General features: G+C 39.0%; 6 protein-coding genes across 8 annotated transcripts; 4 read left to right on the top strand and 2 right to left on the bottom strand.

Annotated features, from left to right (window-relative positions):
* Positions 1 to 2,240: 2,240 nt before the first annotated feature.
* Positions 2,241 to 6,868, top strand: tppp2 (tubulin polymerization-promoting protein family member 2). 2 transcript variants are annotated; one of them, XM_053485228.1, is made up of 4 exons: positions 2,241 to 2,378; positions 5,255 to 5,452; positions 5,783 to 5,936; positions 6,028 to 6,868. In XM_053485228.1, exons 2-4 carry the CDS (start codon positions 5,256 to 5,258, stop codon positions 6,220 to 6,222), a joined length of 546 nt encoding a protein of 181 aa, XP_053341203.1. In that variant the 5' UTR covers positions 2,241 to 2,378; position 5,255; the 3' UTR covers positions 6,223 to 6,868. The 2 variants fall into 2 exon arrangements, with proteins under 2 accessions (XP_053341203.1, XP_053341204.1); XM_053485229.1 differs by having other exon boundaries at positions 2,248 to 2,378; positions 5,252 to 5,452.
* A 6,631-nt stretch (positions 6,869 to 13,499) lies between these two features.
* tagln2 (transgelin 2) lies at positions 13,500 to 20,278 on the top strand. 2 transcript variants are annotated; one of them, XM_053485220.1, is made up of 5 exons: positions 13,500 to 13,610; positions 17,626 to 17,810; positions 17,977 to 18,148; positions 18,396 to 18,498; positions 19,790 to 20,278. In XM_053485220.1, the coding sequence occupies exons 2-5, from the start codon at positions 17,631 to 17,633 to the stop codon at positions 19,932 to 19,934; spliced, it is 600 nt and encodes a 199-aa protein (XP_053341195.1). In that variant the 5' UTR covers positions 13,500 to 13,610; positions 17,626 to 17,630; the 3' UTR covers positions 19,935 to 20,278. The 2 variants fall into 2 exon arrangements, with proteins under 2 accessions (XP_053341195.1, XP_053341194.1); XM_053485219.1 differs by lacking the exon at positions 13,500 to 13,610 and having other exon boundaries at positions 17,607 to 17,810.
* Positions 20,279 to 28,866: 8,588 nt separating this feature from the next.
* Positions 28,867 to 36,708, top strand: rnf214 (ring finger protein 214). The gene is made up of 16 exons (XM_053485170.1): positions 28,867 to 28,904; positions 29,153 to 29,201; positions 30,737 to 30,875; positions 32,132 to 32,191; positions 32,316 to 32,456; positions 32,574 to 32,707; positions 32,816 to 32,884; positions 33,230 to 33,326; positions 33,492 to 33,580; positions 33,665 to 33,752; positions 34,872 to 34,967; positions 35,057 to 35,475; positions 35,576 to 35,693; positions 35,827 to 35,955; positions 36,244 to 36,342; positions 36,445 to 36,708. Exons 2-16 carry the CDS (start codon positions 29,155 to 29,157, stop codon positions 36,505 to 36,507), a joined length of 1,788 nt encoding a protein of 595 aa, XP_053341145.1. The 5' UTR covers positions 28,867 to 28,904; positions 29,153 to 29,154; the 3' UTR covers positions 36,508 to 36,708.
* A 373-nt stretch (positions 36,709 to 37,081) lies between these two features.
* apoa1a (apolipoprotein A-Ia) lies at positions 37,082 to 39,182 on the bottom strand. Its single transcript, XM_053485210.1, has 4 exons — positions 39,154 to 39,182; positions 38,841 to 38,891; positions 38,141 to 38,285; positions 37,082 to 38,001 (listed from the first exon to the last, which is right to left on the bottom strand). The coding sequence occupies exons 2-4, from the start codon at positions 38,881 to 38,883 to the stop codon at positions 37,419 to 37,421; spliced, it is 771 nt and encodes a 256-aa protein (XP_053341185.1). The 5' UTR covers positions 38,884 to 38,891; positions 39,154 to 39,182; the 3' UTR covers positions 37,082 to 37,418.
* Positions 39,183 to 42,438: 3,256 nt separating this feature from the next.
* pafah1b2 (platelet-activating factor acetylhydrolase 1b, catalytic subunit 2) lies at positions 42,439 to 48,229 on the bottom strand. The gene is made up of 6 exons (XM_053485215.1): positions 47,965 to 48,229; positions 45,630 to 45,710; positions 45,402 to 45,491; positions 44,961 to 45,077; positions 44,738 to 44,860; positions 42,439 to 43,749 (listed from the first exon to the last, which is right to left on the bottom strand). The coding sequence occupies exons 2-6, from the start codon at positions 45,705 to 45,707 to the stop codon at positions 43,471 to 43,473; spliced, it is 687 nt and encodes a 228-aa protein (XP_053341190.1). The 5' UTR covers positions 45,708 to 45,710; positions 47,965 to 48,229; the 3' UTR covers positions 42,439 to 43,470.
* Positions 48,230 to 53,412: 5,183 nt separating this feature from the next.
* Positions 53,413 to 65,519, top strand: mpzl2b (myelin protein zero-like 2b). The gene is made up of 5 exons (XM_053485211.1): positions 53,413 to 53,625; positions 59,111 to 59,280; positions 62,263 to 62,473; positions 62,575 to 62,731; positions 63,495 to 65,519. The coding sequence occupies exons 1-5, from the start codon at positions 53,568 to 53,570 to the stop codon at positions 63,646 to 63,648; spliced, it is 750 nt and encodes a 249-aa protein (XP_053341186.1). The 5' UTR covers positions 53,413 to 53,567; the 3' UTR covers positions 63,649 to 65,519.
* The last annotated feature ends 4,883 nt before the right edge of the window (positions 65,520 to 70,402 follow it).

Below are 70,402 nucleotides of genomic sequence, written 5' to 3'. Positions count from 1 at the left end.
CCGAAGGTTTAAAGATCACATTTCATTTTGGCTTCTGTCAAAAGATGTTTACGCAAAAAGGTTTTGTAATATAATACATTTGGATTTTCCAAAACATCCAGGCCACTCTGAAAATTTCCATTCCATTCCTGAAGTACAGAAGGTACGGTACAGTACAGTGGCTGTCCAAGCACTTTAAACGTTTCCTGAGCATGAAAAGCAGCAGTGCCAGAAGTGAAAATACAAAAGAAAAATCAGTAACAGATTGTGAGGAATTTCTTTCAGCAACATTGCACCCGAGCGTTCAGCAACGGAGGCGTGCAAAATGGATCCAGAGACAGGTTTGGTTTTCATAAGATCCCGTGATACTAAGGAAAAGGGAAAGTCTACAAACGTCTTCTCTCATTTGTGTAGCCAGTTGCAGCTAATAAACTACTTGAAAAGTGAAATCAGTCTTTGACGTGCACTCTGTATAATGCACTGTTAGCAAATGAAGCAGTATGTAATCACATGAAAAAGATGAGAAGGTCAGGAAAGTTCAGGGTCCAGGGTTTAACTAACGATATTGGACACAAACCCACTAGCATGAAGAAAATGTTAACCATTGAGCTACCTTTACCACAAGGACATGTTTGGCTGGTAGAGCAGGCTTCACTATTTGGAAGTCCTCCAGGTTCTCCTGGTTCCTCCCACCTCACACCATGCCAGTGGGTTACCTGGCATCACTACATTGCTCCTAGCTGTGAACAAGTGTGTGCACAGTACCCTGCGATATACTGTAGTGTCCCATTAGAACCTAATTCCTGCCTCACATCTAGGAGTTCTGTGATTTGCCCCAGATCCACCATGACCCTGAGCAGGAAAGAGTGCTGTCTCACTTAGTTTCGGTCCCTGGTTTCAGTTAAGCCTCTGCTTTGCCTGGTGCAGACTTACTGGGCCAAGTCATTGTTGCCAGATGGTGTTGAGTAAAATCATTCCCGATCTGTTATTGTTAGAACGAGGGAGTCAGGCTCAGCATGGTTGTGCAAGACGACAGTGAGGAAAGTTGAGGTCATGTTGCTTACTGAACATGTGGAGTGAAGCTCCGATGCTAGACGGAACGTCTTATTTTATTGCCATTCGGCCACATAAACCTGTGATGTAGGAGCCAAAAGGTCAGTATTCCGAAGCCCTAAAGTTCCCACCGTTCCAACGTCAGATGATGAACAGCATGATTAGCTGTCCCCAGATTATTTTCTTTCTTTATTTTTTTTAAATAATTTTTTTTCTTCGTTGTTTTTTTTCTTACCCTTTGTGTCTCTTTCTTTTTCTTTAAATTTTTGTAAACTTAATTTTTATCTTTCTTTCTTACACTTTGGATTTCTTTCTTTCTTTCTTTCTTTCTTTCTTTCTTTCTTTTTTTTCTATGTCTTTACTTTGGATTGCTCGATCGATTTACTAATTTCTTTCTTTTTTTCTTCTTTCTTTCTTTCTTTCTTTCTTTCCCTATGGATATCTTTCTTTCTTTTGTTCTTTTATTCTATGCCTTGGTTGCCAATGGATAGTTAAAGTTGTATTTATTAGTTTTTAGAGTATTAGTGTCAGAGAAAGTATCAGGTCAACAAACAAACAAACAAACAAACAAACAAACAAACAAACAAAAAAAAACCGTAACAGTCATTTGGGCTCTTTTCTTATTTAATCAGCCAGCAGACTGGAGCATCTACTGTATGTCGAGGCAATTTTACACATACAGTTATCACTCCAGTCTGGAGAGAGAAAAAGCTGTTTACTGTTATGTAACAAACATTTAATTACAATTATAAGATCAAAGTTCTGACTACTTTGATGTTGTTTCTGTTTTTTATTATTGAGTTACCAAAGATTGGAGAATTGCTCTCTCTCCCTCACTTCTTTCCTGAATGTGTGTGTGTGTGTGTGTGTGTGTGTGTGTGTGTGTGTGTGTGCGCATGTGTTGGTGTGTATAATGGGTGTGGCAGCAGAGAGAATGATGGAGAGAGAATAGGACAAGCAAACAGACAGCACAGGCAGAAGGAGTGAGAGGAAGGGAAAAGAAATTAAAAAGAAAATTGAAGATAAAATCGAGCCGATGGTTACAAACACACGCAGAAAGACACACAGATGGAGAGAAACATGGCGAGGAAGACAGTGAGACAGTGACAATGATGTCATGCTTTGTGCTGGGCTGTGCCTTGTCTCCTCCTTCTCCTCCTTATTCACTGGGTTACGTCATAGCAAACACACACACACACACACACACACACGGGATGGTTACACTGAGATCGGGGGAAGGCGGGAGGAAACGTGCAACCACACACACACACACACACACACACACAGCATCCCTCTGCTGCAAGCATTGCAGTATAAGGATTAGGAGCATCCCTCTTAATTGTCAGGTAAGCCTTATTTATAACATACACACACATACACATACACAATGGGAGAAAGATAAATAAAGGTTATGACATAAGCTCATAATGGGGTGGATCCAATATGCTTCGTGTATATTGTAATGGGTGCATGTGAATCAGGCATACCGAACATCTTCCATCAGCCACATTACATTTGCTCACCGATGCTTGCTTCTGTAGTTCTACAAGGTGGTATCAAGAAGTTTTAAGATTCACACATCACAGATGAGGTCGATTTTCCTGTTCGTCCTCTCTGGCAGTAGCATTCGCGATGCACAATGCCATAAATGTCGAAAAAATATGTGCATGCACTTGGTTGAGCTGCGGGCCTGCCCTGCCTTTTCCAGTCTGTGGAGATGATGGACTCTTCCACTGTGAAGACCAAATCACACGTGAGGATCGCCTGGACTGTTCCGTATGACACACCGACAATACCAGCGATGTTGTGGACTGTTCTCCGACGATCAACATGTACAAGTTGCTGAATGGTTTCGCCATGCAAGCTCCATGCACACAGAGACAGGAACTGAACCCGGACCCCGGAGGTGCAAGGCGACAGTGCTAACCACTACACCACTGTACCAGCTCCTGTTAGCGTAGAAACAGCAAAATACAGTATAACAGTTGCGTTAATATACCGTAAGAGAGTGATTTGTAGCTGGGACGTCTGTCTGAGCTGTTGTTATGGAAAATGTATCATCACTAATTAAGCAATCTGAATTTAGAATTAATTATTGAAGATAATTGAAGACAATAATATTGATTTTGTTAAAGTTAATTTAAGATATAGACAACATGAACGTCTTTTTAACATTTGGAATTTGTTTGCTAGTAAGATTAGCTACTGTATGGGATACGGATGCAAACGGAAGGACCCAACCATGTACATTTTGTATGATTTGATCCTAAACATGAAAAATTGCGAAACTTAATTCTCGTTTGCAAACTACCTGTAATCCTCTTCCTGCTCTATTTAACGGCAATTATCCTAACCTGCATGTCTTTGGACTGTGGGAGGGAACCAGAATACCCACCAAGCACTGGAAGAACATACAAACTCCATGCACACAGACCCCGAGGTGGGACTTGAACCCGGATCCTGGGGGTACAAGTCGACAGTGCTAACCGCTAAACAACCATGCGGCCCTGCCCTGTTTTGTTGTCAGTTAATCTTTGCAGACATACTGCAAGACATAGTGTAAAAACCCAATCATATGAATACACAGGCTTTAAAATACATGAAACATCAAAGAAATTGAATAAATAAAAATCCTATCCAAGATTTAAGATTCCTGTTCTAAATATTTGTATTTGATTCCCTTTATTTGATATAAACTGTAGTTGAAGCTCTTGTCTATTAGCCTATTAGAAGTACAGTTTTGGTTCTGTGACTGTGTGTGTGTGTGTATGTGTGTGTATGTGTGTGTGTGTGTGTGTGTGTGTGTGTGTCATAAAGCTTCTTCACTAAATGCCGCTCCAATCCATTTGGTGAATTAAAATGCTTTTATTGCGCTTTCAGCGTGAGTGCCTGTTGAGTTAGATTAGCGAGCACATCTGTTTGCTGGTCAATTTTATTAGCAGTAAATGAGAAAAAGTTTATGAGCTAGCACGAAACACCATTTAATCTTCTGGTATTTATTATATGAAAAAGTCAAGATTTACCCTCAGCTCACGAGTTCACGAGCTGTGCCACATCGGAGTTTGGTTAGGAATCTATGCTAAGTCTGTTTACGGTCTTAATTTCAAAAAGAGTTTATTTTCTCAGTAATTCGACAGCATATCTGAGAGAAATGTTGATATTTTCTATACATTTGGGTCATTTCCACCATCGTTACACTTTCATTCGTCAACTTGTCCTATATTTAAACTTTCAATGTTTTTCAGTATAGCCAAAGCCACAAACGTTCAATAACATTCCACTTATTTCCCAAAACATTAGATTAGATTGGATTAGATTAGATTGGATTAGATTAGGTTAGATTAGATCTTTGTCATTGCACAGGTATGGTAAAAGGCAATAAAACATGACTGAAGTGCTCCCAATTCCAAAATGCTTATGTAATTTCTAATGTAGCAGGACCTTTAAATTCATATATAATAATTCATCCATACATGCTAGCTACACAATACCTGACATAGTATCCAAACACATATACTTCAATGTTAAGCCAGTCCCCCGTCTGCATCTATAACAGCTCCGACTCTTCTTGGAAGGCTATCCACAAGATGTTGAAGTGTTTCCCACTGACTTGTTTCCGACTTTGTGCCCATTCTTTCTCTAAAACATTTATGAGTTCAGGCACTGATGTTGGATGAGAAGGCCTGGCTCGCAATCTCCATTATAATTCATCCTAAATGTGCTCGGTGGGATTGCGGTCAGGACTCTGTTGAGTTCTTCAACCCTTAAGAACTTCTCACACTCTTTCAACTCATTAAACCATGTCTTTATAGTACTTGCCTTGTTCACTGGAGCACGTTCATGTTGGAATAGAAAAGGGCCTTCCCAAAACTGTTGCCACAAAGTTAATAAAAAGCATAGCATTGTCCAAGATGTCCTGGTATGCTGAAGCATTAGGATTGCCCTTCACTGGGGATGAGGGGCCTGATTGAAACACCTGAATTCAATAATTAACTGGATTGCCCAAATAATTTTGTCTATATAGCGGAGTTTATCCTCAACAATTAAACATACATACAGTAGTTTTTTTATCTTGTTGTAATACAATGTAGAGGGGAAAAGTCCGAATAATATTCCACAAAATCATATTTTTTTACTCTTGTTATTTTTATGCTAGATCTACTATGCTCTAGTATTTTTATGGAAGTCCTTCTCATGCCAAAGTTCATCTGTTTTCCAGCAGCATGGCAGAAGGATCCGAGTCGGCGTCTTTGGCCGAGGTTGAGATGGCGTTCAAGAAATTTGCAGTGCATGGAGACACCAAAGCCACGGGGAAGGACATGACCGGGAAGAACTTTTCCAAGCTGTGCAAGGATTGCAAGGTGATCGACGGTAAAAGTGTCACCAGCACTGACGTGGACATCGTCTTCAGCAAAGTGAAGTGTGTAAAAGTTGTAATTTAAAATATTTGTCCTGAAACTGTCTATTCTAGAGTACTTGTTTTTTGAAAGAAGCAACACAAAAGCCATTCTCTGTAACTAGAATACGGTAGGTTCTGTTGTTGATAAGAGCCATGTTAAACAATTACAAGCATCTTTTGGTCAAGGAGACAGGTTTAGGAAGGTAATGTTCTCCTGAAGTATGTTCAGTTCCCTTATGACATTATGTTCCATCAAAGTTGTCATGCAATGTTCCCATTTAGCGTGTGGGAAATGGGAAGAAATACGTTGGGAAGGAAATCAAATATCTAAGTTGCGTGTGTGTGTTTTAGAGCCAAGTCTGCACGTGTGATCACATTGGAGCAGTTTACCCAGGCATTAGCGGAGTTGGCCCCAAAGCGCTTTAAGGGGAAGAGCCAGGAAGAGGCCCAGCAGCTGGTTTATGGCCTTATCGCAGGCAAAGAGCCTGCGAACGTGGGCATCACGGTGAGAATCTGATAATCATGATTAGATCTTCTTTCTTCAACCAAAAACAGTCATTATTCTCCCTCTCTCTCTCTGTTTCTGCGTGTCATAGAAAGCGGCAAAAGCGGGAGCTGTAGACCGCTTGACGGACAGCAGTAAGTACACCGGCTCTCATAAGGAGCGCTTTGACGAGTCTGGAAAGGGGAAAGGCAAAGCCGGAAGAGAGGAAATCCCCGACAGTAGCGGCTACGTGAGTGCATACAAAGGCCAAGGCAGTTACGAGAGCAAAGTGAAAGAAGAACAATAAGAAGAAAAGGAAGAGTCTGATTATCCTGATGCATGTATTATTGTGTGTTATGGACAATAGAATGTATATCTGCTTCATACCTGTAGAAAAACCTCCAAAGCAAACTAAACTTCAAAGGCCATGGTCCTTTACAGAAACTTCCTGCGTGTTTTAACGTCTGCCAACACTTAAGCAACCCCTCTCGATCACATTCCAGCAATGTTCTCAAAGTCCTTCCTCTCGCTTCCTTTCCTAATATTGGTGCCTTATTGTAGCGTTCATCACTAACACTGTAGCTTAATTGTGCTGTGAGAACTTCAGTAGCTTTTCTTGTAAAAAAGAACCGACACTATTTATTTTTAAGCTAACGGTGCATCCCAGGGATGATTGGGAAAGTGGTATAGTAGCATTCCCTTCTCTGCAATATTTACTATACTATTTAATCTGTCACCATGTAGAAAGTTAAGACAACGATATCTTAGTGGTGAAATTCGCAAGGTTTTTTTTTTAAACATGAAAATCGATAAAGAGTTGCCAAAGTTAGACACAAAGTTCATCAACATCCTTGCTTACAAATTTCTGCTATGCTGCTGACTTTGTGCATTTAACTTTCAGTCTGTATCTGTTACGTAACTCTGAATATTCCCGAATAAAGTGTCTCCTCCAATCAAAACCATGTGCTGTTTTAAACTTTCGAAATTATACACAAAACAGGATATCTATACAGTATAAACACATCAGGACATGTCTCCATTCACAACTCTGATCAAGAAATCCTACTATCTAATTTCTAATTAAAGTATCAGACATTCATGTGTCTGTTTGTTAGTTTAAATTTGTGTCAGTGAATTGTGTTTAATTAAAGGGCTGGACTATGTGGGATCTTTGTGTGAATTTTCTAAGCATGGGTATTGGACCTTGGTAGGGTCTAAACCTTTGATTTTACCTAGTCTTGGATGTTGTAAGTTCTGGATTTGAAGTTTCATGGGGATTAGTTATTGTATAATGTCAGGTTTGAATCTCAGATTTTGGGTTTGTATCTTGTATACCTCATTCTAGCAGTAAAATCACTAGTAAGTCAAGTCCAAACCTAAAGGGAGAGTTACTGTGATCATTTTACATTACGTAAATAAAAAATGTTAAGCTAACAGTAAGTCACTGATCAGTCTGGCACTGTGTTTGTGTGTGTGTGTGTGTGTGTTAGATGATAATACAATGAGTTTGTGCAGCTAGCTAATGACGTTACAGAGGATGTTAGGACGCAACCTGAAGACATCTGGTGTCAGATGGGAGTGGTGTGTGTCTGAGTTTGCGTGTGTTGTGTAGTTTGAGTTTGTGTATATAATAGTGAGCAATCACATCTGTTTTTAGCTTTTTGTTTATGTCATGCGTCATTAGCCTCTGATTCTGTGTCCTTATCTGTCTCTGTGTCTTCTACTATCCTTCCATGATTCTCTACTTCTGTTAAATCTACATGTCTTTTATTCATCTAGGCTTCTAGGCTCTATTTCTGTATCACATGCTTCCTTCTCGCCATCCTGGTTTTCTTTTTCATCTAATGTATTTTCCTCAGCAGCAGCACAGTGGTGTAGCGGTCAGAACTATCGCTTGGTGGGTCCGGGCTTCATTCCCGTCTCTGTTTGCATGGAGTTTGCATGTTCTCACTGTGCTTGGTGGGTTTGCTCCAGTTTCCTTCCAAAGACATGCAGATTAGACTAATTGGCATTAATTGCCCGTAGTGTGTGAATGATTCTGTGTGTGAGTCCTGCGATGGATTGGCACCCTGTCCAGGGTGTACCCTGTCTCGTGCCCTAAGTCTCCTGGGGTAGGCTCCAGGCCCCCACAACCCTGAATAAAGGATAAAGCGGTAGAGACGATAAGTGAGTAAGTATTTTTTTCATTCCATGTCTTTCTCACTCATTGTCTCTCCATCTTTCCAAGTTAGAGGAGATAGGCATTAAGTTTACAAAAATGCTTGGCTAAATAAATAGGATTTTAGTTAAACACTGAGACTGTGTCTGAGTCCCGAACATTAATTGGAAGACCATTCCATAACTTCGGGGTTTTATAAGAAAAAACTCTGCCCCCTGCTGTAGTTTTCAGAATACGTGGCACTGACAAGCAGCCTACATCCTTTGATCAAAGTAGGCATGGCGGACCATTAGACACTAGCAGTTCATTTAGATACTGCAGTGTGAGACCATTTCATGCTTTATACATCAAAAGTAGTATTTTAAAATTGATGCGAAATTTCACAGGAAGCCAATGCAGTTTGGATAGGGATGATGCGCTCGTATCTACTGGTTCTAATGAGGACTCTCGCTGCTGCATTGTGGACTTACTAAAGCTTCTTTATGCACCTAGTTGAAGAACCAGACAGTAAGGCATTACAATAGTCCAACCTAGGTGATAAAAGCATAAACTAGTACTGAGACATATAACTGTGTGTCATCAGCATAACAATGAAAATGGCTAATCCTTGGGTGATATGTGGTCTGGGCCTTGAATGTTATGGGACTGATCCTTGCATGTTTTGGGTCTGTAACTTTAATGCTATTAGGTCTGGACCTTGGATGTTATAGTGTCTGAGACTTGGATGTTATGGTGTCTGAGACTTGGATGTTATGGTGTCTGAGACTAGGATGTTATGGTGTCTTAGCCATTGATGTTATTAGGTTTGAGCCTTGGATGTTGTGTGGTCTGGGCTTTGGATGTGATAGGTTCTGACCCATTGATGTTATTATTATTAGGTCTGGGCCTTGAAAGTTATGAGGTCTGAGCCTTGGAAGTTACGAGGTCTAGGCCTTGGATGTTATAGGGTCTGACCCATTGATGTTATTAGGTCTGGGCCTTGGATGTTATGGGATCTACGCCTTAGATGTTAAGAGGTCTTGGCCTTGGATATTATGGGGTCTGAGTCTTGGATGTTATGGTGCCGGATCTTTGATGTTATTAGGTCTGAGCCTTGGATATTATGGGGTCTGCACCTTGGCTGGTATGGTGTCTGGGCTTTCAAAGTTATTCGGTCTGAGCATTGGATGTTATGGGGTCTGAGCCTTAGATGTTATGGGGTCTGAGCTTTGGATGTTATGGGGTCTTTGATTTTGTTTAATACATGTCTTGAAATGTACTGTATAATGTATTTATCTTAAGTCACATGGATAATAGTTTCTGGTTTATGGGGGTTAAATGGGGTTTGGATTTTGGATACAAATGGGAAGTGGATCTGGGTCAGAATTTTGATTATGTATGTGTTTTCTGTTTGTCATGTCACTGTCATTTTCGGTCTGGCCTATACAGTACATTGTTTGAAACTCATTCTTAGATCTTGTGGATTTGTGCTTTGGTTTTCCACTGAATGTAGGTCTGTCACTGTATTGATGGATCTCTTTACCCACAGCATTCTTTTGGGATAAATGTTCTTCGATCTGTTTTCATTCATCTTGCACAATGTTTGACTTTGGGTCTCTGACATTTGATTTTCCACTCAATTTTTTTTTTCATTGATTCACTCCTCAGTGTGTGTGTGTGTGTGTGTGTGTGTGTGTGTGTGTGCTGCATGCCTGGTTCGCTGTTTGCCAAACTTTATCTCTGTTGTTTTCTCTGTATACTTACTACTGTGTTACTCTGAGTAAACATATATATCTTTTTCAAATTCATATTTGTCATCTTCAGCTTTTCTTAAGCAGCATTTTTTTTAGTATTTATTTAGTAGGGGAATAGAAGGAAAACTATTTATCTTTTTAGACAAATGACATACTTAAGGTTGAATTTAATGCTTCCCATGGAAATGTCTATTTTTAAACAACTGGAGTGTCTCCTCGTGGAAATGAACATTTATTAATAAAATCTCAGTTTCCCTCAAGGAAAACTTATTTTTATACTCAGATAAACACATCGACTGTTTATCACTAAGAAAACAGAAGCACTTGACTTACAGCACAGCCAACCACTATTTGTGTCCTCACACACCAAAACACACACACAGATGAACAAACATATGAGATTAGACGGGATTATGCGCCACTACAAACATCATCTAGGTGTCTCCTTATGTATAAGTGTGTGTGTGTGTGTGTGAGGAAGGAGCTGAAGCAGCACGGACTCCACCCCGACTTCCAAATGTTCCACACATTTTATCGATTAATAATCCTCAAACACACAAGCACTGATAGCAAACAAGAAAAAAAAAATGGACGGCTGACTCATTGACGACTAACGTCCTTTGTCAATATTTATCAAAGGCATTTTAGACTTGATGTCTCTGGTTCTTTCACTGTGCTCAGTCAAACCGTTTGATCGCAACACACACACTAGCGCTAATACCGATCATACGAATTTAATCCCTTCCGGAGGTGAGTTCTTAAGATTTCACACTATGGAAGACATTTTTCAATAGGAAATAATGTAAATGCAGATAACCCATTCCAGCCACCCAAAAATAAACCAATATTTCCAATTTCCAGCACCATAATCATATTTTGCATATTAAAACCATCAAAACATGAAGTAAAATATAAAATAAATAGACAGTAAACCTCACTTAACCTTAATTCATGATTCCTCTCGGCGCCAGATGCTTTAAAAACCAAACTGAAAGCAGCTCCGTTTTCTTCTTGCTACCGTCCTTGATAACGACGGGATGGATTGGGACCCATGGTACTATGTTTTCACTAAATCTTGCACAAAATGCAAAAAAATAAAAATAAAAATGCCACAAAAAATACTAAACCCGTTCCACTGATGCAAACAACTTTTGAACAGAACCAGAACCGGGCCGGTTTGTATGCTGAAAATGCTTCATATGCTGGGACGAATTTCTTGCGACAATTTTGCAAGGCATTCATATGCCGTGGTACCACTGTACTTTAATACTATAATAATCTGCTTTAGTTTAAAACTACAAAGCAAAAGCTTTAAAATAAATTCATAAGCTTAAGGGCACGCCCCCTACCTGAAACTGAAGAAAAGTGATTTGGTTACAAGATAGCGCTATGGCCGTAGCCTTACTGTATCATACTGTTTAAGTGACCGTTCTGTTTGAGATGCTAAAGAGTCGAGCGGATGATGATTTAACCTGAACCCACTCTGGCTTTGACACGGAACATGTCTCGGCTGATCGACTACATTTGGAGTAAAAAGAGGAACATGGTGTAAACACGAGCTTTTGGCAGAGCTAGCCCTTTAAAGTGCGGATGTTCAGAGGCGAGCGGCCAGCTGGAGCAGGATGTCCCCGGTTGTGTCTTCCACACACACACACACACACACACACACACACACACACAAGAAGTGTTTATGAGAAATACATTCATGGGAATGTCTCTCACTTTTACTGAGTTAGCAAAATCTGTAGAAGCGACAGTACTTAGTGTAGATTAGCAGAAGTAGAAGGACTTTGTGATTTTAGTCCATGGAGCCGCCGTTTAAGTAGATAAACCCAGCCATCTGTGGTATTGCAAATGACGTTGTATTGTTTCTCTGTTTCTCAACACATTTACGATGCATTTCCTGTACTTTTTCTTACATACATCGAAAGCGAGTTACTGAAAACGTTTTAAGGCAGTTTTTTAAAAAGAATTTAAGATGCTGACGATAAAGACAATAATGAAAAATGATAACATCTAAAAGTGACTCACTGACTAGTCTGTTACTGTGTGTGTGTGTGTGTGTGTGTGTGTGTGAGACACAGATGCAATGTGCTTGTCTAGCTAATGACATCAATGCGCATGTTAGGACGTGATCTGAAAACATCTGGTGTCAAATGGGAGTGGTGTGTGTGTGTGTGTGTGTGTGTGTGTGTGTACGACAGTGAGCAATCTCATCTGTTTTCAGTGTTGTGTTTATTTATTGCGTCATTAATTCTCTGACTCTGTGTCTCTTTCTGTGTCCCCATCGTTCCATCGTGCGTCTCTTTCATTCAGCATGTCTCTCTGTCCATTTCCCGATCTCTCTACGCCTTCCTCCATCTTCCTGTTCATGTTTCCTGGCTCTGTTCGGCATCACATGCTTGTGTCCTCTCCCTCTATCTGTCTGCCTCTCCTTTTATGTTTTTTCCTTTCTGATGAGATGTCTGCTGATTGAAGGTGTAAAAGCGAGTGGCAGTTACAGAAGACATCAAGCACGGAACAGTGATGAGACACTTCGCTGCTGCAGTAAAACCAGTCGAACGGTGCAGACGATTTAAAGACTTGTCACTTGACTACACACACTTCTGCACCAACACCACTCGCACATTACAGGAACTCGGCTCCGAGTCGTTTCCACTTGTCCGGGCTGTTACAGGAGTTCCCGGGAGGCCAGCGTTTCAGATCATGTCTCCGGGATACTGGGAAAACTTTCTACCTTGATGGTGTCCAAGCTCTAGTGAAACGCTGGGAGGAGTGCATTAGCGTAGCAGCGGATTATATAGAGGAATAATGTCCTGTTATTCCGCACAATAAAAAAAAGTCCCGGGTTGACCCGAACACCCCCCTTGTAATTCCCTTGACTGAAACACACAGCTTGAAACGTGATAGCTAGCGATTAGCACTTTTGATTAGCGTGCTAGCTAACACGAGAGAGAAGCTGGTGGTGAGGGTTAGCAGGAGAGGCACTCGTTTATTAACACATGCCACTGTTTTCTCTGTCTTCTGCGACAGTACTCGTTCTCTTGTAAGACCTTCATAGGACAAGTGAACTTTTAACCACCAACAAACCCAGACGTCACCAAAGACGACCACGATCCTCAAATCCTCAGACGTTCTACCTCTCATAGTTTATTTAATAAATAAAGGAAAGATAAAACTCTCTCTCTCTCTCTCTCTTTTTTTATTCCTTGGCTCTTTGTAAGTTTTCCTCTTGCTTACACTTTATCTTCTTCTTTATCTTCACTCCTGATCTCTCGTTAATGCTAATCACAGTGCTGAAACCCGGACCCCACCCGAAATACCTCCCCCCCCCCCCTCCACCCCTCCACCCTCTTTCTTTCTTTCCTTTTTCTCATTCACCCCCCCCCCCATCCGTTCTTCTGGGCAGCGGGGCGGAGGAGGCATTCAGAGACTCCATCCTACGACGGTGTTCTCCCTCCCCTCGTCGTCTCCTGTCTCATGAAAAAAAACAAAAAAAAAGAGCAAAAAGGAAGGAAAAAGGAGGGGTGCAGACTGAGAGAGAGAGAGAGAGAGAGAGAGAGAGAGGGAGGGGGGGGGGGAGCAAGTAAGGGATGGACCAAAGCCTTAAAAGGCCATACACTTTATTTTCTCTCCTCCCTTCTGTGTGTGTGTGTGTGCGCTGAACCCATTCCTCCCGGCACGCCCTCCTGACTGAGTGGACTTTGAGTTCTCAATAAGAGGAAGCACACAGCCCTCTAACACACACACACACACACACACACGCCGGTGCATCAGGAACCTACAGTATCTCCACTTTACACAGTGAGTATAACGTTCACGTTGTTACCATGTTTCCGGGCGTATGAGTGTTCTGTGTGTGTGTGTGTGTGTGTGTGTGTGTGCTATTTCCTGTCTGAAATTTTTGACTGATGTGAAAGTGTGTGTGAGGATTAAAACTTGATCTCATGATTAAGCTCTGGATCAGGATTAAAGATTAAAGCTTGAGTCTGGCTTTAAGTTAATGCGCAGGAGACGGCGTTACGCTGAATAGACCTGTCTTAGACACGCGTGTACACACACACACACACACACACACACACACACACACACAAGTGTGAACAAGTAAAGGAATGCAGAAGAGAGACAGAGAGACTGCTTGTATAGAGTTTTATTCGGAGTTGATATGTCACGAGAACACGATTCTCTTTCTCTCACACACACACAGACACACTCACACACACACACACACACACACACACATGCACTCACACACTCCCTGTCCCCCTCGCTGTCTCACTATCATGCAATCTGTTTCTTTTTGTCCTTCAGTCTGTCTTATATTGCATGTGTCCTCTATCTATCTATCTATCTCTCTCTCTATCTATCTATCTATCTATCTATCTATCTATCTATCTATCTATCTATTATTTTTCAGTTGCAGTCTTATAGTTTTTAAATAGATGCACTAAAGTCTCTTTCTGTGTGTTAGACTGTTAACTTTCTGTAAATGTTCACAGTGACCTTTTTATTAACATTTCCAGTTATGAGCTGTGGCCTAGCAGATCTGTGTGTGTGTGTGTGTGTGTGTGGGAACACCCAATGAGGCTGCACAAATGATAAACTAAATGCATGACGGTAAATAACCATGCAGGCACGCACGCACACACACACACACACACACACACACACACACACACACACACAGGATGGGACTGGCCCGGAAAAAGGATATTCTGACATCATTCTCTTACTCCTTTTTTTTCACACACACATACACATACACACACACACACACACACACACACACACACACACACACACACACACGGGATAATGTCTGAGTGACACAGCTCTGGACAACAGACCTACTGCAAAAAAGCAAACACAGGAGGTACCTGACTAATGCAATGTGCAACACATGCACCATGCACCTCCAGGCAACACACACACACACACACACACACACTTAGATACGCACTTCAGATTGCTTTTACAAGCCTAGACAGGACCTCCTGGAGCATGCCACTGCATCAACACTCCCTCTCAGGTGGACTGATGTCATGTCAGGTCACGCCGGTGACAATCAGACCTCAACCTCCACAGCGTGAATTCCAGAGCATTAGCGTCACAGTGCTGAAAGTGAGAATGAAACACACAACATTTCCCTTTTTTTTTTTTTTTTTTTACCGTGAAAGTAGTCGATTAAGTGTGGCATGTTCCAGGTCAGCTAGAGAGACGATATACCACAACATAGCCAGAACTACTGATTATTTCATATAGTGGGTTGTTTTTTTCTAACGTGAGTCCTTACAATGTCATTACAACCGGAATGTGTGTTTACATTCTCTTATCGCAGAAACATACAATAGTGTGTAAAAGTATCGACACGACTTCATTTCTTTATATTTTGCTTCCAAAACTCCAGACGTTCTTGTATTTTTAAAGCAATCTTTAGAGGAACCGTTCTCCAGGCTTTCTTTTTGTCTCTCATTATGTTCAGTCCCGTCACTGTACCTAAGCAGTTTCTTAGAAAAAAAATTTCCGTTGAACCAATTAAGCATTAAAATAACATCTAACTGTAAGGCAGGAATAACAGGTGCAGATGTTGACAGATGATCAGGACGGTGATTAGTTTACTGCTGATGCTGAATGCTGAGTGGTTGGAACAGACGAGAGGGGAAATGAGGTCGCTGCTGAGTTTTTTTTTTTATTGTATCTTTAGGCACGTTCAAGTCTATAGCTGTAAAACACTTGTTCCAATTTAATATATAGTGAAATGGGGGGGTCAAGACTTTTGGACAGTGCTATACTCGCTGTTGAACGATGCATTCGTGTGGTCAACCGGCAAGGTCATGAGCGACATACAGTATTTGTCATGTCCACATTTTGGCTTATAGATTTTGTGTGTTGCTGGCGTGTTCCACCAGGGGGCGCACTGGAGAATTCAAAAACACACTGTTGCATGAAACAAATCTGGTGACACTTGAGGAGTTTAGTTTATAATAGTACTTATCTTCGGAACACTTCTTTGACATACGTATTCGTTACTGTGCAGCAGTAAAGAGACATCATACTGTACAGGTAGGGGTAATGGCGGACCTGTTTGCACAACTTCCCCTTGAAACCTTACTACACTGCCCCTAGCTGTTACATGCCAAATTTCTTAAAAGGTGCACAAATTACGCACAGAACAAACAAAATTAAGTAATAACATATCGAATATGGACGTACAATGAGAAGGTATGTTCTAATCTGTGGCGGCCCATCTCAACAATTTCAATTATGCAGCATTATATTAATGACAAACGCGAATGCGAACTTCACTTGAACCCCATGTGTCACTTCCTGAGCTGCACTATTGAGAAAAGAGGAGTGTGTGTTAGCTAAGGGATGTGGCTGTGCTTCAGAATCACAGTTCTCACCAGTTTGCTGCAGTCAGGAAGTGGTTTTATATATATACATATATACATATATAGGTGTGTTCTTCCATCAAGTTAAAGGTGTGTGTGTGTGTGTGTGTCATTGCTGTCATCCAGTTTTCTGGACTTATCGATCTGATAAATATTGGTATGTAAGTGTGTCTCAAAATGGTGTCAGGATCCACGCCCATATTTAATCCCAAATTATATTTAATTACTTGATAATATTGAATTATTAAACATTAGGTAAGAAAACTGATGAAGTCATAAACCTACATTTTGTGAAAGTGCACACACACACACACACATGAGCAAACAAACACAGCTCGGCAGTCTGTGATTACAGAGTCTGGCCCAGTTTCGTGGGTGTGTGCTGCCTGCTCGGTCGAGCGCGAGGCCTCAGCAGGGACAGCACACACACACACACACACACACACACACACACAAAACTTTTTGGTGTCGCAGTTTATCTCTCAAATACCATTCTAAAATGTTACACAACTTTAGTTGAATATTATGTAACTTCAGTATAACAGAACCGCTGCTCAAGCTTCTAAACCCCTTGACAAACAATACAGTGAAGAGAAAAACATGGTATCATATATATATATATTTTGCTTTTAACTGTTTTTTTTTACAATGTATCATTTTACAGTTGCAGTAACAGTGCTGTACAACAAACGTTTTATATATAATTATAATTCACAAGAACAGAAATACAGAGTCCTCAGAAGGCACAACCTAAATGTGTGTGTGTGTGTGTGTGTGTGTGTGAGAGAGAGAGAGAGAGCATTTATGCATTTATGAGATTCTCAGCAGACCATAAATGTCCTCATTAAGGCAGCCAATATTTCAGGCTCCCTTTGAACTGGGTTTCCCAACCTTATATTGATTTACAGTATTTTGAACAACCTATTTATCTGTGTTTCGCTAAACAAGGTCAACATATTGTTAAAGCAAACAATTATGAAAAGTACCTGAACAATGACGTTTTCCATAAATAGTTATGGCTAAGGTTAGAGTTATTTAATTGCCTACCAAGTCCCCACAAGTACAATACAACCTGAATTCATGTTTAAGTGTGTCTGTCGGGGGAGGGGCCTGAAAACATAACCGAGCAAACATTTAAAATTTTGGTTCCTGAGATTGAGTTTAAGTATAGATTTATGTTTGGTGTAGCATTAACAAGCTGTTTTAATACTTATGTCAATGGGACGTCCTCATAAATATAGTAAAACAAAAAAAAGTGTGTGCGTGCAATTTCTTTCGCTGTTTATATGAATGGCTCGTGTTTCAAAAAAATGACTAAAAAGTTGACTGATCGCCCCAGATGATGAAGTTACTACAGGGTTGAATTAACATGAATGAAGTCCTCACAATGTCATTACAGTTGAAATGTGTGTGTATGTGTTTTTCAGGCGTGATGGCGAACAAGGGTCCTTCATACGGTTTGAGCCGTGAGGTTCAGAGTAAAATTGACAAGAAGTACGACCCTGATCTGGAGGAGCGGCTCGTTGAATGGATTGCTGCTCAGTGCGGCCCGTCGGTGGGAAAACCACAACCCGGCAAACAGGGATTCCAGAATTGGCTCAAAGATGGATGTGTAAGTGTGTGTGTGTGCGTGTAATTGATGATATCTGATGATATGCTACAAAATTTAAGAAGCAATTAAAGAATCCAAAATAGTATTATTTACTGTAACTCATACGGTAGCTGCATTATTTACTCCTCCCATCACTCCATTCCTCTCTCCTCCATCGTGTCTGCAGATCTTGTGTGAGCTTATTAATAGCCTTTATAGGGACTCTAAACCAGTGAAGAAGATCCAGACCTCCACCATGGCTTTCAAGCAGATGGAGCAGATCTCACAGTTCCTCCAAGCTGCTGAGAAATACGGAGTCACCAAATCCGACATGTTCCAGACCGTGGACCTCTGGGAAGGTGAGTCCTACATCAGGTCCTCGTTTCTTCATTTTTTGAAACCATACAATACAGATCCATCGATATTCTGGGAGTGTGTCTCTTCCTGGATGAAGTTGAATCATTCATCAGTTACTGAGAAGCTGCCTTCAAAGGTTTTTAAAGGACATATTTGTGCAGTTTGATAGTGAAGCCTACCATATACAGACTGTATGTGTGTGTGTGTGTGTGTGTGTGTGTGTGTGTGTGTGTGTGTGTGCATGTGTAGGCAAAGACTTGGCGGCAGTGCAGATGACGCTGATGTCATTGGGGAGTTTGGCAGTTACCAAGGACGACGGCACTTACCATGGTGACCCTAACTGGTTCCATAGGTGAGTAACACAACTTCCTCTTCCTGGTTTCACTATAAATCCGCCAGTTGATCACTATGGCAACTTCAAACAGTAGCACACAAACACACACATACACACACTAACAGTTAATGTTTTATTTCCATAGAAACCTTAAAAAACGGATCTTATCAGTCTTGGTCACACAGTGCTCTCTGAGTTGTTGTTACCTTGAGACGCTTGTCGTGTGTGTGTGTGTGTGTGTGAGAGAGAGAGAGTGAGAGAGAGAGAGAGAGAGAAATAAGCGCGCACACACACACATACACACCACAGGCTTATGAAGCTACCGGCTATAGTCAGTGTAATGTTAAGAACCAGTAGCACAGATAAGGACCTTGGTTCAAGTTTCTATGGCATTGAAACATTAACTCTGTAGTGTTGGGGTGGGGGGAGGGGTTGACGTGGTGTGTGTGTGTGTGTGGATGTTTCGGGCTTTTGTAGGAACCCAAATAGACTAAGTCCTATTATAACAGGATTGTGTCAAATGTCCTCACAATAACCCGGTCCTCACAAAAAAAAGATTATTTTTAATCACTGAGGTCAACATTACAAAATATATAACCTTAATTAGCCTCATGGTTGGTTCCCCATAAAAGGACCTCAAAAAAAATAAAAAAATAAATAAGAAAAGACATATGCACACTCAGGCTTGTTTAGGAGTCGTGTCTCAGCGGTTAAAGTTGTACACAAAGCCTTTGATGTAAATCTGGGCACTGCGCTCATTTAGTAGCAGCATTAATCATTTGCTTTGATGTCTTTGGAATAAAACAACTAGCAAATACAGTAATAAATGTGTAATAATGAATTCGCTAAATATTGTAGTGATGTTTCAATGTGTACACTGTCAATCAGGTCACTAAACAAGATTTTTGTTTTTTTAATTAAATAAGGAAAGCACATAATGGCACATAATACCCCCGGTCCTATTGAAACTCCAAATTCAACCCGAGGCGGGAGTCAAACCCAGACCCTGGAGGTGCAAGGCGACAGTGCTAACCACTACACCACCATGCAACCTAGCGTTCTGATATTTATTTAAAAAATTGTAGGTTTTATTCCTTAAGAAAGGTGGCATTTTGTTCTGTATAGCGATAAGTGTTAAGCATGTCCAGATCATGTAGCTCTACCCATTTCCTTGCATGTTAACCTTCACTCTAGAATACCAATACCAAAGTCTGTAGCTGGGCACAAACACACTGGGAACTCGTTTGATGGTTGGAACATGTGTGTGTGTGTGTGTGTGTGTGTGTGTGTGTGTGTGTGTGTTTATCAGGAAAGCGCAGGAGAACAAGCGTGGTTTCACGGATGAGCAGCTGAAGGAGGGTCAGAGCGTCATTGGCCTCCAGATGGGCTCGAACAGAGGAGCGTCTCAGGCGGGAATGACTGGCTACGGAAGACCCCGGCAGATCCTCAACTGAAGTCCGTGATGTTTGACCTACTCCGCCTATCAGAGAGTGTTTATCCCACACCCAGTTAAACCCACTCAGTCGCTGGAAAACAAACTGGACAATCGCAGGGACCAAAAAGACAAACGCAATCAGTTAATCACTTTACTGTCACATTAAACAAACCTACATAACGTAGTCAGTTACATAAGAGTGACCTTGAAATACATTCCATGCAGAAAACAAACTCATCTCAAATTAGCCTAACGCTAATATATACACGACTGTAATCTCATTATGTCTGTGCCTTTTATGTTGATTTTCAATAGTTGATTTTTCTTTTTTTTTTTTTCAAATAAAATTCTTTTCACTTTCAACAGGTCTCCTTTGGCTGTTTTAAATCTGAGCTTTGCATTAAAAGCTTTACTCATTACTGGAGATTAGTTTGTTCGGATCAGGATGAGACTAGCGTTTACTGTTACGTAAGAAAGGAAGAATTTCCATGATGAAAGAAACGAGATAAGAAGTTCTCCTCGCCCCATTCTGGTGGAACATCTTTTATCACTTCATCTCACTTGTTTTTTTGGTGGAGCCCCTCCACATACTCGCATAGATGATTACTGAGGATAAGCAAGAGGGGGCGAGAGGGTTTGTCTTTCTGTAGAACATTAGGAATGCAAACCCAGATAAATGTTCTAAAAACCCAAACGGGAGGGGCTAATTTGCATGTACATGAGTTCTCGGGTTTTAAGCGGTACTAACATTGCTTTTAAGGCTTCATTGGAAGTTTCTTGGACATTTAAACAAATATAAAAATTTTATAATTTGTCAAAAGTTCTTTTATTTACATTTTTGTGTGCTTCAGGAAGAAGGAATGTCACTGATGTGTGTTACATAACTACTAAGACACAAGATCTCCTGGGCTTAAGATTGATCCTGGACATCAAAGAAACTAGATTTAATATTGATACTTTCTGACTGATTATGAGTATGAAATATGCTGGCTCTTGCTATACAGACTTTGCGCTTTAAACAATAGCAGCAACATAGTTTATTTGCAACGAGAACCGAAAGCTCCTATAAATAACGTTGTGCACAAAGGATATATCTGTATGCTTCGCTTGCATTCTGCTCATTTATCATAACCCACCTGTGTATCATAGCAACAGCATGCATATGGGAAGGAAATGCTAACTCTGCCCATCTGCTGATCATACGCATGCAAACATACACCACTAACGTAGTAGTCACTGATCATTTCCTTCTGATAGTAGCACACAATTTGGAAATGTTTTACTTGAACTTACATAAACAAGAAAACTGGAAAACACAAGATTCCAGATTAGCCGCTAGCAAATGTGTTTACCCTGCTGCGTCCACTGTGTTTACTTTATGCAGCTGAAATTATCGCTAATTCATAGCTAGCATGGCAGACATTTGCCTCAAGCTAATTGCAGGTGTGTGAAATTACATCATGATAAAATAACATAAATGACACTCACAAATGCAAATCCACAAACAAGTCTTACCAGAACTGATATCTGAGTTAAGTCAAAAAGACGTACAGTATCAATGTCAGCATCAATGTCATCTAGTCGCAACTTATTTGTTTTTGTTGTCATGGCTACATCACTATATTTAGTGCAATGACTTCTTCATGGTTTCTAAATTACTCACTCACTCATAGTCTATACCGCTTTATCCTATATACATCATGGGGGGCCTGGAGCCTATCCTAGGAGACTTAAGGCAAGAGACTGGGTACCATGAGCATGGTTCCGATCCATCGTAGGGCACACACACAAGCATTCACACAATTTAGGAACGCCAGTTACCCTAATCTGCATGTCTTTGGACTGTGAGAGGAATACCCACCAAGCACAGGGAGAACATGCATACTCCATGCACACAGACCCAATTGATTGGGAAATGAACCCTCACCCTGTTGGTGCAAGGCCACGGTGCTAACTACTATGCCATCATGCTGCCGATTTCTAAATGAATGGACTCAAAATATTTTACAATAATAGATACCTGTATCAGCAGCATGGTGGTGTAGCGGTTAGCACTGTCGCCTTGCACCTTAAGGGTCCAGGTTCGATTCCCAGCCAGGCTTGATTCCTGTGTCTGTGTGCATGGAGTTTGCATGTTCTCCCTGTTTTTGGTGGGTTTCCTCCCACAGTCCAAAGATATGCAGGTTAGGCTAATTGACATTCCCAAATTGTGTGAGTGTGTGTGCCCTGCAATGGATTGGCACCCTGTCCAGGGTGTACCCTGCCTTGTGCCCTAAGCCTCCTGGGTTAGGCTCAAAGCCCCCCATGACCTTGAATACAGGATAAAGTGGTATAGAAGATAGTGAGTGAGTGAGATACCTGTATCATAAAACTGTCAATATGGTCTTCTGAATTCCTAGTCTTTGCAGTGTCCATCCATTAAATTCCATCAGTTTTACGTCATCCCTCATCGGCCTTTCTTTACTTCAACCTTCCTTTTCCTTCCCAAACCTCTTTTCTTATCTTTGACCACAGCAGAATTCCTCAGGAATTCCTTTGGCCTGATTATTCTTCCTTCCTTCTTCATGTATCCGTCCGTCAACAACCAAAACTATGTCCGTCAAGAAATTCTTAGCGGCTCCAACCTTTGCCCAGTTTTTTTCTTTCGTCCCAGGTGTGGCTGCCTGTAGAAAGTCTCACCCTAAGATCCTACAATAGCTAAGACCAGCATCTTTACTGCAGTAATGTTTTGCTTAACCAGCCAGAACTGTGTGTTTGACTGTTCACTCACTGCACTGGGTTTTCAATATTAAAATACAGTTTAGTTTCCTTATTCCAGTGCTACATCAGAAATGAAATGCAATTGTGACTGTGGTTTCAACATTAGGAAAATACTGGCCATGCACATAATAAATCAAATCTATTCAATGCCTTGATCAAAATGAAGCTGTGCAGTTACAGTTGCACTTAAAATTATTTATCTATTAAAAAATTATTTATCCACTAAAAAAAACTTGGACAAAATTACTAACTTGCAGCTGTTTGTAATAAATTAGTGAAACGGGCAATTTAAATAGCTCAACACAATTAATATAAGAAATGATTTCTCTTAACCCAACACAAATGGCTCCTTTAATAATTAATGTAGCTTCAGAATGATTCAACTCCCTGAATTAACATCCCTCATAAAAGCACAAATTTATACAGTAAATCAGGTGTTGTCTAAAGCACAGATTAGATGCCTCATGTGTACATCATTTAGAACACATCAAATATCTGGACTTTCTAGAGATTGTTGATGAAGGTGTTTGCCTGCATGTCAAAAATCAAGAAAGTATTTTGTATACATAAAAGAAGCAAAGGTACTAAATATTCCTAGTTATACAGTAGGACACTTATATTGGAAGTCAAAGTTAAGGGAACTGTGTCTACGCTACTACCAGATTCCTGACGAGGCAGGTGTTAAAAAACCCTAGATGGACGGTAAAGAACCTACAAAAGGATTTGGTGGCAGCAGGCACTAAAGTTTCACTCTGCACTATAAGGCGCATACTGAAACCTGAAGGTCACCCTAAGACCTACCCTGCTACTGACCCTAAAACTCAAGAAAAATCGGCTTCAATATACTAAAAAAAACATATAAAAAAGAAAGAAGTTTGGGAATTCTGTTCTGATGTAACAAAGCTTGAACTTTTTGGGCCTATGAATCAGCGGTATGTTTGGAGGAGAAAGAATGAAGCATTTGCAGATAAGTGCACCCTGGCTACAACGAAGCAGGGTGGTGGCTCCGTGATGCTCTGCAGCTGCTTTGCTTCCTCTGGCACTGGAAACCTGGAGCGTGTTGAGGACAAGATGGATTCAATCAAGTCCTTGGAGAAAACGTCATGCCATCTGTGAGGAAGCTGAAACTTTGGTGTCATTGGATCCTCCAACGTGATGGTCCCAAGCATAATTGAAAGTACACCAAGACTTGATTTCAGATGACGCCTTGGAGGGTTCTACAGAGGCTGTCACAGTCGCCTGACATGAATCCAGTAGAAAAATTTCAAAACAGCAGTTGCAGCCTGAAAACCCAAGAATCTTACTGAACTAGAGGCCATTGGCCTTTGAGGAATGGGGTAGGATCCCTCAGAAACACTGCCAGAAGCTGGGGTCTAGCTAAACATCACATTTGCAACAGGTCGTAATAGCTAAAGGGGGCTCTCTATTAAGTCCTGAAGATGTTTCTCATCAAGGGGTTGAACAATTTTGTTACTGTAGTAGACATTAAAAGTGACATCTTGTGTTGACTTTGGAGAAACCACTTGTTATATTAGTTGGGTTGAGCAACTTAAATTGCTCTTGTTTCACTGATTTATAACAAACAGATGCACGATAGTAATTTTGGCCAAAAAAACGTCCAAAATTTTCAATGAGGGTTGAATAATTCTGAGTGCAGTATACTAATAACACTACTGCAAAAGCAAAAAACAAAAGACAGGAAGAAAAAATAAATTACAGTATCGGTGTTGGACTGCCATCTGCTGTTTGTATTCTGAAACCAAAATAAACATTCTTGTAAAAAATGAGTGTATATTAATAAAATCCAAGACTTAGATTTGACCTAGCCACTAAACAACTGCACAGCTCCTGGACTGAAATGATTTAATTCTGTAAGGAAATTTACTTAAATTAATGAAAAAAACAACAGGTTTGTAGTCAGTCAGGGTCAGATTTTGAATTTTAACAATGATATGAGACAAACAAAAACATTAAAGATTGTTTAAGTGGACTAAAATCATGGTTTTTAATTTTAAGAATTTAAAGTAAGGCCATTCGATTATTATTCTTGACTTTATTGAAGAATAAATACTCCAGAATTATGAGCAGGGTTTTGAAAGGTTAAAAAAAATAAAGAAATATAAGTAATGTTTTGAAAGATCATTAGAGTTAAATAATAATAAAAAAAAAACTTAAAGGCAAGTTCAGGATTCTAAAAAAAGCCATTTCATGTAAAGTTTTAAAAAAGAACATTCCAGTTTAGTAAGAACATTTTGCAATTTTCTAGAAGAACATTCTAGAATTTAAAAATCTTTGGAGGGAGTTGACAGTCTGTGTTTCCCAGCGACGTTCCCCAGTTCACCAAAGGGTAATGGATGCCCAAGGCTTATTGATGCACATGAGTGTTGAGTAGAAGAGTGGTGTGTGTAGTCCAATCCAATAGAAGTGACTACACAGAAGTGTTGACTGGTTCCCATAGAAAGGTGTCTGAACAGAATGCATCTCTGTTTGGGTGTCAACTACTCAATATAATGTGTGTTACAGATGATCAGTGAACTTATTTAACATATACAGTATCAGTAAATTCGGCTTGATAAATGTTGTTGTGATCAATTATCTAAAGCGTTTCAGTAATGCTTTACTGTAGTTATTGGCCTTTTATATTTCTGCAATAAGGTTAATTGATTAAAACTCTATTTTAAAGACTTTTAGCACTGAAGAAATCGTAAATTAATCCAAAGAGCCTCAGAGTTGAGGGGGTTTAAAAGCTTTTGTCAAGGCAACACCAGCACATCTGTGGTCCAGAGTATCCACTTTCCTATCTTTCACCTTGACAACTTCAACACAGATAAGAAAAGATTAATGATACAGTCTGCCTGTATTAATCTACTGTATACTGTATAGTCTTACCGTTCAGATTTTTCAGTTCCAGATTATCAGCTTCCAGTCTCATCCTTAAAGCTGTTGGGACAATTTTAGGTTATGCACAGAAGAATTGCTGTCATGTTGTAAAATACGCACTATATGTAATAACTTGCTTGGACGTTGTATAGAAAGAAATACAAGCAATTTAACGCTGTTGATTTTACAAGATTGATCTTTTTGATCTTTTGTTGTAAAATTGTATGCTGTTTTTATTGACTTATTTATAAAAGTAGTTGTTATAAATATAATTTATTAAATGTAATATTAAAAATTATTTGTGATATATATTTAATCACATTTAATATGAATTACAATTGTTATTATGAATTATGAATGAATACTAATTAATTATATAATTATTTATACTAAATAATTAGTCATTTTTAGAGTATTTCTATGTTACCGATACATTAAGCTAAACATTTATTTACATTTATATATATATTTTAAATCGTAAATAAATCTCTCCTGGAAAATCAGTTCATTAAAATGTCCCAAAATAGATAAGAAGAATGAAACAAAACTTAACAAAATACAGATATGCTCATATATATAAGCTAGCATTAGCAGCTTTGCAGGACTGGTATTAAGAATACAGACACCTTTCCAATGAACACTTGAGTGTAGCGCTGTACTGAATCGAAGGTAGTATGTGTGTTCTCAGCTGGAGCAGTTACAGTACCTTGTTATATTTGTCCATAGCCTTTATGTTCACTTTCAGTCGTGTCACTGAGTCTTTCAGTTTGATAATTGCATGGTTGGCGTTCAATTTCGGTGGAGGAACCTCAGCACGCTGAAGACTGCTGTGGCACAGCAGAAACACCAGAGCGAGAACGACACCTGCCTTCATCTCTGGCACACACTCTAAACCTTCTTCCATAATAGGAAGTTGGTTGTTCTTCTATAAATAACCCTTTGTGTTTCATAACACACTCGAGGTTCTGACAGAAACGTGTAGTATTTGATTAGTCTGGTGAAGCCGTGGGAGAGGACAGCTGTACAAATATACAAAAGCATGCAATTTTTTTAGCAACTTCCACTAAACATTACTCAGAACTGTTCATAAGTCTCGCACAACAAGAAGGAAGAATTCTAGAATATTTCAGATTTCAGGATTTGCAGGCTGTCATGATTGAACAGCCTCCTTTAACTCAAGCCATGACATCTCAACAGGGCCATCAGACATTTTTAATTTCATTCCTTTTGTGCTTCATTGCTTTGACTGTTGCCCCCTGACATTCTCCTGCAAAACGTACAGCTTTAAGCCATTATGCTCCCTAGACCATGCTTATCAAAAGGACAAGGCAGCTTCCCAGCCCCACACAAACCCACACTACCCAGTCAAACCAAGTCGTTCAAGTCAAACCAGAACTTTGATGAACTTTCTTGTGAATGGAGGTGTAAAGGCGATTGACATTTACAGAAGACTTCAAGCGCAGTACGGTGATGAGACTCTTAGACGCACTAAAACATTTGAACGATGAAAACGTTTGAAAGTCCATGAATGCCGGTCATAGTCGAGGTGGCTCAGAGGTCACCATAGTCGTTAAATTAAGCGTTTAGAGATTGGAACAACCAATCCTTGAAAATTGACAGATAACTTGCGCCAACTCGTGGAAGGGACACATATGTTTTTTTGGAACTTTACACACAATTATTCACCAACACACCTTGTACATTACAGGACCTCAGCTGGGAGTTATCACCACATTCCCCATATAATCCTGACCTCGATCCAAGCCATTTCCACATGTTTGGGGTAATAAAGGAGCTTCTGGGAGTCTGCTGTTTTAGACATGAAGAAGACATTAGCGTAGCAAAGGATTATATAGAAAATAAAAGTGTTTTTTACTCTATTAACTGTGTTATTCTGCACAATCAATCAAAAGTCCCGCTTTGATTTAAACACCCTTTGTAGTGAGCCAAGTGAAATGTAAACAAATTTGTTTGATTTTTTTGAAGCTCAAAGCATCCTTTCATCTAAGTAAGTATCCACACTACTTACTTCATTCTTGTTTCACTGACATACAGCCCCTGCCAAAAGTATTGGAACAACAAGGATGATACTTTTGTTTTTGTAGATCTGAATTTTAGCTTTCATTGCTTAACTGAACCAATATTTGGACTGATTAGTCAGGGCAACTTGTTCTCTGTTAAAATCTGCCCTGAAAGTTGCTTGTCTATTGGCAGCCATGTTTTTCATGATCTGGTGACCCCTAGCTCTAGAGGAAAAAGGACCTAGAAGTTAGCTCCACCGATGATTAACAATCCGATCCTGTTCATTAGGATTCATTTCAATCGACAAAAGCAATCATGACTGTTTTGGAAATTACGCTTGTGGTTATTGGCATGTGGTGACCATATTGTTTCAAATTTCTATATGTTAAAAAAAAAAACATTATTCTATAAGAAATACAAGACTCCTCCATCTTCTGTTTTTAAGAACTTTTGTTTTTTTTAGAAATCCCATTAGTCAAGTCAAGTCAAGTAGGTTTTTATTGTCAATTTAACCATACACAGTTCAGTACACAATGAAACGAAACCACGTTCCTCAAGGACCAAGGTGCTACATACAAGATAAATTAACAAAAAAAAAAAAAAACTAGCTACTGTAGCTAACTAACTAAGAAACCTGATTAGCTGACTAGCTGAGACAAAACAGATTAACATTATAAATGAACAGAAACTATCTATGTAAGTCCTATACAGAAAAAAACAACATAAAGTGCATAAGCAAATGTGCAAACAAGAGCAACAAGACAACATAACACATTTCAAGAATATCGATGTTTCACTATTACATTTAAAACTTTTTTTTTTTTTTACATTTATATTAAAATTTTCCGAACAACCCAATAATGCTTGGTGTATGATCGCTATCGTGACATATTACAACGGCCAAGGTATTGTTGTTGCCGCGGCTCCACAATGTATTGTTACTGAACCTGTTTTACATTTAGGTTTGGTTCCTATTTGCAAACAGATTTCCATGTTCCAGCCTATCAGAGAACAATCCCTGTCTTTTAGAATCACATTCATGTATTCCAGCTTCAGAACTACAGCATTTCAACATATACAATTTACTTTAGCACGTTTTAGAAGGAAGGCATTTAAGCTTGTATGCAAATTTCATATTAGCAGACAGACGTCAGTATCTCCTCAGGTGATCCCGTTCCTTCAAAAACATCTGTCAGCTATCTGAGGTTTGGCGAGGATTATCAGGATTACTATTGTGCTTTATTTATTTATTTATTTATTTATTTAGAGTCAGGTGATATATTAAACTGAAGACAATTTGTTGTTGTTACACGATCCCGATCTAGAGGTGAGGACTTTTTTTGTAATGAATTCTTTGTTGTTGTTTCATTTTAGCTTTCACTTTTGTTTCTGATTAAATGAACATAAAGCTCATCTTGTGTTTTTCCAGCCCATAAGTTTAAACGTGGATATTTCTGCGATGACTGAGATTCTGTGACTATCTGAGTATTAACTAGCTCATAGGTAATAAGATTTACGTCCTAAACTACCAAAAGAGCTCATTTGAATCAGTCCTTATATTATTTTTTTTCCTAGACATGGAGACTGCTGAAGTTTATTTGAATTGTGAAGAGGACCTGACATGGTAAGTTCATATAGAGCAACACACAGATAAACAGATGAATAAAAAACAATGAAGCATCCATGTACTGTACTACACATGTGTGGCAGGTTAAACTTTAATCAGTCCCAGGGTTGCCAGTTTTTTCTTCTTCTTACAATCAGGTTAATATATACAAAATAAATCAGGGAAGTTTAGTTATGTTTTGATCATTTGGGAAGTTGGCGACTGGTGGACATTTATGGTGTTTAGTCTATAAAGTTTAGCTGATATGTTTGTAAAGTTTATTTGGCAAATGTAATAATTGGCTGGAAATTTTGTTTGTTGGGGATTTGATATATTTGGAATAGTGCTGGACATTTATAATATTTAGATCCCACTGGACATTAGGCATAATGTACATTTTAGAGGGTGCTGTGCATTTGGAATGTTGATTGACATTTAGTAGATTTGGGTTGGGGCTGGACATTTGGTAGAATTAAGATGATGCTGGACATACTGTAAAGAACTCTATTTTTTGGATCTTGATAGACATTTAGTAGATTTGGGATGGTGCTGGAAATTCAGTACATTTGAGATGGTTCTGGACGTTTTGTACATTTAGGATGGTTCTGGACATTTGGTGCAATTGAGGTGGTGCTGGACATTTGGTTTGGTATATTTGGAATGGCCCTCGACATTTGGTACTGTACCTTTGGGATGTTGCTGGAGATTTGGTACCCTAAAATTGGGATGCTCCTGGACACTTGGTACTCTACATTTAGGACAGTGATGGACATTTAATACTGTAAATTTTTCATAGTGTTTTAAAATTTAATACAATTGGTATCATGTACCCAACATTTGGCACTGTACATTGGACATAGTTTGGACATTTGGGATGTTTCTGGACATCGGGTGCTGTACATTTGGACAATGAAGACATTGAGACATTTTGGGAGTTTAAAGATATGTTAGACATTTGGGAAGCGTAATGATGTAATGGACCTTTGAAATGCTTTGGGATGCAGTGGAGATGTTAAGAAGTGTTTGACATGTGGTAAATCTGGGGATTTGCTGTACATCAGTTAAGTTAAGCAGTGTGTGAACATGTAAGGAGGAAAGTGTGATAAATCTCTAGATAAGTGGTAAATTTAAGGGTCTTCGCAGGAAAAAAAAAACACCTGGCAACACTAATCACAAAAATAAATAAATAAATACGTCGAAGGTAACAAAATCTCGCGCATGTGCAGTCAAATTCAGCTCAGCTCGCTTTCTGATTGGACGAGTCACTCAAGCGGCAAGAATTTCAGATTCTGACTTATCATATAAAAAGTATTTTATTTTTAAATCCATAAATACTGAATATGAATTAAAACATAGTTATAATTCCTATTTTTAGAATTTTAAAAACGACAAATATTTTTTTCTCGTAATGCCGTTAAGATTGTTAAATCTCGCGAGATTTTATGCTACCCGGAAATCGTGTAAGTGAACCGTATAATCCGTGTAAACAAACAGCGAGTACGTTTATGGTTTAATAAAAGGAAAACACAAAGCTACTTCTTTTTTTTTTTCAGTCTCGTACCATTTTGGGATGTGGTGCCTGGTTTTCCGTACTTTCCGTATCCGGTGATCATACCGGAAGCGCCGCTGGATGACTACAGATTAGTGGATACAATGCCGAGTAATACAGAGACCACAGAGCGGGAAGTTCAGGTAGGAAAACTTCATCATCATCATCATCATCATCATGATTAATAATCCAGAGCTGTAAACAGAAACCTGGCAGAGATTTTACACAACCTGTCTAATGAATGTCACAGTGTTGCAGAAAGTGTTTATACATGGATATACATATAAAACAAGGGGCCCTTCACACCCCATGACGTCATAGGAGGTCTTGGGCCCAATAAACTTTAGAACAGTAGAGCCCTGCATGTGACATGCCATGACATCAGCACTTTCAGAGCTATGATGTCAGTGCTTGGGCCCTAAGGACACGTAGGCAACGTGACAGTTTGTGGGTCGTCACCAACTTTTGTCCTATGTTAACATAACAGTTATGATTTAGATATCAAAAATTCCTTCGCAATTTAGCGTTCTCAATCTCTTGAGAGTATACTGGCCCGGTTTGGTGGTGATCGTGTAAATCTCCTTGAAGGAGTATATAAAATTCCATTGGGTGCATTTTGGAGACAACCCAAAATATCGTCTATAAGGTCTTTTAGCGACTTTTTTAACTAACGAGTGCTTACTGTGATTTGAGACTGGTGTAAGCGTGTGAGTGAGTGGATTTTAGATTAACTTGCTCACAGAGTTTCAAGAAAAAAAAAAAGGGCAGATCTCAATAATGTAACGTCATAAAAATGCGTGAATCGCCACACAAAACATTTGCAATACATGGCTTAATCGATCTCCCCCATGTCTAGTGTTTATTTTTCATTTTTTATTCTCACTATGTTAGAAAAATGCAAAGTTGCACAAGAACATTTACTTATTTGCTGTTCTTAAGTACGCATTTCATGTACAGTATCTGTAGTCGTTTGGTTAGCGGATTCTTTGTACTTTTACTCCACTTTATCTTACAACCAGTACTTGTACTTTCTACCTCACTCCATTCCTGCGTGACCTTGCGTTACACAGCCAGAGTGGTGCATAGTATTCAAAGCAGTTTTAGCAGGATTTGCCTTCCCTAATCGTGTAGCAGGTGTTTGAGATCGGAAGTAGGGAGAGAGAGAAAAACAAACTATAAATTTAAGGCTACCGTAAGCTGATATTCTTCAGTAGAATTGTAAATTGAGGACTTCTACATTTACGTGCATACAGTTTTACTCTTTTTCTCCAGAGAACAATGATCCTTTGCTACATAATCAACTAGATAATCAGATAACTATGTAATTGGCTTTAGTTCTACAGCTGTGTCCTTTGTCCTTGTTTTGCGTATCTAACGCATGCTTTTGTCTCCAACACAGACGGACGATTGGACGCAAGAAAAATGTGTCAACACAAACGAAAGTTGGGAACACCTAATGGTAAAATAGTTTTATTTATCTCTAGTTGGTTTTATAGCGCTAAATTTAATTCTAATGTGCATCAATCGAATAGTTAGTATGTAGTGCGTTTTATAATACTATTCTCTTTCTCTTTTTCACGTAGCGCGTCCTGGTGGAACAGAGCGCCAAGCTGGCGGAGGAGTGCGAGTCTCTGGAGAAACAGAAGGCTGATGAAGAGAACGAGTACAAGAGCCACATTGCAAGTTTGGAGAAGGCGAGAGAAGACAAGCAGCGGCAACATCGGGTCTGGTTTCTCATCGTATTTTGGAGCTGAAGTCGATCTCATGATGTGCTGGGTTTGTGTCTGTTCGAGACGTGAATTATGTATGTATTGATTGAATTAAATTTTGTATGTGTTCAGGCGCTCCTAGATAAGATCGAGTCAGTGCAGGTGAAACTGGACCTAAACAGCAGTAGGACAACGCGGAAAAACTTCAGCGCCAAAACCGAGGAGCTCACCACCGAGAGGGATATAAAGCTGGAGACGAAGAAAAGGTTAAAGAGAAGATGTAGAGAAAAAAAATAGAAATATGGGAGTCTTTGATCGTTTGTCTTTGTGTGTTCAGCGTTAAAACATGTATCTGCGTGTGTGTTGTGTTTTAGATTGACCCAAGAGATGGAGGAGGTTGACACAAAACTGGGGATGCTTAAGGAAGAGCAAAGAAATGAAAAGTAAGGCTTTGGGGAAGACCGCAAAATAAAAAACGGACCATTAGCAAAAACTCAGTTGTGGTCCTTGTTTATCTGCAGAGCGAAAGTTCAGAAGAAAGTACAAAAAGTATTTCAGTACAATAACAATAATGAGAAAAAGGCAGAACAGCAGAAGAGGAAGTTACTTTGACTCACTTCTCTACCAAAAACAACATTTAGCTCTGTAACAATATTTAAGAAGGTCAAAATCTATCCGATATGTTCATCATTATTAAATGTTTTGTTTTTATTTGTCTTAATTTATATCAAGTGTGTGTGTGTGTTTTTTTTTTTTTTTTTTTTTTTTGTGTGTGTGTTCTGCAACAGGGCTACTTGGGAACAAGAGATTGCATCATTGCAGCATGAGATGGAGAGACTCTCTAGACAAGTTGAAGAATCCAATAAGACAGCTCTGAAAGATGAGGTAGGCAAACACAGAAACAAACAAGCGAACAACCCACATAACCATCACCTTCTAAAACGAGAACAAACAAAGTAAAGGTCTTACGAGAAACGGAACAGTGGTGGTCATATATCAGCCATGTTTGATTATTATAGGATGAATTATAGTGTGTGTGTGTGTGTGTAGATCACTGCTTTAGAATCTCAGAGAGAGCTCATAATCTCTCAGATAGAAGACTGGATTTCAGAAGCAGAAAGATATCTAAGCACTCTCAGGTAAGAGCGACAAAAATTCTAATAGGTTACTTGCTTTGTGTGTTTGCCTTTGTGTCTTAATGAAAAAGTTTGCTTTGTGTGCAGGTCGGACACGTCACCTCACAGCAGCCGGAATCGCATCGAATGGGAGAAAAATGTGGCAATGGGTCGTAGCAACTTGGGAAAGCTCCAGGTGAGGGTGTATGTGTTTTACAAGTGAGGGGTGGGGACAGTGCACCAGGTCTACAGAGGGGGGTGGGGATAGTGCGTCTGGTCTACAGGTAAGGGATGGGTTTAGTTCACCTGGTCTACAGGTAGGGGGTGGGTTTAGTTCACCTGGTCTACAGGTAAGGGGTGGGTTTAGTTTAGCCGGTCTACAAGTAAGGGGTGGGTTTAGGTTACCTGGCCTACAGGTAAGGGGTGGGTTTAGTTTACCCGGCCTACAAGTAAGGGGTGGGTTTAGGTTACCTGGTCTACAGGTAAGGGGTGGGTTTAGTTCACCTGGTCTACAGGTAAGGGGTGGGTTTAGTTCACCCGGTCTACAGGTAAGGGGTGGGTTTAGTTCACCCGGTCTACAGGTAAGGGGTGGGTTTAGTTCACCCGGTCTACAGGTAAGGGATGGGTTTAGTTCACCTGGTCTACAGGTGGGGGGTGGGTTTAGTTCACCTGGTCTACAGGTAAGGGGTGGGTTTAGTTTAGCCGGTCTACAAGTAAGGGGTGGGTTTAGGTTACCTGGCCTACAGGTAAGGGGTGGGTTTAGTTCACTTGGTCTACAGGTAAGGGGTGGGTTTAGTCCACTTGGTCTACAGGTAAGGGGTGGGTTTAGTTCACCCGGCCTACAGGTAGGGGTGGGTTTAGTTCACCCGGTCTACAGGTAAGGGATGGGTTTAGTTCACCTGGTCTACAGGTGGGGGGTGGGTTTAGTTTACCCGGCCTACAGGTAAGGGGTGGGTTTAGTTTACCTGGTCTACAGGTAAGGGGTGGGTTTAGGTTACCTGGCCTACAGGTAAGGGGTGGGTTTAGTTTACCCGGCCTACAGGTAAGGGGTGGGTTTAGGTTACCTGGTCTACAGGTAAGGGGTGGGTTTAGTTCACCCGGTCTACAGGTAAGGGGTGGGTTTAGTTCACCCGGTCTACAGGTAAGGGGTGGGTTTAGTTCACCTGGTCTACAGGTAAGGGGTGGGTTTAGTTCACCCGGTCTACAGATAAGGGATGGGTTTAGTTCACCTGGTCTACAGGTTTAGATCACCTGGCCGTGGAGATACATTTTTACTATGTTAATGATTTTAAAAATGTGGTCACTTACATTTTAGTCCTTGTATAATGAAAACCTGAAGCAACTTTACAAGGGGCAGCAGCTTGACGGATTGCCGAAAATCACCCTTCCTCATCTCCCACACATACCCATGGTAAATATTTGTGTTAACGTGGCCTGCTTTTTTTAAATCTCTGGACATTTAAGATGATAGACTAAATATATCTCTCTCTATCTCTCTAGATCGATTTGCTGAATTTCACACAGTGTGCTCCGATCCGCCCTACGGTGACCCAGCCTCAGTTTCATTCACCCCATAGATCCACCCCTCCTCTGCTTTCCACACCAAACCCAATGGCCTTCACGCCACACACGCTCGAGCAGACCGTTCCTGTACCGAGACTGGCTATGCCCACCGCCACCCGCGGCCCCACAATGCCCTACGCTAACCCCGCATACGTATTACCTGCTGCCGCCGTTCCTACAGCCCAGGTGGGCGTCCCTATTAGCCTCGCAGCATCGGCAGGACCATCTCAAGGGGCGGGGCCAGCAGCCACGGTGCGAATCCCTGCCCCACAGGCGCTCCCATCGAATCCACAACCCGTGGGCAAACTGGACAAGCTGCTGGACAGACTGGGGACCCAGTTCCCACAGTGCACCAGGTGCTGGTGATCATATTCAGCCTTTTGTAGGTTAAACAGATCAAATGCTCGTTTTACTTTGCGCTCACCAGTGCATCATGTTTTCCTTTGTGTGTGCTAGACCTCAAATAATGGCGGTGTTGCAGCAGGTTAAGAGTGAGCGTGGCACCATGTCCGGCATGTCTATAGAGGACATCAAGCATCAAATGGAACAGAAGCTAGCACAAAACGAACGGCCGGTAAGCAGGCGTTAACCAGTTGTGGTTTTAGATTTGGACACACACACACACACTCGGTCTGCACATAGAACGAATCCAGAATGTACATATTTTTCTTCTTTTCATGTTCTAAACACACACCTTGCTGTCTCAGCCTCTAGGCCCCATCGCACCTCCTGCAGGATCAAGACACGCACACAGAGGTCCTGTCCATCCTGCGGCATCCATACGTCCCTCTGTCCACGCTCCCAGCGCTCACAGCTTCCAGCCACGAAGCTCACAGGTAGCTGTTCACCATAATACACCATGTTCCATCCACTAAACACACAATTACGTCCAAATCACGTGTTGCTTTTTTATAAAAGTGTTAAGATTACATCTTTACTGATTGATGACTTGTCCTTGTCGATTCCGCCTTTTAAAAAATAACTGTCAATTCAGTACACTTTAGCGTTTTTGTAAGCTCGCTGCCTAGGCTACGTAGCGAAGGTTTTACATTTTTGAGCTTTGCATAGTCACCAGTATTCTCTGACACGTCTTCTACTCTCTTTTTTTTTTTTCCCCCCATCAGCAAGGTGCAACTGTGCGGAAACTGTGTTTAATGTGTCAGAACCAGGTCGAACCCGGATCCCAGTACCACACCAACTGTCCTCATACGCTACATAAAGAGGTGAGCATGGTGTAACTCCATTCATGCCAGGATTGTAGAAAACAAGGTGTGGATTATCTGATTTATATAATGCTGTTTTTTTTTTTTTTATTATTGTGTTAGTGCATCAGTGTGTGGCTGCAGTCCACCAGGAGCAACTCCTGCCCGTTCTGTCCCAGCAAATAAACCCACATGGCATGATGTCATATGATGATGCGTACAAGATCATGTGATCTCCAAACAAAGATCATCGTCGACACCACCGAGGCGTACTGGAAGTCCTTTTTTTTTTCCCCAAAAAAATTGTCCCAGTTGAGTTTTTTTTTCATTGTAAATACCTCAATACTTGAATAAAAACATGCTTTTTATCTTTTCTTTTTATGGAGACAGAAAAAGTTTTTTTTTTTTTAATAAATGATCATTAATATGAGAGGCATGTTTATTTTGTTTCTTTTCTCAGTAATGTTGAACAGACTCACTTTATGATTTCATGATAATTATATCATGTTGAGAATCAACACATTCTGGGACCAAAACATCCAGATTAGTGAGCAGCTCATTTATCAGTCCGTGGAAAAATTGCTGCATCAAGTTTCGTTAAACATCACATCCTGTCTAAGGAGACTTTTTATAAAAAATGTGAATGTGCATCCCCTGATCAATTATCATTTAAATGTAAAGAGTACGACCAACTCAAAGCTGAAACATTACCAAGACCTTTAATAGTGTCCCAGGATTTGGAGCGAAAAAGCCTTAAACCGTGTTTCACAATGAAAATTCATTACCCAAAGTTTCAGAAACCTGTTTTAAGCAGCGTGTGTGACTATATGTGTTTATATTTTTTACACTGATGACTTTTATTGCTATGTAAATAATCTTTAGAGAATCACTATTCTTTTAAAAAGTAATAATAAAAAAAAAAAGCTCCAAAACTGCTCCCACTTACAGATCGGCACAAAGACTTACAGCATTTTATTATTATATATATTTTATTTTGCATCATCCCATAAACATGAACGTTTAGGTCAACACACAATCTTAAAGGTGATTACGTGAATGTGTGATTTAGAAAATACAAGTCCTGGCAGAAGCCATATTTAGGCGTTCAAGGCCTGAGTGATAGTGTCGTAGATGGACGTGAACTTGGCCCTCAGGGTCTCCATGTAGGGCTCAATTTGACCTTGGAGCTGGGTGGTGTGGGGTGCAAGCTGGCTCTTGACATCCTCAACAGCCTTCAGCATGTGCTCCTTGTACTCCTCAGCCACAGGGCTGGCCAGGTCCTTCAGGTCCTGCAGCCTTTCTGTGAGCTTTCCACGCACAGTCTCAACAATGGGGGAAATCTTGGTCTTGGTCTCCTCAAAGTTGATCTCCAGCTTGGCTTTGAGGTCCTCGAAGGCTGGCTGGAGCTTCTGACGAAGACCATCGAGCTCCTTCTGGTTATCAGCCAGGTAATCACGGAAGATGGGGATGAGACGATCTTTATACTGGTCCAGGTGTTTCTGGATGGACTGGCGCAGCTCAGCACGGTGTGGCTCTACTTTTTTGTGCAGGTCATCAAGTTCTTTCAGGATGAACTCGCGTGCAACCTGGGTTCCCTGAGTCAGCTGGGCGGCAATGGGTTTCAGGGCGGCGGAATCTGTGTACTTCTGCAAGTTGTCTAGGCTCTCAGTCAGCTTCATTCTTATTAGGAGAAGGAATGCATGTGGTTAGCTACAACTTCAAAAATTTGGCTGCTTAATATATTAGTTAATCAACCCGAGCAAAACAAGCTGGGTTTCGAAGACCATGTTTGAATTAGGTGTAATCACAGTCAGCTTACTTGTACTGCTCATATTCGGTTCCCTCCAGGTGCTCCAGGGCTTTGTAGGCCTGGTCCTTCACCTGGTCCAGGTAGACCATGGCAACTGCCTTGTAGTGCTCCAGCTGGGTGGGAGCATCGGCCTGCAGGGTGCGGGCATGGCAGCCTGGGGACGAACAGAAAAGTGTTTTAGACCTTTGGAGAGTCAGTGTACAAGCCAACTAAAGATACATCTAGGACTGGTGTTGTTCTGGATGTTGTTACTGCCTTTTTGTTACTAAGCTGATTTCTCTGGCCAATTTAGGTGGAAGATAATGTTATTGTGACAATATTATAATATTGATTGGGTGGAATGTATAGTACTACATTTTCCAGTCAATCAGCATGACGGTCAATCATTAATCAGTTATAACTTTCCACATGAGAGTGTTCAACTCTGGAATCATAACTGGCTAGAAAATGACCAAATTGGGAGATCATTGGGAGCACAAGTGGTGAGCCCACCAATTTTCTTTCAGCTTTCTACATTTGCCATAAAGTTGAAAGAAGGTCTGTTTGATGGTAACACACATTGCATTGTGTGATCAGCATCACAAAAACTGAGAATTCAATTCTGACAGAAAATGAAAATGTTTGAAAATATATAAACCTCCAGTAAACTGGTTTTGCATAAAACACAAAGGAAAAAAAAGTCAAAGAAGAGGAGATGAGACACACTTACCCAAAGCCAACAGCAGGGTCAGAGCTAGAGCCACAAATTTCATGTTGGAGCCTAGGGATAAAAATAATATATTTCAATATCAATATACAGACATTCAGCTGTAACATGAAAGCGAACAATTATTTTTATCTGAGGATAAAGACTAAACAAATTAAATTTGTTATTAATTATGTAGATTAAATATTAAGACTGAAATGGGCTACAAGTGATACGTCGCTATAACATTAATTTGCGCTCTGGAAGAGCTGCAGTGTTTTCAAGTTGTTCGAATCGCTCCTCCGGCTTCCTCCCTGTGCTGTTTGCAAGCTCTTACCTTAGAGGTGGTGGTCTGATGATGAACATTCAGGCACAGACCAGAGGTTTATATACACATGCAGTTGGACTCGTGACCTCCTACATGGAAGGCTGAAGTTTAAAGGTTACATACGTTGGAGGCTGAATAGTATCTGGTGGAATATTATCTGCCATGAGTTAATCAGCTTAGTGCACACTCGCAAGACATCAGATGCAAAGATATGGATGATTAATCAATGGCACCCATCACACACACATACACACACAATGCATAAACCAAAGGTCACCCTGAGTCAATGACCTTAATTCAGCGGGAGTAACTAAACCACAGTTATCCCAACTTTAAAGAGTTTAAATTTGGATTTATTTTTTTATTTTGTAGTTTCCTGAGGCTTCGAGGAATATTTGTTCACCACTAAGGGGTTATTTATTTACTATTAGGATAATCAAATTCAAATTTAATTTATCACATACACAGTCATACACAGCACGATACAGAATGAAATATAAATCTTTTCAAATTAAAATAAAAAAATATAAATTAAATAAATAAATAAAAAAAAGAAAATATAGTGCTTGAGTATTCAAATAAAGAAATAAAATGTGATATAAGATTAAATTATACTGTATAATTTAAGTATGATATAAATTATACTTAAATGATACTTAAATAAATAGATACGTAAATAAATAAATAAATAAATAGATGCAATATGGTTGCCTTTAGTAAAAAATAAAATAAATGAATAATAATAATAATAATAATAATAATAATAATAATAATAATAATGTAAAAACTGCATTATTATTATTATTATTATTATTATTATTATATTATTCATAAATTTGCATGAATTGACTATGAATATAATAGTACAAAACATTTTTAAAGTTTAAATACAAACGTGTAAATAAATAATTGACGTCATCATTGTTTTCCAATATTTAGAGTAAAAAAATAGATTTATGATGTGGTAGAAAGGGTAATTTTTTGCTTCTGATGTCTAATTGATTGCTTTATCAACAACAATAACAACAACAACAACAACAACAACAACAATAATAATAAGAAGAATACATTGCTACAGCACCAAAATGAAAATGTCTATTGACTAGGACAATAATAATAATAATATTCATAATAATAATAATAATAATAATAATATAATCTGAATAATTGTTGTCCACATCACTAGTTTTATGACATCTCTACACTGTTTATTTTAAATCCCTTTCTCATTTATTTAAGATGGCAATTCGACTGTTAATTCTAATCACAGGTCTACACCAGCATATAAACTCTCCTGATGCACGTCTACTCAGACCAGCTGGATCACTCGGGCAGATTCACACGGACACGCAAGCCAAAGTGCACTGAAAGTCAGCCGTTTACTGAGATAAGATATCCACAGGCAGGTATGTGCATGTACAGTTAAAGGATACCTACATGTCTTCCGTCATTCCAGCGTAATAAAGCAGTGATCAGCTGCTTTGCATGGCAGCTTAGATCACCGTATTAGATCACTGCCATAAAACACTGCAGTAATTTATCATACAGTTATCTACATGAGTGGGTTACTGCTTATTCAGGTCTTTGTGAACATATGTCAAAAAACATGTCATGTGTGAAATCAAAACATTTTGAGTGATTAGACGTTTGAATTAAAGCGAATGTTTGTTTGTTTGTTTTAGGTGATTAAATTTTTTGTTTGTCAAACAAGGATAATTTCAGATTTTTTTTCCTTTTACATGTGATAAAAATAAATAAATAAATAAATAAAAAAAGATATATATATAAATATTAATTATACTTAAGTGAAGGAATATTTTAAATAAATAAATGGATTATGATTGTGTTCCGTAAAAAAAATAATAAATTATGAGTAATAATAATAATAAAATAATTTTTTTATTTCAATTTTGATTTATAAATAGTTCATTGATTGTTTTCCAATATTTACAGTAATATTTATAATGCAAAAGTTTAGGCACCTCTTGTTAAATAACAGATTTTGATGATTTTTTTGTTGAAAAGATGTTAACACAGTCTCTCTTGAAAATGGAAAAAAAAGAACAATATTTTCTGCACACATTGATGCATAGTTACTTCTTATGCCATAAATTTAACAACATAATAAATAAATAAAAACATTATTATGGCACTGTGCAAAAGTTTGGGCACCCTTAATCAGCTCGTTAGATCTGATGCATAGCAACAGCTGTCATTAAAAGCCAATTTCAAAGCTTTACAAATACTTTGACTCTTCGAACCTTTAAACCTGCTATGTTTTCATTGTTCTGGATATATTCTCCTTTAGAATCTACTAGCATAGGTACCTGCCATTGATGGTTAGAGTTTCTAAAAGTAGTTAAAAAATGTAAAGCTAATAATAATCTGCTGATCTTTAATGTAATCAGTGATATTATTATTATTATTATTATTATTATTTGAGGTTGAAGGCCACGTAAATGTCTGTGTGTCTCTCTGTACAGCAGAACTCTCTGTCTAACTTATTAATACAGAGAAATCCCATTCTGTAAGGTTGAGTATCTTACGCCTTGTTTACACTAAGTTGTCCTTCTTTGGTGCTCAGACAAATACACTCCCTGTTCGGTAATCGGAGAGTGAATCACAGATGAGAAATGGAAAAAGTAGATCAAAGGATAAAGATGAAGTTTTGTCTTAAAACCACTCCAGCGTGTTAAAATTCACTTATACCACTTCAGCGCTGTTATTTCAGCCAAAGTGAAAATATGAACTAATCCCAGTAAAAATCTTCACTTTATCTTTTCTAATTAATATCTATTGATGCAGGTGTTTGTTTACATTGAGACAGTAGCGCATTAGGAGATTATTTTAAAGTAGATTATTAAATCCCACACATAACTGTTCATAATATCACTTTTACTCAACATTTAGATTCACTGATGGTGCAGATTAAACTTCAGGTAGAGATCTAAGGACTGCAACTGGTTTCAGGTAAATAAAGATATCATTAAAAGAGCGTGCTCTGACCAGTGTACGGACAAAACCTTTTTCTATTTATTTAGATAAAGAAAAGAAGCATTTTTAGTATTACCAACAAGTGAAAAAACATTGATTTAGTCAGGTTTAAACTGTTTGTCAGAAACTGATCTTTTCTTTATTACCTCGTACTGATCCACACACTGTGCTGCCATTTGTAAAGCTAGTTTCCTCAGTGGTACAGAGATTAGCATGGGACAGTCACTGACAGTCAGGCTATTATTTGTGTGCTGCACAATCAGCGTTAAATCTGAAGAGAAGATTCCGGTAACAACTTGGTGACACTCCATCTTCTTTATTGTAAAGTTTCACACAGTCTTCGGCGTGTGGCAGACTGGCAGTGCGGCTAAGCTAACACTCAGTGGCTGACAGGAAACATTAGCACATTGTTGTGTACACACACAGCTATTCATGTGTTTATTGAGGGTATATACATACAGGGATGGTAGTTAACACACACATACACACGTACAAATATTTAAAGATAAATGGATTCTATGTATATAACTTTCACAATATCACCCCCCCCCCCCCTTCCCCCACTTTAGCGTAGTCGTATTTTCTCCTGACTGGAAACGGATGAAGGAATTTCTTTAAATATATACGGCTAATGAAGCTAACGACAACCGAAACCAAATATCCCTTGTGTTGTGGCACTTCCCGCCATTTACATTGTATCAAATAACTTGTTTAAAAAGTCAATCCCAGCACTCCAGGCTATTGTGTAAAGCAAATGTATAAAGAGCATGTTGGTGGATACACATTAGTTGTTAGCTACATTAGCCTCTAGCTGATTAACCCTGTGTAAATGAGATATTGTGTGTGTGAGAGATTTGAAATAGAGCATATATCCATTTTTATTATATACTGAATAGATCTTTGTGGAAACGTGTGTTTGTGTGTGTGTGTGTGTGTGTGTGTGTGTGTGTGAGAGAGAGAGACAGAAAAGCTGGCAGTATCAGTGTTACGCTAAAGCAATAAGGCAGCACAGCATGTCATTGTTCAGTGTCCATTTTGCTGAGTCGACTTACACACACACACACACACACATACACACACACACACACAGTGCTCAGTATTGTTTATATATATATATATATTTGTATATTTGTTCAGACTTTGCCATAGACTCACGAAATACTTAAATAAATAAAAAAAAACAAGAAAACATACACAATTCTTACTTTTTTCACATTTTGCCAACATTCATCTCTCTTTCTCTTTCTTCCACTCTTTCTCTCGCCATATATTATGTAATGATGTACATGTTCTACTTAAAGAACGAGACGGATCCCTGAACCCCGCCTCCCCTCACACCAGCGAGGCCCGCCTCTCCTGCGGTGTTTCCTCCAACAGCTGGAGCAGGAGCTCGTGCAGGGGCCCGACGATGGCACCGTACCCGCCGGACGTCAGGTGCAGGAAGTCGAACATGTCTCGGCAGGAAATTGTGCCGTCGGAGTGCACGAAGCTGCCGCCAACATCCAGGAACTGCACGAATCCGAAACGAGGGAGGGCGCATCGCAGGAAAGCGTTCACTGCTGCGTTTTTCTCCCGCAGAGGGTTCGGGAACTCGCCCCTGGGTAACAGGCCCTGGGTGACACAAACCAATCAGGTTTAAGCATTTACGTGGTCAATTTTATTTAATATTTAGTTTGTCGTAGGGGTGACATACTTCAAAATTTTAATTCTTTTTTTAAATGTTTTCTTCTGCCAAGAGCAGGCATTTTTTTTACTTGATAAGAACAAGCTACTAAATTAGCATAGTAAGCTAACCGTAGTTTAGAAATTCATAAAATCCTGCTACACACTCACTAGTGCTTGCTAGTCCACATGCTAGCTTAACCAATAGAAATATTACAGTATTATTGCTGACTACTGTATATTGAGTTTGTTTCTGCTCATAATACAACTGTATGGTCAGTCCATTTAACTGAATTGATTTTAGAAGTTATTCACCCTTTAAAAATCAATTTAAACAAACCAACAAACTTTAAAAGGTCTACAAAATAGAATTATTCTTTGAAATATAGCAGAGCTTTTGCAGAAAATAAAAGCGACTTCCATTTTTCTGCAAATACTTGTTGAATATGTGCAATTGCAATGTGCAATTATTGAAATACCGCCACCTACTGGACTGGAGTGTGGAACAGGAAAAAAGATTAGTGTTTTCTGCAGCGCGGTAATCCTAACCCTAATCCACACTTATTCATGAATGAACTGTGATTAGACACATAAGCGGAGTTCAATTTCAATGGCCACACCCAGACCTGATTACTGCCAGATGTGTTAAATCAAAAAATAACTTAAATAGAACCTGTCTGACAAAGTTAAGCACACTAAAAGATGTCACATCATGCCGCGATCTAAAGAGACAAATAAGAAACAATTGTAATTGACATGCATCAGTCCAGAAAGGGTCACAAAGCCATTTCCAAGGCTTTACGACTCCTGCGAACCACTGTGATTTGTTATTTGTTTGATGATCTCAATCAGTTAAATGTGCATCAATGCAAATTTGCATAAAAGGAAAAAAAAAGGTCACATAAACACTATTTTGCTCTCTCTCTTTCTTTCTCACCAGGACGACGATCTTGGCCTTTGGGAGGCGCGAGATGAGGAACTGTACTATGGTCACTATTCCCCCTGCAACTTGCTCCGCTGTGTGCTCATGGTTATTGGTTCCGACCCACAGCACCACCACCTGGTTGGATCCAAACACGACACACGTTATATACTGGTGTTGTTCACCAAAAAAATATCACCTACAGTATAAAAAAAATTTCTCTCTCTCTCTCTCTTACCCGTGGCCTGATGTTCTCCAGTTCTCCATTCTGCATCCTCCACAGAACGTTGCTCGTCGTGTCTCCGCCAATCCCGAAGTTGAGCGCGTGGAGTGGGGAAAAGAGCTCTCGCCATACCTGGACACAATCACCAATCACATCGCAGAACCCCAACATTAACATGTTAAATTAATGCTGCTTTGGGTTGATTAGAAGATTTTATTCCTTTCCATTTCCTGACTGAGCTTGTGAGGATAGTTGTCACATTGAATCACTAATCAAGATGGGCTCCCTCCTCAATCCTACAGCAGCACAGCATGCTTATTTACACCCAGAACACAATGCGGCATTGCGCAGCGTGGCACTGAGCTGGGAATGACACTTCAGTCTCTGTTCCCTGGTTATTTATGGTGCACAGCTTTTTTCCTACATGATGTTATATTTTAACATACACACAAACACCTCATATTGCTGCATCAGCTGAACCATGGAGTCCCCGATAAACAGCACGTCAGGTTCCGCATCCTTACACTCCTGCACAAAGCGGTTATGCTGCAACACACAAACACACGCACGGCGTCAGCCTTTGCCTCAAAACTTTATTGATTCTCATGACCGTCAAATACATAAACTCTTTATACATGCATACGCTCTATACAGTATGTTTACTTATTCCCAAAGCACACACACCTGGGACATCCAGCGTCCATCACCCTGGACGTCCAGGACCTGCATGGGTTCAGCAGCAGGGTTCTCCTCTTCACTCATTCTCTAAACAATACATAATGACAGCAGACAACACATGGTTATTACTGTTAAATCAAATTTGAAATTATTTTTATGGATGCATTTGAATATTTTCACCTTAATAAATTACTTTCATTACACAGTATCTATACAGAGTGATGCAGCGGTGCTTTAGTCCTGAAGTCTCAACTTATTTTCTAGGGTTAGGGTTATGCATTATTTTTATAATGTATTTTTTCTAGATTTTTAATTGATATTCTGTGTCTACTCTTTACAATAAACCAATGATAAAATTAAAGACATTTCTTTGTAAGGGATGACCACCGGCTTAATATTGAGTACGTTCTCCCTTGTGCCACCTGTGTGTTCCGACACCTTCTGATGGTGACCAGCTTGAACCTTCTCAGCAAATAGAGCAACAGCAGCTCTTATTTTCACAATCTGGCTCTTGTCAAAGTCAATCAAATTCTTTCCAACACATCAACTTCAGGGGCAAAAATATCACTTGCTGCCTAACATATCCCACCCACTATATCCCAGGTGCCAATGGCATGAGCTATTTTATCTGTAGCTTCTGTAACAAGGGGTCAAATTGTGATGGTAAGACAACTGGGTCAAAGTAACTCCAAAACTGCAGCTCTTCTAGGATGTTTCCAGTCTGCAGTGCTCAGTGATCCAAGGAAGGACAACCTGTGACAGGGTCTTTGGCGACCGAGGCGCACAACTCACTGACGCACATGGGGAGTGAATCCAAGTCTGTGTAGTCAGATCCAATATAGGAGCTCCTGTAGCTCTTATTGCTGAAAGAGTAAATGCTGGTTTCCTTAGAAAAGTGTCAGAACACAGTGCATTACTGTTTTGGTGGCACAAGTAGAGACTTACTCAATATTAAGAAGGTGGCCATAATATTATAGATGAGTCGTATACACACACACACACACACACACACACACATATATATATATATATATATGTATATATATATATATTTTTTTTGTAGTCCCCTACATTAAAACTTTTCAAACTTTTAAAGTTTGCTCATGTTCAATCCTGGAAGTTAGATCACATGACTGACGTGCAATGCAGTACAAGCCCAGGATGTCCGGAAGCAAATGTGAACAGGGTATAGCCAATTGTATTAGTATCCTAGTACCTAGACAATGTTTGTTAAACTTATGAACGAGCTCTTGGCTCTACTGGACCATGCTTTGTTTTTTCAAAATATGCATACACATTTATAGTTTTATCAGATAAAAAGTAACACACTTGCTAAATACAATTTTATGCCCTTTTTTGTAGTGTCCGTATTCAAAACTTTTAACCATCTTTAACTGTCATTCAGATGAAACTTGGCCGATTTAGATTTCACATGAAAAGACATACCTGAAAAATTATTTTATTCTAAAATGCAAAATTGTAAAGATATAGCAACATTAATTTGACATGGTTATGGACACTACAGATTTGGCTTTTTAGGTTTTTACCAAAAAACACTTTAAGCAACAGTTTTACATGTCACTTGTTATACAAGTACTGTATAATACTGAATAATGGCCATTTTTGAGCACATATAAACTAATCGGCTGAGGTTAGCAACTTGAAATTTTTTGTGAAGCAAGATCGGCCACTTCCATGTTTATAAACTTAAGAAACAGCTACTTTGGCCACACATATTTTCTGTATTATATGTTTGGGATAAAAAAAAAAAATTAATCAGCATCAGTACTGAGTACATCATATTATGTAGCACATTTAAAATGTTTGTGGGTGAAGTCTTTCTTTCTTTCATATTTTGTAGCCATGTACAACTTCATGTCACCCATGGAACAAAATAATACCCAACCACAAATAAGGATACCCATAATGCACTGCTGTTTTTAGGAAATAACAGTTAATAATAATAATAATAATAATAATAATAATAAAACCTCGATTTTAGTATACACTGTGCATGCAAGTAAATAAGCAACCAAGCAACAAGAAAGCATTATTAAAATTCAGGCCTATACTGTAAATCCTAATTTCCAATAAAATATAGCTTCTTTATTTGATTGACGGAAGCCCTAGCCGGTGCTGAGGATATCCAGCCGTGTGCATTGTTAAATCGCAATATTAGCTCGATATTAAGTCCTAATGTCGGGATTTACAGCCGCATCCGGCGTCACGTGACTTTAACTAAAAGATCAAACAGGCTGGAACAATGACATTTGTAACTATGTAACGCTTATGTTAACGCACACGAGCACAGACACGCGCACACGCGCACGCACGGTCTCACCTGCTAATCGGGTGAAGCAGGAAGCAGAAGGATGACTAACAGGAGAAGATGCTGCTGCTGCTGCTGATGATGATGATGCTGATGATGATGATGCTCTCTGGTCCTGATGCTGCTGCTGCACTCAGGCTCTCAGCTCACACACGCGTTTATCTTTCCTTGTGTGTTTTTATTCTTATTTTTGATCCCTGAAGTCGATGCGCTGTTTATGCGCAACAAAATATTTGGAAAATCAGGGACGCAGGCTTTTGATCCCGGTTATACCCGCCCCTTTTTTGAGGGTTGCCAGATTGTGCATGGCATTACCCTCCATCCACCTGACCCTAGTTTCTGTTCTTACAGCAGTGTCACAGGATATCCAAGGAGATCCATCCATCTAGAAACCTCTGTAGTCCAACTAGGGACCGTAAAGGCCAGTGGTGACCAGTATATTTATTACCATTTTGTAACACCGTGTTAGGATAACTAAGGGAATGATAATGACATAATAACTTTTTTACGTTATTGTACTAGCATTGCTTTCATCTAATTGGACACCAAAGGGATGTAGATTCTCTACAAGGTGCTATTTCCTTTGGAGAATTAAATGTACCCTGACACCTGATAGGTCCGGATTTGATTCCTGTCTCGGGGTCCGTGTGCTAGAATTTGCATGTTAACCCCGTCCTTTGGGTTTCTTCTGCGTACTCCGGTTTCCTCCCACGGTCCAGAGACATTTAGGCTAATTGGTGTTCCCAAAATGCCGGGGAATAAATATAGTAGTCACCATTGGCCTTTACGGTCCCTAGTTTGACTACAGAGGTTACTAAATGGATGGATGAATATAATATAATATTATAATATAATATAATATAATATAATATAATATAATATAATATAATATTATTTACTCATTTTCTATACTGCTTTATTCTGTATTCAGGGTTGCAGGGACCTGGAGCCTATCCCAGGAGTCTAAGGGCATGATACAGATACCCCCTGGACAGGGTGCCAATCCATCGCAGGGCGCACACACACACACACACACACACACACACACACACACACACACACACACACACACACAATGGGCAATTTGGGAACTCCAATTAGCCTAATCTGCAGGTTTTTGGACTGTGGGAGGATACCGGAGTACCCAGAGGAAACCCACCAAGCACGGGGAGAACATGTAAACTCCATGCACACAGAGACGGGATTCGAGCCTATAATATAATATATTATAATATAATACTTTCTTATAATTGAGGAAACATTTGTTCTCATATCAAACCTTTTTCTTTAATGATTTGTTACTTACATTTCAAAAGTCAGACTTAAGATACACCATGAAATAAATGTAAACCAGAATGTACACCCCTTCCCACTTTTCATTAAAAATGTCAATCTGGCAACCCAAATCTCAGCCAGGCTGAATGCAGAAGTAAATCTTAAATGCGTCCCAAAGGGAAACAGAATGCACTGCTGAGGGAGCACAAGCCTTTATTTAAGACCCTTACTAGTGTCCTTCTAAAGGGAATGAGTGGGTATAAGGATACGGACCAAATATGCACTTCCGGCTGCACTTCCTGTATCTAGCCCCGCCTATTTTAGGAAAGATAGAAAGATGACGTTTGTAAAAAATAATTTAAAAAAAAGGAACGAAATGAAAAAATCGACACAAACCAGACATACTGCATATTTATTATCAGAATCAGTTTTTCTATGACACTTGGTTGTTAAGACAACACATTTAACGGCTAAATCAACAACATTCGCATGTTGATCACGTGCAGTATAATTTCCATACTGTTGTATTTTCTGTCAATGGTTTTGAAAACAATTATGCGTAAAAATCCAGGTTAATATCTGGCAACCCATGTAAAATCCTGACCACTAGATGGCGGTAGTGGCGCGCCATCCCCCTTCACCCCGGGCCTGTTTAGTGTTTTTTACACACACATTTGGGAATGCCAATTAGCCTAACCTGCATATCTTTGGAGGAAACCCACCAAGCACAGGGAGAACATGCAAACTCCATGCACACAGAGACGGGAATCGAACCCAGACCCTGGAGGTGCAAGGCGACAGTGCTGACCACTACACCACAGTGCCTTAAGATGGTTGTTTTTATGATAATTCATCAGATTGTTAAGTCCATACAGATAATACAGATGAATCATATATAATTTATACATAACTATGGCAATGCTCATTTCGTCGATTTCCATAACCTAGGAAAGAAACTGCATTAAAAAAAGTTTGCAAAAATTTATACTTATGTCAAACATTTGCCTCTTATCTTATCGCATCTTATCATATCTTATCTTATTTTATTGTACATTTTATTTTCCTCTCTCAATATGTTATCAGTTCATGGTTTTCCCTATTTTCTTGCATTCTTGGCAGATAATAAGTCAGAATTAAACATTCTGATTGTGAGAAAATATATTAGAGTTTAAAATATTTGGGTTTTGTAATATTTATTTTTGAGGTAAAACATTCGAGGTAAAAAGTGAGAATTCAAAAATAAAAAAAAGATAAAAAAAATAATATATAAAAGTTTAACAATGGTCGTTGTTGACTCCCAGGTCTCGATTCCCAGCCAATACAACAACTATGGATAATACGTATACATGAAAAATGAAATGTTATATATTTAAATGAAATATTTGCCAAATAAGACTGGTGTTTATGATAATACAGTATATAAAAAAACTTTATAAATCGATGTAAATTGTAAATAACTTTTGAGATACAGTATGTAAAATTCTTGACTCCCCATTCATATTAAATAAAAGAAACTTTTATTTCTTTTTTTTTCTGTTTTACTGTGACAGGTGGAAAGGTACCTAAAGATACGATTTTAAAATTGGTTGTTTGTATAACATCCTCAGCAGCAACCTCATTTCCTCGCTCGTCTGTCCAGACCACTTAGCATTCAGCATCAGCAGTATACTAATCACTGGCCTGATCATCTGTCATCATCTGCACCTCTTTCTTACTGAGTCAAGACTTACTTTAAGGCCCTGTCCACACATAGCCAGGTATTTTTAAAAACAAAGATTTTTCTCTGCGGTTTTCGCCTTTCGTCCACATGCAACCGCAGTTTGAAAACGGAGCTTTTGGAAAAGTCTGTCCAAAGTCAAGATTTTCACATTGATAACTCCGTTTTCAGTGGTGTTGTGTGGACAGGGGAGACGGAGATTTGGGCTTGTTGTAACGTCACTTGTACCGATGATGTAAAGGTGCAAGTCTCCTTGATTTGACATCGGCTTTGTTTATGAGGATATTCCGTGCAATAGTGGACGTATGTACAGTAAACTAGTGACTGTGTTAACCTTGCATACTGGACTTTTTACATACCTGTACAACCTCACACACAGTTACTCACACATTATGGTAATAAACAGAGGTGCCTGAATGTACTACTAAGCTCACTGCTGTCACATACTGTACAAAACTCCAACGAGACAGACCCCGCAGACAGCGACCGCGGTTTCGGGCGAGACCTGTCAGACTTCTACAAAGGGCAACAGGTTTGTCTAGAGTTGTGATTGGCTGCCTCTTGATTAGGGAGGCTCCTAACAGCACTTAACAGAGCGTTTTGTGTTTTCATTAGTGTTGGGGGACATTACTTTTTAAATTAACTAATTACATTACAAAATTACAGTCTTCAAAAAGTAATCAGTTACATTACAGCGTTACTTTCTGATAAAAAAATACCTAGTTCAAGTACTTTTCCATTGCAGAAAATAAAAACTACTAAAAAATATTCCTCATGCATGTTAGTCAAGACCTTTATAAGTATTCTACCATCATCAGGCAGCGAAGTTTGTCCCATAACCTGTTAACTACTAATACCCCTATCTCACCTACGCAGTTTCATGCGGTGACCGTAAGTACGGTTTATTATGATTCACCGCAAGGTTTTGGCCATATGATTAGGTTTCCATCTTCCCGCTCGTCGGTCCTCACATAGTCAAACCACAGCAGGAATGGCAGAGGGGGGCGGGTTATCGGGGGCGGGGCTTGTAGGATGACTTTCAAACACACACACACACTAATGAATTGGGAATGACAGCTGTCTGGCTCACGGATTACATAAATTGTCTGAATTAAGGATCATGTTTAAAAAAAATAACCAAGTAACTAAGTAAATAAATGGCGGACCTAACCCGTTAGATTACTCATTACATAAAAAAAGTAAGACAAGTATTGTAACGTGTTACACCCAACACTGGTTTTTATGTGGACAAAGATATTTTTAAACCCTATGTCATGTGGAAAGAATTATTTTTAAAAATCTCAGTTTTTAAAAATACCCGGATACGTAGGGACATGGCCTGAATTAAATGGGTTTTTAAATGCTTTAAAACGCAATTTCTCAGTCAAACGGACATATTAAACAATGTACAGCAACATCTATTGAATTTTAGAGGAACTAATTATTTTTTCAAGTCTATTTTTTATGATAAGGGCAGTTTCCATTTAAATTTCAAATTAGCATATCTTCCCTTCCAGTGGGCCAATTGTGATGAAACAAAGCCTATGTTTTATCTCAAGCTCGGCCAAATACATCAGTGAAAACCCTATTAAAATTTGTTCAGTAGTTTAAACGCAATGCATGCACAAACAAACAGACAGACAGTCTAAAACATCTTGACGTGGTCTATTACTCATCTTACATCTTCAATGTACAGACACGCCAACTTTACAAATTTCACATATCTACACATATAATAAAACTGTAAATACTATAATATATATATATATATATATATATATATATATATATTGTATACTGAATCCAGGAGCCTCTGTGGTACAACTAGGAACAGTGGAGGTCATTGGTGACCAGTTTATTTATTCCCATTTTCACAACCATGACAGGACCTCCGCTCAACATTCACACACTACGGGTAATTTGGGAACGCCAATAAGCCTAATCTGCATGTTTTTGGGAGGAAACCGGAGTAAACCCACCAAGCATGGGGAGAACATGCCAAGTCCATGCACACAGACCCCGAGGTGGGAATGGAACCCAGAGGTGCAAGACGATAGTGCTCACTACTACACCATCGTTCTGCTTTATATATATATATATATATATATACATATATATTAGGGTTATAAGATAGTATAAAAAAAGTCAGTAAAAAAGAAGAAATGGTGAGAATTTTGAGGTAATAATAAGTCAAATGCTTGAGATATTATGTAACTTCTGAAATAATATAAAGATATAAAAGTAATAATTCTGAGGTAACAAGTTTCGGTAACTTTTAAAATGACAGGAAACATTGATGAGAATGTTAGAATACATCTGGAGATTTACTACAGCCGCAAATGCGCCACAGATCGGCGCCGTAATGACTTCCTTCTTCAAGGGAAAAAAAAAACAGGGAAAACTCGCCGAGTCTTTGATCACCGCCCCTCGCCCCTCCCATTGGCTCCGCCCCTCAATCGTGCGACGACCCTTCCGCTCTCGCGCTCGGTGTGTTAATCACTGCTGGAATTTCGGAAGTGGATTTTTGGAGCGCGTGAGGAGACCACTGCGTAGACACCTCTATAAACACACACGCGCGCGCGCACACACACACACGTTCACTGGATTTGCCCTGCTGTCTCTGATGTTTTGGATATGGATTCGGGTTCTGCTGTGTGTTCTAGGTGTGCTGCTCGCGCCAGGTGTGTCACAGGGCTTTCTCTTCCTGTTTGTAAAGGAAAAACAGTGTGTTATCACTCAGGCGTGTCTGGATTATAAACTGATTACAGACTTCTACATGGGTTTGTGATGTCAATCCTAAACTTCTGCTATACCTATGCATGCATGCGTTTGTGTGTAAGTGTGTGTGTGTGTGTGTTTGACAGCCTCTCCCTACTATTGGGCAACTGCATGATTAAACCCTTAAAGAACTTTGCATTTAAAGTTGAATGCATTGCAAATATTTATTTATATGTATTAAACCTGCTTAAAGACATTTACAGGACATGTTATGGACATCAGTTTTCTTCATGCATTCAATAACAGTCTTCAGGATGTACATAATTTTATCCTTTTTCTTTACTTTTTTTTAATTAGTCTTCCCCATGATACATTTTTTTTCATTTACGGTTTGGTTCATAAAACAAGACAAACTTCTCTGACCTGAAAAATCAGTTCCAGTTTAATTTCTGATTCTTACAAAGTGCTGATACCCCAGCCTTCCAACACCACAGTAATCATTATGCATTAAAGCAAAACAAACAAACAAAAAAAAAACATTTATGTGTAAGGGTTTGCAATGTTTTTATCTTGATAATGGAATTACTACTAGTGCTGCTGCTGTTCCGACCAATCAGAATCGAGTATTTAGTGACAATGTGTTTCAAATGAAAAAATGTGGCAGCATTTCTGTTATCTCACATGACCACATTCCCGTACACCCAGAACACATCTGAGCCTAATATGACCTTGTGTTTTTCAGATAAAGTGCTTGTGAGAAAGTGAAATGTAAACGTGTGGTAGTCCTGAGAACATTGCGTCAGGACATGCCATCACCGAGTCGTTGTTTCGATTTGATTCGATTCAGTAGCACTAATATTTTTTTCACAGATTTTTAAGTATTAATAACTGTTAAAAGTATATAATAAACACTGAAATGCTGTGTAACTTGTTTAGATTTCAAAACTCATACAAAGCAATTCTTCTGCTATGTACTCCAGGCCAGTAGGGGGCATTATTAGCATATTAGCTATTGAATTTGTATCGCCGGTCATCCTCGGATATGATATTATCACGATACCCAGGTGCCGATTCGTTCATTATTGCGATTCTGTACGTCTCGCAATTTTATAAATATTCAGATTCAATATTAGCAATTTTGTTAACACTTTAAGATCTTGAACCTTTAAACAAAAGTAAAATCTTATCTCGAAAGTTTTATACGTTATCTTCACAACTGAATTGAACATAAATAGGTAAATGTGGGCCATTTCTAATAACATTAGTTTTCTCACTTAAAACCCAAACGTAGACTACAAACTGCCTTTAAATACAAGAGTTTAACATTTAACTTCTAAATAAATTAAACACAAAGCTACATTGTTACTGAGCATCGTGTATCTCTGTCATCCGCCATAATTATTATTTCCAAACGAACTTAGTAAGTAATTCACTCCTACCACATAGGATGAAAACATGGGAATAGTTAAGAGAGCGCCACCTGTAGAATCATAATGAAACTGCGACGTTTTAAACATCTCCAAAGTCTTGAGTGTTTGTTGAGCGTTTTATTTTACTTTATTTCTAACACGCACTAATGTGTTTCGAGGCTAATTAGCATCGCAGGGTTTTAAGACTGGTGTGAGTGTGTTTAATAAGTAAATAGCTTACAGATTTTTGAGAAGAAAAGGCAGATCGAGGGCTTTTTAATTTGCGCAAATTTTGATAAGGAGACGTCATCAAAATGCATTCGGCACAGAATCGGGTATATCTAGTATGTAAAGCCATGTTTGATCAAGCTGAAAACCGGCCAAATACGATCACCACCTGATCAATCGGTGCGTCTTTAAAAAAAAAATATTATAAACGTAATAAATTGTTAAAAAAACTTTTAAGTCAATATGGTGGTACATAAATCAGCAAAAAAAAAAAAAAGGTTTAACTGAGTCGGTTTTTTATTTCGTGTCGGAATCTCTACTATCGCATCAACGCACAAGAATTAGTATTTAGTAAATGCTAGTATGTAATAGCGATTAAAATATTTGTGTTCTGCAAAATACCACGAAATGGTACAGCTGTAGTCCATTTAACAATTGTTTACAAATTTTTAAAAATCGTGGATTCTGAAACAAAAACTTTCCTGTCTATTCAAGGAATCAGTCGACTTAGCGTAGAAAAGACCGATTAAGCTGTTGAGCATGTTTTCGTCTCCGATCAGACGCTTTGTTATACGAGATACACTGCACAAGCTGAATGCACAGGCTTTCAATAGTCATGTACAGTACATACAATTCAGTAGACATGTACAGTACAACAGCTTGTGTAAGTATACAGTGTTGTTGCTACAGGACCAGCCTCTCCTGGATTCTCCACAAAGCTTTGTCGTGTCGTATAAATCCTCCATTTGAATTCAGCAAAGTATAAACTGAAGACTCCAAACACTTTCTTTGATCTGATGAAACCAAAACTGTGAACAACCCCCCCACGCTGTGTTTGGTGGAAACTGAGAGTGGCTCCTCTGACTAATCACTTCCGTCTGATTGGCTCCTTCAGCCAGATCCGCTGTGGATGACTGGGAATGGCGGTTTGGGTTTTGGTTTTCACTCGTGGTACCGAGGAACATTCTGAGTGCCGGAATAGTAGATCATAAACCGAAAGTAAACGAAAGATAGAGGAAGTTGTTTCATTTTCTCTCACTTACTGATCAACTTGCTCATGTTATAAATTCCGATCTGTGTAGGCTGAAAGAAGTGAAAGGAATCATCTGTCTTTTATATTTTAATCCAAAGACAATAGGCGTCAGAAACAAGCGTTGGACTGAGTATTATTAATGGTATTATTATTATTATTGTTGCTGTTGTTGTCATTGACTGGTGTGTTGTTGGCATTTAATGTGTTGAACATGTTGCAGCTTGTTAACCAATCCACATGAGTCACATTAAGTCTGTAAACTGAAGTGCAACATTTTCAACAGAAAAAATAAAAAAAAATTAACACTAACTAACATTCGGCCCTGGTGTTTTTATGGTCTAGTCTTCTAGTATGGAATTTAACCTCGAGTCTCGATTCAATGGATTGTTTAAATTTTTTCAGTCTCGCACACATTCCAAACTTTTTATTGTTTAAAGAATGCACCTGCACCCAGGATCACAGGCCTGATACACACTTCTAAGCGCATATGCACACACACACATACTATATTACCAAAAGTGTTGCATACTGTATGAACTTAATCCATAGGGTTTAATATGATGTTGGCCCCCCCTTGCAGCAATAACAGGTTCCACTCTTCTGTGAAGGCTTTCCACAAGGTTTAGGAGTGTGTTTATGTGAATTTTTGACCATTTTTCCAGAAACGTAACGTATTTGTGAGGTCAGACACAAATTTTGGACGAGAAGGCCTGGCTCGCAGTCTCCGCACTAATTTATTCTAAAGGTGTTGAGGTCAGGACAAGTTCTTCCACACCAAACTCTCCTTGTTCATCTTTATGGACCTTACTTTGTGCACTGGTGCGCAGTCATGTTACTGTAGAACAGGAAGTTGGCCATCCCCCAAACTGTTTCCATGAAGTTGGGAGCATGAAATAGTACGAAATGTCTTGGTATGATGACGCATTATGAGCTCCTTTCACTGGAAGTAACACCAGTTTCAACATGACTGTACACCAAAGCAAGGTCCATAAAGACATGGTTTTTATTTAAAATATATTTAATTTTAATGTTTTAAAGCTGCTATTTAATTGAGAATGTAACTAATTACAAATGTAATAATTGATAAGGGTTGTTTTCCTAGTAGTGGTAATCTTGACAGCACAGGTCTAACTAACGTCCCGACTAGTCAAACTTCCAACATGCTCGTTACAAACTTATTCGAAGAGTCGGGTCTCGGCGATTCCTTTCCTGAACACGGACGGACTCTACTACAGTCCAGCTTCCTCTCCACCATCATTATTTTAACAGGAGCTCGGCGATCGATTTCTCTAACAGCAAGAACTGTCGCATGTTTGTGAGCGTTTCACATAGATGCCTGGTCTCTTCCCTATTGACTGTTTTTCTTTTTTTGGGACGATTGAAACTGAGCGGATCTTCTTGAAGTTGGAGCTCTAGATTTTAAACAGCAGTTGAAAATATTTCAGACTTCTTCATTTAGTCTCTCCTAGATTGGGAAATTCGCATGGAGGAAGAAGTCAAAAAACAAACAAAAAAAAAAAAACAGAAGTGTGTTGCTACCATGAGGAACGCTCACAGTTGTTGCGGTCAGTGTCACTGCGACATGTAGAGATGCAGGTCAGGAAAACGGGTCGGGTGGTGGTTTTTTCTTCAGTCTTTGGGGAAAGGCTGGATTGTGCCGCTAGAGCTGCCTGCAGTAAATAAAACTTGTATGTATCCTCTGTTGGTTTGTCATAAATTATTCATAATGAATCAATTATTGATTGTTAACGTGTATAATCGTCGGTTAAGAAAAATCTCCCATCCTGCTGTGTCTACATTTTCCACTTCACATGAAGGCCACATGCCTTCTGTTTACTACGTGAGTCGGTTCTGCTGGATAACAGCGCCGGCCAAATGTACGTTTAAGGTTAACTTTATGAAATCCTTTATGCTTGAAGCTTTAAGCTGCAGCGTAAAGCTTTAGGTTGATGAAGAATCCAGACACTTTTCTGAAGTTTCAAGAGAGAGAAAGACTTTTTATTGAAATGTTTTCCTGGGCGGACATCACCCTGCCTAACACGCATGCTGTGGCTTTAATTAGCATTTTCATGCGATTACATGTGCTTGTATGCTAGTCGGCGAAGCAGAGGTGCTACATTTAGCAAGAGCCGACGAGAGAGGTGGGGTGAAGGCCGCAGCGTGGTGCAGAGTTCGTCTCTCTCTAACCAGCCAGATTTACTCTGAAGAAATGTAAACAGTGTGCTGAAAACACACACACACAAACACACACTCACTCCGTCCCATACGAAAGCCCACATCAACTCCTAAAACAAATGAAAAAAGTGAAAACGAATGTCTTTTTTTCCTGAATGTTTCTGACATGGAGAAACAGGATAATGTCATCGAAAAACTCCAGTCCAAAACCCACAGTTGTGGGGCGTGTCCCAAATGGAGAGCAGGCAGAGTGCAGATGTGTGGGACTTTAGGAATGTTTTAGTCGTCGCAATACTAACCTGATGCGTCACTGAGATGTGGCAATAAACAGGAAACCTTTTTTTTTCAATTCTGATTGGTCAGAGGCTCTGAAAGTACTGGAGCTGCAAATCACAGATTTAAATATGCCCTTGTTTCCATAGTAACAACTGTAAACTGTGAGGGGCTTGTGATTGAGATGTCTCGTGAACTTTCCACAATGTAGATGCAGGTATAAGTGCAGAAAAAATAAGGTTGGTGTGGGGCAGTGGGTTTCCGCTAGGTTTGAGATCAACATTCTTTGTTGACATTAAAGTCCCATGTCTCCACCTTGTGCGTCTCCAGGTGTGCATCACGCATCGGCGATCGAGGTGTTCACATCCAAAGAGCTGACGGCGGTTAACGGGACAGACGTGCGGCTCAAGTGCACCTTCAAGTCCACGCAGCCGGTGTCTGAGACCGCGGCGTCCGTGTCCTGGAGCTTCAGACCGCTCGGGTCGAGCCAGGAGATCCAGGTGAGGAGGAAAGAAAGGAGTGGATTGTCAGGGGAGAACTTTGAGGGCATTATTTAATAAAAAATGTGCAGAAGTTGCAGCTTTTGTGTGTTTATAGAGAGAGATTATTATAAGGTTATATGCTTATATATTAGCAGAAAAACAACAATTATATAAACCTATAAAATAAAAATGTTGACTTTTTTTGTTGTAGTGAATCTAGAATTTTCATATTTTAATATTTAATATTGCTTTTTCTTTTTTTTGGTTACTTGATTTTGAAAGATGCTCTGGAAAATAAACACTTACTGTTCTGGTACTTTCTCTGTTACCTACCTTTTTCTTTTTTTTTTTTTTTATCTTTGCTCGGTTTTTGGTGACTATTCAAAGCTCTCAGTTTCTGCCTGGTAGTTTCTTTTTTTTCTGTCTTTTCTGTCACAGTCTATAAAAAAAAAAAACTAAACAAACCGGTCCAGCAGGTCCATGACGTCACCCCCAGGTTTTCTAAAGAGCGGTTTTAAAGCTCGACTGTGAGCGCTCTGTTCGTATCAGACTTGGCAGGAGCTGACTCCATCTAGATCCACAGATAAACCATAAATGGGCAAATGGGTGGAATGAACAGAGCCTGGGTGTTGGTTGGAACATGCCTATTTACCTCGGTTATCACAATCTGACTTAACTTTAATTAACGTTGATTTATATGCTAATGATACTTTGCAAATTTAATTAAGATTAGTCATCTGTACCCTGTATTTCTACTGCATAGAAAGTTAAACTACTGCAATTCCAGTTAACTGACCAGCTAAAGTGAGGAATAGCAGACAGATAGCAGACAGATAGCGGTTTGATGCCAGCAATGCCAACTGTCACTCAAATCGGCCTCGCCCCTAATTATGTATAATTTTAAGGCTTAATGTAATTTTAATTAATGAGATTCAGAAAGATTCACCTGCACACTGTTGGCATGAATGGAACGTCTGGTTATGGAAACCAAAACCATTTTTTTGTACCGCATTGTAAGCGTTTATTTTTGTTGTAAAGATGGATATTTTAACTCCACAATGGATCACTTTTATAGCCGGCCACTAATGACCTCCTAGTGGTCATTTCAGGTACTGCATGTTTTGGAACACTTTTCAGAACAGGAAGTTGCCCCTTGATTTCTTCTCGATTAAAAAAAAAAAAAAATTTTTGTTGTTGTTTACAAGTCATAAAAGCTGTGTTTAAGCTGATTTATTTTTTTAAGTCGCATTTTTGTAGCAGCATGAACCCATGATCACACACACACTTGTTAAAGTTCTCTGGGACTGAACCGGATTTCCGGCACACACCCGGGACTGTGTTATTTTAAAAAATAGATAATGTGTCCGGTACGGTCAGTGTTTCCAGACCTGAAAAAATTACAGAAAATGAAGAATATTAGAAACTTTTGGAAAAGTCGTAGGATTTTCAAGTTTTTAATCAGCATTTTTGGTTTCGATTAAGGGTTGAGTGTGTGTGTAATGAGGGATGTGTGTGTACTGTATGTGAGCGTGCGTCTGTATAACAGGGGAAGGTGGGTCATCTCATAACGATAACGGGCTCCAAATGCGATGTAATCTGTTCAGTGAGCAGCTCTGGATGCGATGGGCATGTCACAGATGTCATGTCGCGTTTTGACGTTCGCTGTTTAACTATTAACGTTAAATGAGTAAAAGCGATAGCACGGCCACCCTCCCTGAAATGCCAAACAGAGTAAGGAACAAATAAAAATGAGAGCAACATTATATATGTAGAACTGGCTGTGCCCCCGACTCATAAGCGCGTATTAAAAAATATATTTGAGATGGATGGATTTTGAGATAAAGTAATGATTTTTTTCAAGGTCTATATGTTTTTTTTCTCCTGATATAAGAATCAGTTTTATTTCTATTTAAAATTAGCATATTTTCTCTTCCCGTGGGCCGATTGCGATGAAACAAAGGCTATATGTTACCCCAATCTTGGCCAAATACACCTGTGAAAACCTCATTAAAATGAATTTAGTAGTTTTTACGTGATGCGTGCACAAACATACAGACAAACTACAATTTTATTTTAGTTTGAAATAAAATGTGTATGAGATTCTCTACACAAGGTAGATATTTGTTACAGTGTCACATGATTAGCGATGATCACATGACACTGTAGTTCACTTTTTCTGAATGTGACTTTTTTTTCTTTGTATGTAAACGTTGGAACTTTATGGGATACAAAGACTACATTATCGCTAGAATGTTGAAAAGGGTTAGGGAATGAGATAATGGATTGGTGATATTTTCTATAAAACTCAAATCTGGAAACTGGAAAACACTGCGATTTCACATAAATTTGGTGTCATGTGACATCCAACCATCCCATCCCAAGTCACATGATGGTTGGATGTCACATGACCAGTCGAATGTTTTATTCCCTTCTCAAATTTGAAGCCAGTTTTGAATAAATACATCAAAAATAAAAGGCAATCAGAATGGGACCAATGGTCAAATAATAAACTATATCAAATAAACTCTGATGTTGGATCAAGACACACTTTTCCTTTTAAAAATCGCTGGGATTAAGTGACCTATACAAGATGCAGGATAGCAACACACATTTTTACTATCAAGAGAAAATCCACCACAATGTTCATCATGCAGAACCCAGTTGTCCATCAAACATATTTTATTTGACTGTAACTCTTTTATTCCCTCTTTTAGAACTTATTTTACTCTGTTGACACTTTTAAAGAAGTTTTTAAACAAGTAAATCCAGATATGGTTTTAAACTTTTTAGAAAAAAAATATTTTAAACATCTTATCTAGTTTTTGAATAACAAAAATGCTTCTCGCCATCAATATAGCCATAGAAGCTGGCATGGCGTTAAAAGAGAAAGAAAGCTTATTAGAAATGCTTGAAGAGTGTGGAGCGGTCAGTGTTTCAATAAGTGCTTCCTTCCTTCCTGTCTCCGTTTTTTCTTTCTCCGGCCTATCCTCTTGTATGCAGTTCTTCCACTATCAAGGGGAGGCATTTCTGCCTGAGCAGGGTCAATTTAAAGGTCACGTATCATGGACAGGGAACATGCTGAAGAACGATGGATCCATCACGCTGAGGGACGTGCAGTTCACCTTCAACGGCACCTTCATGTGCCAGGTGCGCAATCCACCCGATGTGCAAGGCTTCACCGGCGAGATCCGGTTCGAGGTGGTTCAGTCAGGTGAGTCCGGGTTCTTTAGAAGCTAAATATGAGGAAATGGAGAGGGGGTGAAGACTTTTGCACAGTAATGTGTATACACTGCGTATGTCTCTGTCTCTCAGTGAAGCTCTCCGAGATCGGGATTCTGGCTGCGGCGGTGGGCGGAGGCATCGTTCTCGTCCTCCTCATCCTCATCGCCATCTTCGTCGTGCGCTATTTCCGAGGTCGCCGCGGGGACGCAAGCATAGAGATGGTAGACTCCAAGCAAGGGAGCGTATGGTGAGACAGGAAGGGGCGGTCCTTGTAGACCTGCCAATCCCGCCGGCGTGTCTCTAGTTGGAACCATGGTACCGTCCTCTGGTTCTGGTTCTTTCAGAGATTTTCTTATTTTGTGAGACAAAATTAAAAAAAAAAAAAAAAAAAAGAGAGGTCCAAAGTGGCCATCTTTCCTGTCGCTTTTGGAAGTTTGAACTGAATGTTATTTTATATATATATTTTTTTTAGATAGCCCAATTGATTGAGTCGTTTTTTAAAAAAAACATTTGTTGTCTCATAAAATATCAGTTTCTTGTAAAAAAATCATTCTGTAGCTTCTGTTGTAATCATGTAAATTCAGGTTTGGTGGTATGTGTTTGTTTCCCAAGAATGTTTTATTGATCTCGCTGAGTCTGTAGGCAAACATATAAAACCTGTTCCCTCTCTACCAAATGATTGACAGTGGACAAATGTTTCTGATTTATTTTACTAGTTTTAATGAAGTTCCCTAATTAGGACCGTAAAGAAATAACTGCTTACCACCATGATGTTGCTAACTTTATACCACCTTCATTTAATACACGATCATTTCCAATAGTATCGGAACGTCCGATGATTGCTGATCGGTGGCGATTTCTTGACTTGGGTGTGGTGCAAACCTTTCCTTTTCCGTCTGTCTGTTTCCTGTTGTATTGTTAATGTTTAACTGTGCTGCATGTTGTAATGTATCTTACGCTGTGTTGTTGTTGTTGTTGTTTGTTTGCGCACATGCTAACAAACCCGCCAGTGCTAAGGGGGAGTTTATGCCAATAAACGTAGCAGAGAAGGAGCTTGAAAAGGAAAAACTCCAAGAAAAGTGCGACCCTCACGGAGAGGACACGGACGCTAAGAGGGAAGCCAAAGAATCCGAAGCCAAGTTAAAACCCGGCGATGACGACTAACCAAACGAATCCGCTAGATGCTTATCAAATAGGGTGCGCATGCAGCCTCCTTTTGTATGTATTTTGTTATAGTTTTTACTGTTGTTGTTTTTTTCTGACCTTACTCACAAAGTTATAACTGGTTAATTTCACAGTAACATAATTTTATGAAAGATGAAATGTTCCCTAGTGGATTGAATGTGTTTTTTTTTTTTTTTTTTTTTTGCAGAATATTTCACAAAATAATATATATATATATATATTTTATTAAAGCCAATTTTTGTAATGTTTTTGTTAAACAAATAGCCCAAAAACAAATATAAATTATGATAAGCCTTATGAAGTTATGAAAACTCCATGTTTTTGTGCAAATTGTGCCATATTCTCTAATATTCATACATCTTTTTTTTTTTAAATATAATCTTTATATATTATTTTTATTTCTTAAAAAAAAGAAAAAGAATTTCTGCGCATTTGCTGGCGGTGTTACGAGGGCTGTACCGAAAGTAATGCAAAAGTTGGCGTAACTTTTTAAATGAATAGACATACAGTACTAGTCAAAAATTTGGACAAACCTTCTGATTTAATGTTTTTTTTTTGTGATTTATTTCTTACATTCTAGAACAATACTTGAGATTTTAAAACTATTAAATAACACCTATGGAATTAGGTAATTAAGTAACAACAATAACAATCAGTTGTTATTTTGGGACATGAAGTTCATGTGTTCTGGAACAGTTCTTGCAATAACAGTATTGTGCCGAGTGCGTTTGTAAAACCCATCAAGCTCTATGATGAAACTGTCTCTCATGAAGACCTTCCCAGGAGAGCAAGACCAAAACTGAGCTCTGCTGCAGAGGAGAAGTTTATTTAGAGTCACCAGCCCCAGAAATCACCAATTAACAACCAGCACCTCAGATTAGAGCCGTTATGAAGCTTTACAGAGCAGAAGTAGCAGATATACATTTCAAAATCAACTGTTCAGAGAAATAAAAACCAGGAAAGGCTATGGAATAAAAGGTGTGCCCAAAGTTTTGACTGGTAGTATAATTGCTATTGTAACTCTTCTGTACAGGGGTACTATTCAACATGGTCTCCTTTAAAACCCATGCACTTGCTCTATTGTCGAACTCGAAGCCTGTTTGAAAATTCACTTTGTCACAGTTGATGATCTCAAACTGTGTGATGTGTCTTTAATGATGATTTGACCTCTTCTGTAAATAACGTCCTCCATCTGTGCACATCGCTCTTGTCAATGGTGTCACCTCTGGAAATATTCTATAGTGCAGTGGGAGACCATCAATTAGAAGATAGGTTTAACGATGGCACCAATGCTTGGCTTGTGATGGAGACTATGTTAAGTAGTGCCTTTGTATAGAGAGAGAGTTATCTGAACCACCTATGTCAGTTAATGAAAACATTATGGCCACTTTTGCATGACTTTTGGTACATTTTTATATTAATGTACTATTCCATTATAGGTCTACACTGCCCTGTTAATATTTTTATGGAATATCTTTGAATATTTTTGTCAATATACTGTGTGTTAGCGATGGGTTGGGGATCAATTCGTGCAGCATCCTGAAATCTATGCAAAGTTTGTTTAGAAGTGTAATCTTTCAAAAGAAAAAGATATTCCATCAGGATATTTATGAAACTTGGAGAATCGCAATACTAATCGAATCAGCACCTAGGTATCGTAGTGATATCATATCAGATGATCCCTGGTTATTCTCATCTCATTTTATATATACGGTACAATTTATGTTAAGTGATAGTGCACATTAGTGTTGAATGTTATTCTTTAGATTGTATTTTTTATATGCTGTTTTTTCAAGATTTTTTCAAAAATGATTTACAGTTTGTTTTGAGAAATAAATACTTGTGTGAAACCGTGTGTGTGTTGTGTGTGCACATTCCAGGCCCATTATTAAGATCTGTTGTGTACTGCTGTGGGTGATGAACGTTAGTGACTCCTTTATACTAAACACACACCCATGGGCATGCTCGGTCTTGCATCTTGTCTGTTTTTTTTCTCGGAAATATTAGTGTGTACTGTCATGTTCCTCCTCTCTAACTGTCTTTTTGATGTCACATATATGCGACAGTGTTTCTCCAGGAAGTTCCTTTGTATTGCTTTGTAGCGTTGTACAGCGCCATTTGGATTGAAACATGTGCGAGTAACAACACGAGATTGCATGTTGTAGATGTGAAGAGGAAAAAAGGGGGACATTCAGTTTTAACTTATGACATTTTTAATATGATACTGTTCACTTTTTAATTGTTTTTAATGGTTTCAGTTTTTAAATTATGTGGCAGCAGCACAATTGAATAAAATCATGCAGATACATGTTAAGAATGGGGAGAAAATCCGGACTGGTCATGGCATGGTGTTGGTTTAAGTCTATCCACATTGCCTGGCTAAAAAAGGCATCACCTTTAGCTTTAATTACACATACACTGTGGAGTTCAGTTGATGTGTAAAAATAATTCCTCATGCTCCCAGAACCACTCTTTCACAATTTGAGTCCTGGAATATGTCCATGCCATCAGGGAAGAAACTGACATCATTTTTTTTGACACATAACGTTACTGAGCCTAGACCTGAGCAACTGAAGCAACCCCAGATCATAACACTGCCTCTAGAGGCTTGTACAGTGGGCACTATACATGATACCCTAATGCACCCATCACTCTGGAACAGCCTCAATCTGGACTGATCAGACCACGTGATCTAACTTAAATCAGACTATGGACACACAACTGTTTAGTACTTATCTTGATTCAGGGCTACAAGCACTCTTTACACCCACGGTAAGCAGAAGAGCATCTCAAATGCACGGCATGAGAATCAAATCCTCAAATTGATGTGGATGGGCAGCAACAGCAGATGTTTAGATCAGGTTCTTCTCCTGTCGGGTGTGAACAAAATTCTGAGGCCCTGTTCCTATTTTGAGATTTAAACAAGGTAGGAAAAAATATATTTAAAAAAGTATATATTTTTACTACTCATATGATGATGTAGACAGACACATTTGTAAAGCAGGTTAACCTCATCTATCTGCATTCTATAATCCTCTTGGGGAGATGGATGCCTGCCTTTTTGGAGCCTGGGGAAAGGACACGACAGTTAATATGCTTTAAGGTGCCGTGCATGTGTGCATTGCATTAATTAGTAGCATTAGTCATTAAATGAATGAAGGAGGTCCTCATAAAGATAAGGTGTGTGTGTGTGTGCTGCAGTATATCCAGTAAATGCTGAGTGGTTGTCCCTTGGCAGTCTTCACTGCACCAGCAGAGGACACCAAGCTCTCTCTCTCTCTCTCTCTCTCTCTCTCTCCATGTCTGTGTGTAGGAAATGCAGCATTGATTGGAACTGATCCAGAGCAGCGGAAAAAAAACCCCAGAATGAAAGAAATGCAGTCATTTTCAGGAGCTTGGAAACCCTGTGTAAGACTACACCTGCACAACCCTTAACCACAACTAAAATTGACACTCTTGAACATTTCTCCATTAGAGGATCAGCTGATACACAGAGGTCGAGTGTGTTACATCACCACAAGACCAGATTCCCGGTCATATCAGTTCATCTTCCAGCACGACTTGAGGCTTGAGAAAGGCTTTTAATGTCTTTTTAAACCGCCAGACGAAAAAGTTTCGTAGGTGAACTCGTCACTATGAGTCAGCGCTCTGTACACCTGCAAATGCGATTAAATGCACCACTGAGAGGATGCAGCCAGGCCTATTAGCAGTACGTTCAAACTGCAAGGAAGGCAAAAAGAAAGGCTCTGTGGGAAGCTGGAAAATAAATCACTCTGGAAAATGAAGAAGAGCTATGAAAAGTCAACCGGTCATCAGTTATACAGAGCTGAACATCGCAGCTGTGCTTGAAGCAGGTGCTGGACTCGTTCACATGCTAATGTTTCGACCAGGTTCTTCACACTTAATCAAACTCCATAAATAAAATAAAAAAAACGTAACCTTGGAATGGAACAGGGCTGAATTTAACACACTAAGTTAATAAAGCTGTTCACAAACACCATATGTGTTATTTAGTATAAATTTGTCCACGCATGACTTTTATATCAGGGCCAACATGATGCTGTGTTATGGTCATACCCATAAGAATAGTATTTTTGACAGTACTATGATACTTATTTGCTGATATACACTATGGTACATGGTTCTACCATGAAATATACTTTGGAACGTCATTCTACCATGTACAGTAGTATGGTACTATGGAACACGTACCAGAATACTGTCAAAAATAGTATATATTATGGTATGTGATGGTCCTGCCTATACCATACCAATAGTATGTACATACATAATATGATACAGTATGTGCAAACTATACCCGATGAACTTTGGTAGCCACTGTGGTAAAAAATTACCATTGGTACCATTAGTTCTAAAAGTCCTTTGGTAATGTCTGAGGTGCTATTGTATATCACGGTATGTTCTCCACACTAAACCTTCTTTAGTTATTTATATTTAGCGACCGATTTTCAAAAGAATTGTCAAGGTTTCACTTACTTTTAAACGTATATATATATATATATATATATATATATATATATATATATATATATATATAAAGTCTATACACCCATTCTAAAACATCTGCTGTGATACAGTTAATCTTAATTTTTGCATATTATCTTTTATCTTATTTAACATCTGTGTATTTATCGGTTCCACTAAATTGTGTATTAATATTCTATTTGTGCACTGTATTTGTGTCAGGATAAGCATTGAGTTGGGGGGGGGGGGGGATCCTGTGACCTTCTGCTAATAAACACACACACAAAAAAAATAAAAGTAAAAACTGTCAGAAATCTAACATTAAAGTTTACTTTAGTTTTACTTCAGTAGATAAACTACGAAATGCTTCACAATCAAATAAGCAGTATGATGGTTATGCTATAGTTAAAGACACTTTCTTGCTAAATTGAATAAGAAACATCTAGCTAGCAAATACAGTTTATGCACTGCAGCACAGAGCCTGTTAACTAAAAGTTATACATCTTATCTAACAAACAGTTATTTAAACTTCATGCACATTTTAACATGAAGGTCACTTAAAAATATGAAGAGTTTAGTCATAATATCACTTAAATTAAAGTTTTCAAAAAAATCCTGTCAGATTAGCAACCTAGCTATTGTTAGCAGTGAAGACATCTCATGAATCCTGTCAGAGTAGAATAACTAGAGCTAGCTGGCTTACAAATTGTTTTTAAGTTTTTGTTTTCCTTAAGGAAATAAATTGAGAGATTATCTGTTTGTGTTTTATGTAGAGCTACCTGAACAACTGCTAGCTAGAAAGTTGACTAGCTGAACATTAGCTAACTATATTAAGCTGTTACAGAGTTACAAAATGGACTTTTTAAAAGACCTTTTAAAAGTAATCAAAAATAAATGGGGACATTTTGTTCAGGGTTTCAGTGCTAAGCAGTAGTACGCCTTCTGTCTACTATCCAGGCTGTGATAAGTGTATCTGTGAAAATACATGCGCATATATGAATGCTAATGATTTCTTCAACCTACTTCCTGCCCACATTGCTATAAATACACCCAAAGCTATGCCTCCTGACCCTATCGAGATGATTAATCACGTCGTGGATAAAGTCTCCATGCTGGGAGGGTCGTGTGTATGTACACACTGTCAATGTCAGCTAAGCATCCTCTGACACTGCGTAGCGGGGAGGAACGGATCACACACAAATCATATGTACAGATTTTAGCCTGTTTGACCTACACACACACACACACACACACACACACACATAGGCAGAATTCCTGAATGAATATCCTGAGACAGGAAAACTTGACACTGCTGGCAGGTTACAGTCATTAGTATCCCAACTTAATCTATCAGACACACACAAAGTCACTGCTACACACACACACACACACACACACACAAAGAGCATCCTATGAGTCAAATCATTTAAAGCGAAGGTCATGTTAAAGTATACTACAGTATAGTGTCAATACTTCGGTACTAAAGCTTATATTAAAGTAGTATGTACGGTAAGCCATACACTGTCAAAAATCTCATGTGCTATCTACTTTAAAAAAAATATGGTAACACTATTGCACATATTTTTAAAGCAGTTTTTAAGGCTTGATTTTTTTTTTGAGGAATTTACTTAAATAAATCATGTAAAAAAGGCCTAATTTTTTTTGCCAGACGCATATTATTTTTAAGTATTTACGGCTTGATTTTTTTTTCTTTTAGCGGAATCTACTTGAATAAATCATGTAAAACATCCTAAATTATTTAGCCAGACACACGATGGTTTTAACATTATTAGTGGAATAACCGTTTTTAGTTTAAGCAGATAAAACAAAAGGTACTCATATTAGGAAAAATTACAGAATGAATACATAATGCATTTTGGTGTTAAACATGCTATCTATTTCATGTTTCACTGGTATCAAAATATTAAACATTTAAATGAAAATTATAAGCCTTATGATTCATTTTTTACAGTGTAGTATCAGTAGCCTATATTGTACCATCTCCACCGCTCTGTGATAACCATACTACCATCATCAATATTACAATGCTAAACTGGATTGTGCTCTAGTGTACAACCTATACTGCTGTTCTAAATAGTATGTTAAAACAATATGGGACCCAGACTACCACATGAAATAATAAATATGTATAGTGTACTATCAATACTGCAGTATTAAAGAGTATGTTGAAGTAGTATGGAAACCATGCTACTGGACTAAATAGGATATCAGTGTAATGTACTAGCCA

Source organism: Clarias gariepinus, chromosome 24 (genome assembly GCF_024256425.1).
Source record: "Clarias gariepinus isolate MV-2021 ecotype Netherlands chromosome 24, CGAR_prim_01v2, whole genome shotgun sequence".
In the NCBI taxonomy this organism is placed as follows: Eukaryota; Metazoa; Chordata; class Actinopteri; order Siluriformes; family Clariidae; genus Clarias; species Clarias gariepinus.
This window is presented reverse-complemented; position numbering and strand designations above follow the sequence as displayed.

What these genes read in the sequence shown, in the direction of transcription:
- tppp2 (XM_053485228.1), top strand. Translation starts at nt 5,256, where the DNA reads ATGGCAGAAGGATCCGAGTCGGCGTCTTTGGCCGAGGTTGAGATGGCG. An exon ending in ATCGTCTTCAGCAAAGTGAA is followed by an intron (nt 5,453 to 5,782) that starts GTGTGTAAAAGT and finishes TGTGTGTTTTAG; the next exon opens with AGCCAAGTCTGCACGTGTGA. An exon ending in CTGCGAACGTGGGCATCACG is followed by an intron (nt 5,937 to 6,027) that starts GTGAGAATCTGA and finishes TGCGTGTCATAG; the next exon opens with AAAGCGGCAAAAGCGGGAGC.
- tagln2 (XM_053485219.1), top strand. Translation starts at nt 17,613, where the DNA reads ATGTGTTTTTCAGGCGTGATGGCGAACAAGGGTCCTTCATACGGTTTG. An exon ending in GACCGTGGACCTCTGGGAAG is followed by an intron (nt 18,149 to 18,395) that starts GTGAGTCCTACA and finishes GTGCATGTGTAG; the next exon opens with GCAAAGACTTGGCGGCAGTG. An exon ending in GACCCTAACTGGTTCCATAG is followed by an intron (nt 18,499 to 19,789) that starts GTGAGTAACACA and finishes TGTGTTTATCAG; the next exon opens with GAAAGCGCAGGAGAACAAGC.
- rnf214 (XM_053485170.1), top strand. Translation starts at nt 29,155, where the DNA reads ATGGAGACTGCTGAAGTTTATTTGAATTGTGAAGAGGACCTGACATG. An exon ending in AAAGTTGGGAACACCTAATG is followed by an intron (nt 32,192 to 32,315) that starts GTAAAATAGTTT and finishes TTTTTCACGTAG; the next exon opens with CGCGTCCTGGTGGAACAGAG. An exon ending in GAAGAGCAAAGAAATGAAAA is followed by an intron (nt 32,885 to 33,229) that starts GTAAGGCTTTGG and finishes GTTCTGCAACAG; the next exon opens with GGCTACTTGGGAACAAGAGA.
- apoa1a (XM_053485210.1), bottom strand. Translation starts at nt 38,883, where the DNA reads ATGAAATTTGTGGCTCTAGCTCTGACCCTGCTGTTGGCTTTGG. An exon ending in GACCCTGCTGTTGGCTTTGG is followed by an intron (nt 38,286 to 38,840) that starts GTAAGTGTGTCT and finishes GTTCGTCCCCAG; the next exon opens with GCTGCCATGCCCGCACCCTG. An exon ending in ACCGAATATGAGCAGTACAA is followed by an intron (nt 38,002 to 38,140) that starts GTAAGCTGACTG and finishes TCTCCTAATAAG; the next exon opens with AATGAAGCTGACTGAGAGCC.
- pafah1b2 (XM_053485215.1), bottom strand. Translation starts at nt 45,707, where the DNA reads ATGAGTGAAGAGGAGAACCCTGCTGCTGAACCCATGCAGGTCCTGGAC. An exon ending in AGCTGATGCAGCAATATGAG is followed by an intron (nt 45,078 to 45,401) that starts GTGTTTGTGTGT and finishes GATTGTGTCCAG; the next exon opens with GTATGGCGAGAGCTCTTTTC. An exon ending in TGGAGAACATCAGGCCACGG is followed by an intron (nt 44,861 to 44,960) that starts GTAAGAGAGAGA and finishes GGATCCAACCAG; the next exon opens with GTGGTGGTGCTGTGGGTCGG.
- mpzl2b (XM_053485211.1), top strand. Translation starts at nt 53,568, where the DNA reads ATGTTTTGGATATGGATTCGGGTTCTGCTGTGTGTTCTAGGTGTGCTG. An exon ending in AGGTGTGCTGCTCGCGCCAG is followed by an intron (nt 53,626 to 59,110) that starts GTGTGTCACAGG and finishes GTGCGTCTCCAG; the next exon opens with GTGTGCATCACGCATCGGCG. An exon ending in GGTCGAGCCAGGAGATCCAG is followed by an intron (nt 59,281 to 62,262) that starts GTGAGGAGGAAA and finishes TCTTGTATGCAG; the next exon opens with TTCTTCCACTATCAAGGGGA.